Source organism: Rutidosis leptorrhynchoides, chromosome 4 (genome assembly GCF_046630445.1).
Source record: "Rutidosis leptorrhynchoides isolate AG116_Rl617_1_P2 chromosome 4, CSIRO_AGI_Rlap_v1, whole genome shotgun sequence".
NCBI classification, from domain to species: Eukaryota; Viridiplantae; Streptophyta; class Magnoliopsida; order Asterales; family Asteraceae; genus Rutidosis; species Rutidosis leptorrhynchoides.
In genome coordinates this window covers 469,650,976-469,723,064 of record NC_092336.1, presented here as the reverse complement: position 1 = coordinate 469,723,064, position 72,089 = coordinate 469,650,976, and positions in this window count along the sequence as shown.

The following is a 72,089-nucleotide window of genomic DNA, read 5'->3' as shown; positions in this document are numbered from 1 at the left end:
AGCATGTCATTAGACATTGCCTTAACAGTTGCTTGTTCAACGCTTTCCTTTACAACCGGACGGTAGTTTGCCGAAAGGTAATATACGGGACAAGTAAACTGGACATGTTGCTTTCCTAATACAAGGTTAGCAAGTAGGTGACACAAAATCATAAGTTTTGAGCTAAAATTTTCAAATCTGAAACCCACAAAACCCACAAACATATTTTGCAAACACCGGTGAAGGGTTATTCCGGAAAACTTATCTAGGGTAAAATATAGCTTGAATTTTCAAAAGATCAAATGTTTTCATAAAGATCCAATTTCCTAACGGATCTAAATTTTCATAGTCATGTGGGACTGTAAACCGCCTTTCAAATGTGCACTTAGCTTTGGAAACCAAAAGTAAATCGGCTATTTGATTGTAAGTGTCGTTGACCTAAACCCGAGGCAACTGTGGATGACACACCCACCTTTAACCATGGTTCTATCGTTACTACCATTGTTCATACCGCCATCTCAAAATCACTAATGTATAAAGTGTGAAGAATAAAGAAGTGACTCGTGTGATGTATTATATTTCAAGTTCTGTATTGCTTGAGGACAAGCAATGTTCAAGTGTGGGGATATTTGATAGTGCTCCAAATGAACATATATTTAGTAGCAATATCCTCCCAACATGTAAATTATTTAGTTGTAATTGTCCTATTTTAAGTTGTAATCGTTTATATTAAATAAGTGCGAAGACAAAAGGCGAAAACGACGATTTGAAGACGCAAATGACCAAAAAGCTCAAATGTACAAGATACAATCCAAGTGGTTCAATTTATTGATAAGAAACGTCTAAAAATGACAAAAGTACAAGTTGCGAAACGCAAAGTACAAGATATTAAATTGTATGCAAGGACGTTCGAAAATTCGGAACCGGGACATGAGTCAACTATCAATGCCCGACGCAACGGACCAAAAATTACAAGTCAGTTATCCACAAGAATAAAATATAATATATAAATTATTTATATATTATAAATATATATATAATCATGTCGACAAGCTATGAGACAAAGGATCCTGAGCTGGATTTTCAAACTCCACGACTCGCGGAGTTTGAAGGCCAAAAACTTCACGACTCGCGGAGCTGTCAGAAATCAAAACGCCTATAAAAGGCCATGCATTCTGCCGAGTTTATAGATAATAAATAATAATAATAATACTCTGTAATAAATAAATAAATAAATAAATAAATAATATATATAGTATAGGGTAGTTTTATATTAGATTAGTTCGGGTTATGTAAAGGTTATTTTACGGATTTTTGAAGTCGAAATTCTGTCCGTGTAACACTACGCGATAAATAATCAATGTAAGCTATGTTCTCCTTTTTAAATTAATGTCTCGTACTTAAGTTATTATTATGCTTTTTTAAGACGAAGTAATCATGATGTTGGGCTAAAAATATTAAAATTGGGTAATTGGGCTTTGTACCATAATTGGGGTTTGGACAAAAGAATGAAACTTGTGGAAATTAGACTATGGGCTATTAATGGGCTTTATATTTGTTTAACTAAATGATAGTTTGTTAATTTTAATATAAAGATTTACAATTGGATGTACCTATAAATAACCATATACACTCGATCGGACACGATGGGTGGGGTATTTATATGTATGAATAATCGTTCATTTAACCGGACACGGGAATGGATTAATAGTCTATGGAATTATTAAAACAAGGGCGAAATTATGTACAAGGACACTTGACATAATTGATAACAAAGTATTAAAACCTTGGGTTACACGCAGTCGATATCCTGGTGTAATTATTAAACAAAGTATTAAAACCTTGTTACAGTTTAAGTCCCCAATTAGTTGGAATATTTGACTTCGGGTATAAGAATAAATTAACGAGGACACTCGCACATTAAATTTATGACCGATGGACTGTTATGGACAAAAACCAGACGAACATATTAAATAATCCAGGACAAAGGACAATTAACCCATGAGCATAAAACTAAAATCAACACGTCAACCATCATGGTTACGGAAGTTTAAATAAGCATAATATATTTTATTTCATATTTGCTCGTACTTTTATTTATTGTCATATTAATTATTTTTATTTATTTTATATTGTTAGTTAAATATCGTCATTTACTTTACGCTTCACTTAAAATATAAAATCGATAAACCGGTCATTAAACGGTAAAACCCCCTTTTATATATTATTAATATTATATATTTTGTACGAATATAATTGTTTAAAATATAGTGTGAAATAAGCCAGCTCCCTGTGGAACGAACCGGACTTACTAAAAACTACACTACTCTACGATTAGGTACACTGCCTATAGTGTTGTAGCAAGGTTTAGGTATATCCCATTTGTAAATAAATAATTAAAACTTGTGTAATTTGTATCGCTTTTCCTAGTAAAAATATAAACTATTTCATACCCCCACTCTATGACATCAGGGTTGTTAAGCCCAATAGATCTATCTTTAGGATTCACATCAATTAGGGGCCATTTCCCTAATTCTTAGGTTACCAGACTTGAAGGGCGATATTCTGTTTAATAATCCAACCATAGAATGTAGTTTTGCGTACTTGTGTCTATTTTGTAAAACATTTATAAAGCTGCATGTATTCTCATCCCAAAAAAAATATTAGATTGTAAAAGTGGGCTATAACTCACTTTCACAGATTTTTACTTTGCCGGAAGTAAGACTTGGCCACTGGTCGATTCACGAACCTATAACAAATGTGTACATATATATATCAAAGTCCGGTTTTACGGTGTTCTTCGTGTTTCCAGGTTTTAAATCATTAAGTTAGCATATCATACAGATATAGTACATGTGTTTAGTTTATTTTAAAAGTCAAGTTTGAAGGATTAACTTTATTTACGAACAAGTTTAGAATTAACTAAACTATGTTATAGTGATTACAAGTTTAAATCTTCGAATAAGATAGCTTTATATGTATGAATCGAATGATGTTATGAACATCATTACTACCTTAAGTTTAGTAGGTAAACCTACTGAAAGTGACAAGAAATGATCTAGCTTCAAAAGATTCTTGGATGGCTTGAAAGTTCTTGAAGTAGAATCATGACACGAAAACAAGTTTAAGTAAGATTTCTGCTCGAATTAATATTATTATAGTTATAGAAATTGAATCAAAGTTTGAATATGAGTATTACCTTTAATTATAGAGATAACCTACTGTAAGTAACAAATGTTTCTTGATCTTGGATGATTATTGGAATGGATTAGAAAGCTTGGAAGTAATCTTGCAAACTTGAAAGTGTTCTTGGTTTTATGAAACTAGAACTTATAGAATATATGAACACTTAGAACTTGAAGATAGAACTTGAGAGAGATCAATTAGATGAAGAAAAATGAAGAATGAAAGTGTTTATATGTGTTTTTGGTCATTGGTATATGGATTAGATATAAAAGATGTGTAAGTTTATTTTCATGTAAATAATTCATGAATGATTTATAATATTTTTTGTAATTTTGTGAGATAATTCATGCTAGTTGCCAAATGATGGTTCTCACATGTTTAATGACTCACATGGGCTGCAAAGGAGCTGATCATTGAAGTGTATATACCAATAGTATATACATCTAGAAGCTGTGTATTGTACGAGTACGAATACGGGTGCATACGAGTAGAATTGTTGATGAAAATGAATGAAGATGTAATTGTAAGTATTTTTGTTAAGTAGAAGTACTTTGATATGTGTTTTGAAGTCTTTCAAAAGTGTACTAATACATCTAAATACACTACATGTATATACATTTTAACTGAGTCATTAAGTCATCGTTAGTCGTTACATGTAAGTGTTGTTTTGAAACCTTTAAGTTAATGATCTTGTTAAATGTAATTATTTCATTGTTATTATACTTAAATGAGATGTTAAATTATTATGTTAACATGATAACATGGTGTATGAATATATCATAACATCATATATATGTATATATATATATATATATATATATATATATATATATATGTTAAAATAATATTACAATGATAATCGTTACTTATATATATTGTTTCGAAATTCTTAAGTTAGTAGTCTTGTTTTTCATATGTAGTTCATTGTTAATATACTTACTGATATATATAATTATCATTTTATTATGTTAAATATAGTGTAACTATATCTTAATATGATACATATGTATTTAGTAAGACGTTGTTATAACGATAATCATTATATATATCGTTTCGAGTTTCTTAACTTAGTAGTCTCATTTTTATGTATATAACTCATTGTTAATATACCTAGTGATATACTTACTTATCATAATATCATGTTAACTATATATATATATATATATATATATATATATATATATATATATATATATATATATATATATATATATATATATATATATATATATATATATATATATCATATACTTTTTACAAGTTTTAACGTTCGTGAATCGCCGGTCAACTTGGGTGGTCAATTGTCTACATGACACTCATTTCAAATAATCAAGTCTTAACAAGTTTGATTGCTTAACATGTTGGAAACATTTTGTAGTGACCCGAACTTTTCTATGTTTATATATATTAATTGAGATTGATATTTACATGATTAAATGTTTCCAACATGTTAAGCAATCAAACTTGTTAAGACTTGATTAATTGAAATATGTTTCATATAGACAATTGACCACCCAAGTTGACCGGCGATTCACGAACGTTAAAACTTGTAAAAACGACATGACGATATATATATATGGATATACATATGGTTAACATGAGATTATGATAAGTAAGTATCTCTATAAGTATATTAACAATGAGTTATATACATATAAACAAGACTACTAACTTAAGGATTTCAAAACGAGATATATATATGTAACGATTATCGTTGTAACGACATTTAAATGTATATATATCATATTAAGATATATTAATATATCATAATATCATGATAATATAATAATTTAACATCTCATTAGATATAATAAACAATGGGTTAACAACATTAATTGAGATCGGTAACTTAAAGGTTTCAAAATAACACTTACATGTAACGACTAACGATGACTTAACGACTCAGTTAAAATGTATATACATGTAGTGTATTTAGATGTATTAAAATACTTTTGGAAGACTTCAAGACATATATCAAAACACTCATACTTAACGAAAATGGTTACAGTTACTTTCCCATTCTTTTCTTTCATCAAGAATTCTAGTCGTATTCTTACCCGTATTATACACAGCTTTAAAACGTACTTACTATGGGTATATACCAATAGGAACTAGCATGGGATTCCACTCTTGATTATGTCATGTATGACTAATCAATTTTAACTTCTACCATGAGCTAGTCAACTAACTAGAACTCCTTTTAACCCCACTCACCACTCACCAATTACCACTCATCATTCACTCCATTTCACTTCCAATTCTCTTTCTAATCCTCTCTCAACACACACACACACACTATTATGAACGTATTTTTCCAGTAGTTAACCATCATCTTCATCAAAAATCACTTCAAGAATCAAGCTATAATCATCATAGGAAGAACACTTCAAGAACACTTCAAAAATCCCTTCAAGTTTACTAATTTACTTCCAAGCTTTCTAATCCATTCCAAGTAATCATCTAAGATCAAGAAACCTTTGTTATATACAGTAGGTTATCTTTCTTATTCAAGGTAATATTCATATTCAAACTTTGATTCAATTTCTATAACTATAAACTATCTTAATTCGAGTAAAAATCTTACTTGAACTTGTTTTTGTGTCATGATCCTACTTCAAGAACTTTCAAGCCATCCAAGATCCTTTAAAGCTAGATCATTTCTTGTCACTTCCAGTAGGTTTACCTACTAAACTTGAGGTAGTAATGATGTTCGTAACATCATTCGATTCATATATATAAAACTATCTTATTCGAAGGTTTAAACTCGTAATCACTAGAACATAGTTTAGTTAATTCTAAACTTGTTCGCAAACAAAAGTTAATCCTTCTAACTTGACTTTTAAAATTAACTAAACACATGTTCTATATCTATATGATATTCTAACTTAATGATTTAAAACCTGGAAACACGAAAAACACCGTAAATCCGGATTTACGCCGTCGTAGTAACACCGCGGGCTGTTTTGGGTTAGTTAATTAAAAACTATGATAAACTTTGATTTAAAAGTTGTTATTCTGAGAAAATGATTTTTATTATGAACATGAAACTATATCCAAAAATTATGGTTAAACTCAAAGTGGAAGTATGTTTTCTAAAATGGTCATCTAGACGTCGTTCTTTCGACTAAATGACTACCTTTACAAAAACGACTTGTAACTTATTTTTCTGACTATAAACCTATACTTTTTCTATTTAGATTCGTAAAATAGAGTTCAATATGAAACCATAGCAATTTGATTCACTCAAAACGGATTTAAAATGAAGAAGTTATGGGTAAAACAAGATTGGATAATTTTTCTCATTTTAGCTACGTGAAAATTGGTAACAAATCTATTCCAACCATAACTTAATCAACTTGTATTGTATATTATGTAATCTTGAGATACCATAGACACGTATACAATGTTTCGACCTATCATGTCGACACATCTATATATATTTCGGAACAACTATAGACACTCTATATGTGAATGTTGGAGTTAGCTATACAGGGTTGAGGTTGATTCCAAAATATATATAGTTTGAGTTGTGATCAATACTGAGATACGTATACACTGGGTCGTGGATTTATTCAAGATAATATTTATCGATTTATTTCTGTACATCTAACTGTGGACAACTAGTTGTAGGTTACTAACGAGGACAGCTGACTTAATAAACTTAAAACATCAAAATATATTAAAAGTGTTGTAAATATAGTTTGAACATACTTTAATATATATGTATATATTGTTATAGGTTCGTGAATCAACAGTGGCCAAGTCTTACTTCTCGACGAAGTAAAAATCTGTGAAAGTGAGTTATAGTCCCACTTTTAAAATCTAATATTTTTGGGATGAGAATACATGCAGGTTTTATAAATGATTTACAAAATAGACACAAGTACGTGAAACTACATTCTATGGTTGAATTATCGAAATCGAATATGCCCCTTTTTATTAAGTCTGGTAATCTAAGAATTAGAGAACAGACACCCTAATTGACGCGAATCCTAAAGATAGATCTATTGGGCCTAACAAACCCCATCCAAAGTACCGGATGCTTTAGTACTTCGAAATTTATATCATATCCGAAGGGTGTCCCGGAATGATGGGGATATTCTTGTATATGCATCTTGTTAATGTCGGTTACCAGGTGTTCACCATATGAATGATTTTTATCTCTATGTATGGGATGTGTATTGAAATATGAAATCTTGTGGTCTATTGTTACGATTTGATATATATACGTTAAACCTATAACTCACCAACATTTTTGTTGACGTTTAAAGCATGTTTATTCTCAGGTGAATATTAAGAGCTTCCGCTGTTGCATACTAAAATAAGGACAAGATTTGGAGTCCATGTTTGTATGATATTGTGTAAAAACTGCATTCAAGAAACTGATTTCGATGTAACATATTTGTATTGTAAACCATTATGTAATGGTCGTGTGTAAACAGGATATTTTAGATTATCATTATTTGATAATCTACGTAAAGTTTTTTAAACCTTTATTTATGAAATAAAGGTTATGGTTTGTTTTAAAAATGAATGCAGTCTTTGAAAAACGTCTCATATAGAGGTCAAAACCTCGCAACGAAATCAATTAATATGGAACGTTTTTAATCAATAAGAACGGGACATTTCAGTTGGTATCCGAGCGTTGGTCTTAGAGAACCAGAATTTTGCATTAGTGTGTCTTATCGAGTTTGTTAGGATGCATTAGTGAGTCTGGACTTCGACCGTGTTTACTTGAAAAATGATTGCTTAACAAATTTTGTTGGAAACTATATATTTTTAACATGTGAATATTATGTGATATATTAATCTCTTAACGCGTTTGATATTATGCGATAGATGTCTACCTCTAGAACAAGTCCCATTGACTCACCTAATAATAATGAAGAGTCAAATGTAAATTGGAATGATTCGTGGACTGATTCACAAGTTCCCGAAGAGGAACCGGAAGAAGAGTCGGAACCAGAAGAATCGGAACCGGAAGAAGAGTCGGAACCGGATGAAGAAATAGAACCGGTGGGGGAAATAATAAAACGGTTAAGTAAAAGAAAATCCTCAACCAACTGACCAAGGTTAATTATTGGCAATGGTGTTTCCGCTAAGGAAGCAAAATATTGGGAGGATTACCAATTCTCCGATGAATCGGATTCTGACGAGAATTCCGATGATGTTATAGAAATTACCCCAACTGAATTTAAAAAGGCAAAAGAAAATAATAAGAGAAAGGGCATAAAAATAGAGAAATCTAATTCCAACCCCGATGAACTTTATATGTATCGTCAACCCCCGAAGTCCTTAAGTTGTAACAATGACCCGGGAACCTCTAAACCACCAGGTTTTTCTAAACCAATGTGGAAAACGACGGCTCGTATTAGGGGAACATCATATATCCCTAGAAACTTGGCAAAACGAACCAAAATCGAAGAAGAAGAAACAAGCGAGTCAGAATAAGATAGTTGTATTCGTGTGGTGTAATATATGTAATATAGTGTGCTTATGCTTTATGATATATGTAAAAATTGCTTGTATTAATAAGTATTTTTTTTTTATGAATCTAACTCTTGTCTATTTTACAGTATAAAAACACAAAATGGATAGACAACCCAATATTTTAAGAGACCTACCCGGAGACATGATTGATGAAATCTTGTCTAGAGTCGGTCAGAATTCTTTGGCACAACTATTTATGGCGAGATCAGTTTGTAAGACATTCGAAGAACGTTCCAAGAATGCCTTGGTTTATAAAAGGCTTTCGTTCGAAAGATGGGGGATATCACATTGGGAAATCCATAAGTTACGATGTGTTTACTTTGACGCATATATTGCGGGGAACCCAAATGCTATTTTACGCAATGGGTTAAGAAATTAGTTTGACTCAATATATCCGAATATTGGACTTCGTGATTTAGAAAAAGCGGCTAACATGCAACATAAAGAAGCATGTTATGCTTACGGATTAGTAATGTTCGCTTCTCACCAAAGTGAGAACAAGAACATCGGCCTACAACTATTAAACAAAACGTTCCCACAAGTGACGGAGTCGGTAATTGGGGTAAGAAATGAGGTTTTTAGATTGTTACGGGACTGTTGGACATTACGTAACCCTCGTCCCTTTGACGACGTTACAACACGCTGTCTTATCAACGGCCATAATGGTTATGTTCCACAAGACCAAGGATGGGAAGTAGTCCTAGTAAAACCAGAATGCATGACTTGTTTCTGGACGTATGAATTACGTGTCTTTATTGCCTTTGCTGAACGACTTGTGTACTAGCTAGAATTATCTTCATAACCATCTTGTATCAAATTTATTGTGTGCTATATTTCATGCTATATGTAAAATAAGTGGTATTGTAAGTTTGTAAAATATTGTGTAAAAGTTTGAACGCGAAATATTATTATAATCAGTTTTTCATATAGAATTGTAGTAGTTGAATTGTATATTAGCTACTAAGTATGAACTTAACGGGTAGGTACTACCCGAATTTAAACTTATAAAACGCTAATATGAAGAAAAAGCTTTTATAAATGAGTTCATATTATGCTACGAAATACTATTAACTACTCTTAATATTCTGTATGATTAACTTGTTCCATTTGACTATTTTGAAGGAAATGGCACTGACTACTCGACACACCGTGAATATGAATGAAGAGGAATTTCGTACTTTTCTAGCTTCAAACATAGCCGCAGTACAGGCTGCGCTACATACCAACAATAATCTTGGATCTAGCAGTACAGGAAATCGTGTAGGATGCACCTACAAAGAATTCACTGCCTGCAAACCTTTGGAATTTGATGGAACCGAAGGACCGATCGGATTGAAACGGTGGACCAAGAAGGTCGAATCGGTGTTTACCATAAGTAAGTGTACTGAAGAGGACAAAGTAAAGTACGCTACGCATACCTTCACAGGTTCTGCGTTCACATGGTGGAATACCTATCTAGAGCAAGTGGGACAAGACGATGCGTACGCACTACCGTGGTCAGCATTCAAACACTTGATGAACGAGAAGTACCGTCCCAGAACCGAGGTCAATAAGCTCAAAATAGAACTTAGAGGGTTACGAACCCAAGGATTTGATATTACCACATACGAAAGACGATTCACAGAATTGTGCCTATTGTGTCCGGGAGCATTCGAAGATGAGGAAGAGAAGATCGACGCGTTTGTGAAAGGATTACCGGAAAGAATCCAAGAAGATATAAGTTCACACGAGCCCGCCTCCATACAACAGGCATGTAGAATGGCTCACAAACTAGTGAACCAGATTGAAGAAAGAATTAAAGAACAGACTGCTGAAGAGGCCAATGTGAAGCAAGTCAAAAGAAAGTGGGAAGAAAACGGTGATAAGAATCACCAATACAACAACAACAGCAATTACAACAATAATCACAACAATTATCCCAACAATCGCAACATCAATCGCAACTACAACAAACGGCCCAACAACAACAACAACAACAACAACAACAGCAACTACAACAATCGTCCCAACAACAATAATAACCGCAACAACAACAACAATCAGAAGCAGCTATGCCAAAGGTGTGAAAAGTATCACTCGGGGTTCTGCACCAAATTTTGCAACAAGTGTAAAAGAAATGGTCATAGCGTGGCGAAGTGTGAGGTCTACGGACCAGGGGTTAATAGAACGAAAGGAACAAATGGTGTCGGAACGCGTAATGGCGGAGCAAGTAGTGTCGGAGCAAGTTATGCCAATGTAGTTTGTTATAAATGTGGAAAACCGGGCCACATTATTAGAAATTACCCGAACCAGGAGAACACGAATGGACAAGGCTGCGGAAGAGTTTTCAATATTAATGCGGCAGAGGCACAGGAAGACCCGGAGCTTGTTACGGGTACGTTTCTTATTGACAATCTGCTTACGTTTTATTTGATTCGGGTGCGGATAGAAACTATATGAGTAGAGATTTTTGTGCTAAATTAAGTTGTCCATTGACGCCTTTGGATAGTAAATTTTTACTCGAATTAGCAAATGGTAAATTAATTTCAGCAGATAATATATGTCGGAATCGAGAAATTAAACTGGTTAGCGAAACATTTAAGATTGACTTGATACCAGTAGAGTTAAGGAGTTTTGATGTGATAATCGGTATGGACTGGTTGAAAGAAGTGAAAGCAGAGATCGTTTGTTACAAAAATGCAATTCGCATTATACGAGAAAAAGGAAAGCCCTTAATGGTGTACGGAGAAAAGGGCAACATGAAGCTACATCTTATTAGTAATTTGAAGGCACAAAAACTAATAAGAAAAGGTTGCTATGCTGTTCTAGCACACGTCGAGAAAGTACAAACTGAAGAAAAGAGCATCAATGATGTTCCCGTCAGAAAAGAATTTCCCGATCTATTTCCGAAAGAATTACCGGGATTACCCCCACATCGATCCGTTGAATTTCAAATAGATCTTGTACCAGGAGCTGCACCAATAGCTCGTGCTCCTTATAGACTCGCACCCAGCGAGATGAAAGAACTGCAAAGCCAATTACAAGAACTTTTAGAGCATGGTTTCATTCGACCAAGCACATCACCGTGGGGAGCTCCTGTTTTGTTTGTCAAGAAGAAAGATGGTACATTCAGGTTGTGTATCGACTACCGAGAGTTGAACAAACTTACCATCAAGAACCGCTACCCACTACCGAGAATTGACGACTTATTTGATCAACTACAAGGCTCGTCTGTTTATTCAAAGATTGACTTACGTTCCGGGTATCATCAAATGCGGGTGAAAGAAGATGATATTCCAAAGACTGCTTTCAGAACACGTTACGGTCATTACGAGTTTATGGTCATGCCATTTGGTTTAACTAATGCACCAGCTGTGTTCATGGACCTTATGAACCGAGTGTGTGGACCATACCTTGACAAGTTTGTCATTGTTTTCATTGATGACATACTTATTTACTCAAAAAATGACCAAGAACACGGTGAACATTTGAGAAAGGTGTTAGAAGTATTGAGGAAGGAAGAATTGTACGCTAAATTTTCAAAGTGTGCATTTTGGTTGGAAGAAGTTCAATTCCTCGGTCACATAGTGAACAAAAAAGGTATTAAGGTGGATCCGGCAAAGATAGAAACTGTTGAAAAGTGGGAAACCCCGAAAACTCCGAAACACATACGCCAGTTTTTAGGACTAGCTGGTTACTACAGAAGGTTCATCCAAGACTTTTCCAGAATAGCAAAACCCTTGACTGCATTAACGCATAAAGGGAAGAAATTTGAATGGAAGGATGAACAAGAGAAAGCGTTTCAGTTATTGAAGAAAAAGCTAACTACGGCACCTATATTGTCATTGCCTGAAGGGAATGATGATTTTGTGATTTATTGTGACGCATCAAACCAAGGTCTCGGTTATGTATTAATGCAACGAACGAAGGTGATTGCTTATGCGTCTAGACAATTGAAGATTCACGAGCAAAATTATACGACGCATGATTTGGAATTAGGCGCGGTTGTTTTTGCATTAAAGACTTGGAGGAACTACTTATATGGGGTCAAAAGTATTATATATACCCACCACAAAAGTCTTCAACACATATTTAATCAGAAACAACTGAATATGAGGCAGCGTAGGTGGATTGAATTGTTGAATGATTACGACTTTGAGATTCGTTACCACCCAGGGAAGGCAAATGTGGTAGCCGATGCCTTGAGCAGGAAGGACAGAGAACTCATTCGAGTAAAATCTATGAATATAATGATTCATAATAACCTTACTACTCAAATAAAGGAGGCGCAACAAGGAGTTTTAAAAGAAGGAAATTTAAAGGATGAAATACCCAAAGGATCAGAGCAGCATCTTAATATTCGGGAAGACGGAACCCGGTATAGGGCTGAAAGGATTTGGGTACCAAAATTTGGAGATATGAGAGAAATGGTACTTAGAGAAGCTCATAAAACCAGATACTCAATACATCCTGGAACGGGGAAGATGTACAAGGATCTCAAGAAACATTTTTGGTGGCCGGGTATGAAAGCCGATGTTGCTAAATACGTAGGAGAATGTTTGACGTGTTCTAAGGTCAAAGCTGAGCATCAGAAACCATCAGGTCTACTTCAACAACCCGAAATCCCAGAATGGAAATGGGAAAACATTACCATGGATTTCGTCACTAAATTGCCAAGGACTGCAAGTGGTTTTGATACTATTTGGGTAATAGTTGATCGTCTCACCAAATCAGCACACTTCCTGCCAATAAGAGAAGATGACAAGATGGAGAAGTTAGCACGACTGTATTTGAAGGAAGTCGTCTCCAGACATGGAATACCAATCTCTATTATCTCTGATAGGGATGGCAGATTTATTTCAAGATTCTGGCAGACATTACAGCAAGCATTAGGAACTCGTCTAGACATGAGTACTGCCTATCATCTACAAACTGATGGGCAGAGCGAAAGGACGATACAAACGCTTGAAGACATGCTACGAGCATGTGTTATTGATTTCGGAAACAGTTGGGATCGACATCTACCGTTAGCAGAATTTTCCTACGACAACAGCTACCATTCAAGCATTGAGATGGCGCCGTTTGAAGCACTTTATGGTAGAAAGTGCAGGTCTCCAATTTGTTGGAGTGAAGTGGGGGATAGACAGATTACGGGTCCGGAGATTATACAAGAAACTACCGAGAAGATCATCCAAATTCAAAAACGGTTGAAAACCGCCCAAAGTCGACAAAAGAGCTACGCTGACATTAAAAGAAAAGATATAGAATTTGAAATTGGAGAGATGGTCATGCTTAAAGTTGCACCTTGGAAAGTCGTTGTTCGATTTGGTAAACGAGGGAAATTAAATCCAAGGTATATTGGACCATTCAAGATTATTGATCGTGTCGGACCAGTAGCTTACCGACTTGAGTTACCTCAACAACTCGCTGCTGTACATAACACTTTCCACGTCTCGAATTTGAAGAAATGTTTTGCTAAAGAAGATCTCACTATTCCGTTAGATGAAATCCAAATCAACGAAAAACTCCAATTCATCGAAGAACCCGTCGAAATAATGGATCGTGAGGTTAAAAGACTTAAGCAAAACAAGATACCAGTTGTTAAGGTTCGATGGAATGCTCGTAGAGGACCCGAGTTCACCTGGGAGCATGAAGATCAGATGAAGAAGAAATACCCGCATCTATTTCCAGAAGATTCGTCAACACCTTCAACAGCTTAAAATTTCGGGACGAAATTTATTTAACGGGTAGGTACTGTAGTGACCCAAACTTTTCCATGTTTATATATATTAATTGAGATTGATATTTACATGATTAAATATTTCCAACATGTTAAGCAATCAAACTTGTTAAGACTTGATTAATTGAAATATGTTTCATATAGACAATTGACCACCCAAGTTGACCGGCGATTCACGAACGTTAAAACTTGTAAAAATGACATGACGATATATATATGGATATACATATGGTTAACATGAGATTATGATAAGTAAGTATCTCCATAAGTATATTAACAATGAGTTATATACATATAAACAAGACTACTAACTTAAGGATTTCGAAACGAGACATATATGTAACGATTATCGTTGTAACGACATTTAAATGTATATATATCATATTAAGATATATTAATATATCATAATATCATGATAATATAATAATTTAACATCTCATTAGATATAATAAACAATGGGTTAACAACATTAATTGAGATCGTTAACTTAAAGGTTTCAAAACAACACTTACATGTAACGACTAACGATGACTTAACGACTCAGTTAAAATGTATATACATGTAGTGTATTTAGATGTATTAAAATACTTTTGGAAGACTTCAAGACATATATCAAAACACTCATACTTAACGAAAATGGTTACAGTTACTTTCCCATTCTTTTCTTTCATCAAGAATTCTAGTCGTATTCTTACCCGTATTATACACAGCTTCAAAACGTACTTACTATGGGTATATACCAATAGGAACTAGCATGGGATTCCACTCTTGATTATGTCATGTATGACTAATCAATTTTAACTTCTACCATGAGCTAGTCAACTAACTAGAACTCCTTTTAACCCCACTCACCACTCACCAATTACCACTCATCATTCACTCCATTTCACTTCCAATTCTCTTTCTAATTCTCTCTCAACACACACACACTATTATGAACGTATTTTTCCAGTAGTTAATCATCATCTTCATCAAAAATCACTTCAAGAATCAAGCTATAATCATCATAGGAAGAACACTTCAAGAACACTTCAAAAATCCCTTCAAGTTTACTAATTTACTTCCAAGCTTTCTAATCCATTCCAAGTAATCATCTAAGATCAAGAAATCTTTGTTATATACAGTAGGTTATCTTTCTTATTCAAGGTAATATTCATATTCAAACTTTGATTCAATTTCTATAACTATAAACTATCTTAATTCGAGTAAAAATCTTACTTGAACTTGTTTTTGTGTCATGATCCTACTTCAAGAACTTTCAAGCCATCCAAGATCCTTTGAAGCTAGATCATTTCTTGTCACTTCCAGTAGCTTTACCTACTAAACTTGAGGTAGTAATGATGTTCGTAACATCATTCGATTCATATATATAAAACTATCTTATTCAAAGGTTTAAACTCGTAATCACTAGAACATAGTTTAGTTAATTCTAAACTTGTTCGCAAACAAAAGTTAATCCTTCTAACTTGACTTTTAAAATTAACTAAACACATGTTCTATATCTATATGATATGCTAACTTAATGATTTAAAACCTGGAAACACGAAAAACACCGTAAAACCGGATTTACGCCGTCGTAGTAACACCGCGGGCTGTTTTGGGTTAGTTAATTAAAAACTATGATAAACTTTGATTTAAAAGTTGTTATTCTGAAAAAATAATTTTTATTATGAACATGAAACTATATCCAAAAATTATGGTTAAACTCAAAGTGGAAGTATGTTTTCTAAAATGGTCATCTAGACGTCGTTCTTTCGACTGAAATGACTACCTTTACAAAAATGACTTGTAACTTATTTTTCCGACTATAAACCTATACTTTTTCTGTTTAGATTCATAAAATAGAGTTCAATATGAAACCATAGCAATTTGATTCACTCAAAACGGATTTAAAATGAAGAAGTTATGGGTAAAACAAGATTGGATAATTTTTCTCATTTTAGCTACGTGAAAATTGGTAACAAATCTATTCCAACCATAACTTAATCAACTTGTATTGTATATTATGTAATCTTGAGATACCATAGACACGTATACAATGTTTCGACCTATCATGTCGACACATCTATATATATTTCGGAACAACCATAGACACTCTATATGTGAATGTTGGAGTTAGCTATACAGGGTTGAGGTTGATTCCAAAATATATATAGTTTGAGTTGTGATCAATACTGAGATACCTATACACTGGGTCGTGAATTGATTCAAGATAATATTTATCGATTTATTTCTGTACATCTAACTGTGGACAACTAGTTGTAGGTTACTAACGAGGACAGCTGACTTAATAAACTTAAAACATCAAAATATATTAAAAGTGTTATAAATATAGTTTGAACATACTTTAATATATATGTATATATTGTTATAGGTTCGTGAATCAACAGTGGCCAAGTCTTACTTCTCGACGAAGTAAAAATCTGTGAAAGTGAGTTATAGTCCCACTTTTAAAATCTAATATTTTTGGGATGAGAATACATGCAGGTTTTATAAATGATTTACAAAATAGACACAAGTACGTGAAACTACATTCTATGGTTGAATTATCGAAATTGAATATGCCCCTTTTTATTAAGTCTGGTAATCTAAGAATTAGGGAACAGACACCCTAATTGACGCGAATCCTAAAGATAGATCTATTGGGCCTAACAAACCCCATCCAAAGTACATGATGCTTTAGTACTTCGAAATTTATATCATATCCGAAGGGTGTCCCGGAATGATGGGGATATTCTTGTATATGCATCTTGTTAATGTCGGTTACCAGGTGTTCACCATATGAATGATTTTTATCTCTATGTATGGCATGTGTATTGAAATATGAAATCTTGTGGTCTATTGTTACGATTTGATATATATAGGTTAAACCTATAACTCACCAACATTTTTGTTGACGTTTAAAGCATGTTCATTCTCAGGTGAATATTAAGAGCTTCCGCTGTTGCATACTAAAATAAGGACAAGATTTGGAGTCCATGTTTGTATGATATTGTGTAAAAACTGCATTCAAGAAACTGATTTCGATGTAACATATTTGTATTGTAAACCATTATGTAATGGTCGTGTGTAAACAGGATATTTTAGATTATCATTATTTGATAATCTACGTAAAGCTTTTTAAACCTTTATTTATGAAATAAAGGTTATGGTTTGTTTTAAAAATGAATGCAGTCTTTGAAAAACGTCTCATATAGAGGTCAAAACCTCGCAACGAAATCAATTAATATGGAACGTTTTTAATCAATAACAACGGGACATTTCACATTTAATCACGTAAATATCAATTTCATTTAATATATATAAACACGGAAAAGTTCGGGTCACTACATTAGGTGACTCACAAGTCGGTGACACCTCATGGTGGTTCACGAGGCGGTGAGCCCCTTTAGTATTTTGTTAGGTGACTCACAAGTCGGTGACACCTCATGGTGGTTCACGAGCCGGTGACCCTTAGTAGTTGGTTGGTGATTCACACGTCGGTGGCACCTTAAGTTGGGGAAGTGATTCACGAGTCGGTGACACTTCATAGTGTTCACAAGTCGGTGACACTTATTGGTGGCGCTTCACAAGTCGGTGATGTCGCATGGCGTTCACAAGTCGGAGACCCATAGTTATTGGTGGGTAGTTCATAAGTCGGTGATACCCTTTGGTGATTCACAAGTCGGTGACACCTTATGATGATTCAAAAGTCGGTGACATCATACGAGTGAGACTCGATGTTATTGGTCATCTACGAGTCGGTAGTGCCATAGCGGGGAACGGTTTGTTATGTTTATGCATTGTATTGATCTAGTATATTATTTGTGTTGAGGTATATACTAACGTTGTTGAATGTTGTATGCGGGGATGCTAGATTGCTTATACGTTTTCATACGTGTTGTGTTTGGGTATGCGCGTAGGTAAATTACATATGTATATGTATAAGTATGGCATTCACTAAGTATTTAGCTTACCCTTTCGTTGTTTACATTTTTAGGTGCGAAGGCGGATTTGGAAAGGGTATGCTCGGGATTAGATGATTTCCCTTTTGATGCTTGCTTGGATTATTTTTTGGATTCGGCCTAGGATTTGGGTAGTTTATTCCCAAACATCATGCTCGTAGTTGTTTGGAACTTAAACTCTTTCGGGGTCGAAACTTGTATTTTGTACGAAGTTCGTAAAACAGGTCGTTGTGGGCCCGGTGTTGTAAAACTCGTTTTATTATGGAAATCTCTTAGTTTTAATTATTATAACATGTTGTGAAAACCGTATCGTTTAAAAGTGACGGAAAACGTGTTTTCTGTTCGTGTGAAATTGGTATTTTGGACAGCAGCTGGAAGACCATTTGGATGTCGTCCAGATTGCTTGGACACCGTCCTGGCCTTCACATCTGGACGCCGTTCAGATGAACTGAGATTTACTGTACTGTAAGAAAAAATAATTGTTACGTTTTCGGTTGGATAACGGGTTGGGTCGTTACAAGTGGTATCAGAGCATGGTTTAAGGGATTTAGGTGACTTGAGATAAGCACCTAGACTTAGACTTTTTGTGTGTGCTTATTTGTTGCTGGACTTGTTGGATTACTGGTCGGTTTGGGTGTTAGTTAGTTCCTTAGAGAATAGGTGAACTAGCTAGGTATTGATTATGTTGTTACTAATCGTGTTGTTTTGTGTTGAACATCTAGCGAGATGGTTGTTGTATCCATGAGCTCGGCATGGCGTGTGAGCGTAATAATGCTTCGCGACCATTATTACAGTTGCAACTAAGTCAAATAAGTGATGTACAACAAGTATTGAACTAGATGGGATGTGCGAACGATGGCGTATTTATTTGATTGTGAATATTGTTCACGACGGTGTATATAATTTATTCGTGTTGCGTTCCTAACCGAATTCATTTCTTAGAATGAAGACGAGGAATGGACATGATAATGGTGATCAAGGTGAGGACTCCGAGTTCACGGCTAAGGTAGAGGCCATCTTCGAACGTCAAAAAGCAAAGTTTCTAGAGGACGTTAAAAAGATGTTCTTAGATACAATTGACGAGCAAGTAGTCAATCTAGTCAAGGAACAAGTTAAGCTTGTTCTTCGCGAGGATAATGCGGGAAGGCGAGACTTCTGCTACAAACACTTCAAGGATGCTCAACCTCCCACTTTTGAGGGCGAACGAGACCCACACAAGAGTGCTCGATGGATCTCCAATATGGAGGGGGCCTTTCATACTAGTGAGTGCCCTCACGATAAGAAGACAAGGTATGGTAGTAGTATGCTATGGGGTGACGCCAAGTTGTGGTGGGATGCGAAAATTCAACTCTATGGTGAGGAACAATGTATGGAGTTCACATGGGGCGAGTTCAAAGCGGAATTTTTCAAGGAATACCGAACTTCGGCCGACCTTTCTAAGCTTAAGGACGAGTTGCATGCTTTGAGGCAAGGGTCAATGGATTTAAACACTCTCAAATCCGTTTTCTTATCGAAGACCCAATTTTGCCCGGAGTATGTCAGGAATGATCACATGTTGAAGGAAGACTTTTACCGAACCTTGAATGATCATTACCAAGAGAAGATTAGTAGGAACTCGGTGAAAACTTTTGACGAGTTGTTTGACATGGCGAAGGGTTTTGAGACGCTTGTCTTGAGAAAGAGTGGTTCCGATGTTAGTAAATGAAAGTCCGAAACTACGATGTTTTCGAACAAGAAAAGTAAAAGTGATACCGAAGGTGTCGGAAGCGTGAAGGTGAGTGGCGCGAGTGGTTCTAAATTCGCATGTTATAATTGTGGGCAAACGGGACATAAGTCTCGTGAATGTCCGTCGGGTAAGGTCGTATGTTTTAAGTGCCGGAAAGAGGGACACCAGAAGTCGGAGTGTCCCGAGTGGAATAGTGACGGAGCGAAAAGGTCTAACGACGCTTGATTCAGGTACTATTCGATTTTAGTACTATCTTTTTGCGAGTGACTTTTGGGTAACAATTGAGTTTACCCATGTGATGTAGTGACTAGCTAGGTTGAGTTAGTCCATTGCGGTTTGACTAGCCAAGTCGGGTTAATCAATAAGTTGTTAGGAGTGTTGACCAGGTCGGGTTGACCGAGTGCGATTGACTAACTAAGTTGGGTTAATCATTTCTTGTTAGGGGTTTGACCAAGGCGGGTTAACCGGGTGAACTTGACTAACCGGGTCGGGTTAATCATTGGTTATTAGGGTCGTTTGACTAACCAGGACGGGTTAATCAATTAGACGTTAGGTGTTGACCAAGTCAGGTTGACCAAGGGTGTTTGACTGACCAAGTCAGGTTAATCAAATGCTTTTTTTTAGGTGTTGACCGAGGCGGGTTGACATAGTGTATTTGACTTAACCAAGTCGGGTTAATCGTTTTGGTATTGGAGGCTTAACCAAGTCGGGTGTAACCGTGATTTGATTAGAGGGTTACTTGTATTGCTCTCCATAAGGGTTAACGTCGTAATGGTATGCCGTTTGAGAGGCGTTTACGTTGACCATGTATGTGTGCGAGTAGAGTCACGGTTGTTGACTATCCTTGATTGTATGTAAGTAACCGTGTTAACGGTTGAGACGGTTGAGACGGTACGGGTTAGGGTGTAAGTCTCGGTGTTCCAAGAATCTCCTTGAGTTAAAAGGTAAATAGACTAGTTGTGTGGCCAAGGTGGATAGTGACTCGCGGGTGTCACTAAAAACTTGTGGGCGTTGAGCCGTAATGTTCGTTGGAATTGTGTGACTTCGAGTAGTCAAGTGACATATGACACCGAGGATGGACCCAAAAGGGTCGAGCTATTGAGACTCGGTGGTAGTATTGGGAGTTGCATAACACTGCGTCAGGTGCCTCCGTATACCTCCTAGTGGAATGCTTCACTCCGGTGGTGTGATTACTTTGTACTTGGGTACCGGTGAGAAACCCAAAGGTACGATAATGGTCTATTGTGATGATTTGCGGACGTTAACGTTTGACCGATTCGAAAAGGTTGAGGTTCGAGTACCGTGTGGTAAGTTCGCGGAAGATTTTTGGAGTATGACCAACGTTAGTACCCGTCAGGTGTGTTGTGGAATGTCGATATTTCGCGAGATATTATCATCCTGACAGTGATAGTATGGGGTTTAAGCCCTAAGTGGGGGAGTAATTACCCGGATGGTACGGTAGTGCCTCGGTTTGGTAGGCGTGTTTGAGTGATTTGTCGGAAGTCGTCCCATTTTGTGAGCAAACTGGGGACGCAGAGTGTCGTTTACGACTATCTCATGTAGAGACCTGTTAGTGTAGAGTATGTTCTGGAATGAACTCTCTAGAGTTTTGGCGGTTGGCATTAGAACTCAAAGTCGTGAGTGGGAGTGCGCCAAGGAAAACCCTGAAGGATAGTTGTACAATGGGAACGTTGCATGGTGGTAAAGGGTGATCAATAGGATGTAATGGTGGCATCAAGGGGGTGTAGGGTTGTATGAAAACTCGAAGAAAAAAAATCGTGGAAGGCATACTTGTTGGCTGTATTGGGGATAAGATCACGAGGACATGATCCGATTTAAGTGGGGGAGAGTTGTAGCACCCTGTTTTCATTTCCAGTCAATTGGGACGCGGTCCAAGTTGTGGGATGCCGTCCAGCAAAGAAGGACTGGACGCCGTCCAATATTTGGGACGCCGTCCAGATGTACTGACGGGTCAGCTGTCTTACTTGGTTTTAAAAAGGGGCATTTTGGTAATTTTACTTGGGTGTCGGTTTGGTGGCCACAAAACTGATCCATGGCCTATCTTATCCACATTTTCACCTCTTTACACTCACACACTTGCATCTAGAGAGAGAGGAAGAGTTTAGAGAGAGAGAGAGCTTGATTTGGAGAAGAAGGAGTTGGATTCTCACCAAAGCTCGGGTTTTAAAGTTGTTCATCTCGCTCCTAGCTACGTTTTGGTTGTTGTGGTAAGTTCTAACTCCGAATTTCATTGTTTGATTTGATATTCAAAGTTAGGGTTTGAACTTAAATTGTTGATAAACCCATTTAGACTCATGAAGTGAGTTTAATGTTGCTAGTAATCGGATTTTATAGTGTCGTTGGTGGATTTTGGGTTGGTTGATGTTTTGGTCAAGTTCAAGACTTGCAAAATGAGTTAATCACTAGGTTTAGTGATTTTGGATGTGTTGAAACACACTTGGGTGTATTTTGGTTGACTAATTTTAAAATGGGTCAAAATTAGGGTTTGGTGTCAAATTGGGCACAATAAGTGTTTAACACTTGAGATTTGAGTAAAACATGGTGTTAGAACATAATCGCTAGTTAATTGGGATTATGAGTGTTTTGGGCGAGTTTTGACTTGGTAAAAGGGAAGTATGTGCAAACGGGTCGAATTTGCACTTATGGTGTTTTCGGGATAAGCTAGAGTGTTTAGCTTATTTGTTGTGAATTATCTAGGTGATTGATAATGCTAAAAACGAACATATATTTCATAGCATTATTCCTCAAGAAAGACAAGCTTTTAGTTGCAATTGTTCTATTTACAAGTGATATTCGTTTAAATAATAAAAGGTGAAGACAAAAGACAGATTCGACGAATTGAAGACGCAAACGACCAAAAAGCTCAAAAGTACAAAAGACAATCAAAGAGGTTCCAATTATTGATAAGAAACGTCTCGAAATTACAAGAGTACAAGATTCAAAACGCAAAGTACAAAATATAAAATTGTACGCAAGGACGTTCGAAAATCCGGAACCGGGACCAGAGTCAACTCTCAACGCTCGACGCAACGGACTAAAAATTACAAGTTAACTATGCACATAAATCTAATATAATATTTAAATAATTCTTATAATTATTTAATATATTATATTTATTTAAAACCGTCGGTAAACAAAGAGCCAAACTCCTCTGAGCTGTAATTTCAAACTCCGCGACTCGCGGAGTTTGAAGGCAAAATTGGCCGCGAGTCGCGGAGACCCAATTTCTGAAACTCCCTATAAAGCTCGCGCATTCTGATCGTAAAAATTCACCAAATATATCTCTCTCTCTCAATATATCGTAAATATTTATATTTATATTTTAATTTTAATTTTAATTTTAATTATAATTCTAATAATAAGGGTATGTTAGCGAATATTGTAAGGGTGTAAGTCGAAATTCTGTCCGTGTAACGCTACGCTATTTTTAATCATTGTAAGTTATGTTCAACCTTTTTACATTAATGTCTCGTAGCTAAGTTATTATTATGCTTATTTAATCCGAAGTAATCATAATGTTGGGCTAATTACTAAAATTGGGTAATTGGGCTTTGTACCATAATTGGGGTTTGGACAAAAGAACGACACTTGTGGAAATTAGACTATGGGCTATTAATGGGTTTTATATTAACTAAACAATACCTTGTTAATTTAATATACAAACTTATAATTTGACGTATTTATATATAACCACATACGCTTGACTGGGTACGGTGGGCGGGATATCTATAAATACCAATAATTATTCATTTTACCGGACACGGGAATGGATTAATAGCCACTAGAATAATTAAAACAGGAGTGAAATTATGTACAAGGACACTTGGTATAATTGATAACAAAATATTAAAACCTTGGGTTACACTCAGTCGACATCCTGGTGTAATTATTAAACAAAGTATTAAAATCTTGTTACAGTTTAAGTCCCCAATTAGTTGGAATATTTAACTTCGGGTATAAGGATAATTTGACGAGGACACTCGCACTTTATATTTATGACTGATGGACTGTTATGGACAAAAACCAGACGGACATATTAAATAATCCAGGACAAAGGACAATTAACCCATGGGCATAAAACTAAAATCAACACGTCAAACATCATGATTACGGAAGTTTAAATAAGCATAATTCTTTTATTTCATGTTTAATTTCCTTTATTTTATATTTAATTGCACTTCTAATTATCGCATTTTTATTGTTATTGTATTTAATTACACTTTTAATTATCGTACTTTTTAATTATCGCAAGTTTATTTTATCGCATTTTTATTTACTTGCCGCTTTAATTTAAGTCTTGTATTTATTTTTAATATTTTACATTTGGTTTTAACTGCGACTAAAGTTTTAAAATCAACAAACCGGTCATTAAACGGTAAAAACCCCCCTTTATAATAATAATATTACTTATATATATATTTGTATTTTTATAAAAGTAAACTAATATAGTGTTAAGCTTTGTTTAAAAAGATTCCCTGTGGAACGAACCGGACTTACTAAAAACTACACTACTGTACGATTAGGTACACTGCCTATAAGTGTTGTAGCAAGGTTTAAGTATATCCGTTCTCTAAATAAATAAATATCTTGTGTAAAATTGTATCGTATTTAATAGTATTTCCTGCTACCACATCAAGTATTTTTGGCGCCGCTGCCGGGGAATCTCTTAAAAGCCGGAAGCGCAATGCTAATATAATATATAAAAAAAAAGATTTTTATTTTACTTTTATTAAACTTCTTTTTTATAAAAATACGTTTTAAATATTCGAAAATATAAAAAGAAAAACAAAAATTTATATATTTTTAAGAGTTTGTTAAAAGTTTTATAAGTCTCTTTATTTTTATTTTAGTTTATAAAAATATAAGTTTTATTTAAATATCTTTTAAAAATATAAAACAGAAAATAAACTAAAAAAAAAACGCGTAAATTTTAAACTGTTTCAGAGTTGAATTTCTTAACCCCGCGACTCGCGGGGTTTACTGCCTTGAATACCGCAACTCGCGGAGAAAACCTGACACGCGACAGAAGCTCTAATCAGGCATTAATCACGGTGTAATTATTATTATTATTATTATTTAATTAAAAACCCTAAATAGGTTTTATTTATTTATTAATTAGTTTAGTTTATTAATTTAATTTGTTTTATTTGTTAAATTAGTTTAATTAAATTATAAAATTAGTAGTTTTATTAAATAAATAATATAAAAATAATATTTTTATAAAAATTGTACTTTTTACAACTTTTTGTATATTTTTATATTTTGTCACTTTTTAATTGTTTTAGCGTAATATTTGTATATTTAGCTCATATTTAGTTTTAAACTTAGTTTTTGCCATAGTTATTTTTACTCCTAGATTTTTAGGCTTTGCCGTAGAATTCCTTAAGTGCTTTTTCTTAGACTAAGATTTAGGTGCTTTAGAATTTTGCGACGCCTTTTTAAGTTTTAGTTTCTTTTTAAGTTATTTCCATTTGGGATTTAGTTTTCCCTGTAAGCTTTAATATTTTTAGAAGACTTTTACCTATGTATCAATTATCATTCCAATTAGTAATCTCAATTTGCGATTATAATTTTAAGTTAGTTGTAGTAATAAGGTTAGGTTAGTCAAGTACTTTTAAGTTTTATAAGTTTATTTAATTTTTCCGTCACCTTTTATTTTTCAACCATTTTTTTCTTTTTCGACCTTTTTCGACGAACTCTTTTTCTTTCTTATTTCTGACTATTCTAGTTTTAGGACATAGATTTTTATTCTACTTCTTATCTAAATTTCTTAAAATTACGAAAATTTATTTTAAGTGGTTAAATTGATAGATATCAAAATTTTCTGGTTCGTAGTAATAGTTGGATTTGTACGTGGACCGGGTTATTGGAGCCAAACAGTTCTCAATTATATTGAGACCAAACGAATCCTGCCCCTCTGCTGCATCTTTTGGCTATTCAAAACGTGGGCAAAATCAGAAAAGTCTATTAATTGGATAACTTATTATAATTTTTCTTTCCTTTTAAAAACTAATAGGATATTCAGTGAATGCACCGAGCAAGACGATCACCACCTTTTGTACGTTCACCACCTGTAACTAGATCAAGACATTTAGCAAATATAACCGCCGTTGATTTTTCTTTAGAATCGTCATCCAGTCGACCAAGTACTTCAGTTCAAATTTCCGATAATCTATTTTTTGAACCCGACCTCACAATTGAGAATCCGGAGAATATTCAGGAACGGTTCGTAGATCCTGAACCATTAAACTTTCCTCCGGAACCACCAATCATTCAAACAGAGATTGTTGAGGAACGAACCATTAAATCAAAATCATCTAGTGATACCGATTCAACAAATTCAATTATGGAGAATCTGGAACCTTTAAGTATGGAAGACCGAATGAGAGCTAAACGCACTGGCCAAGGTCACGCAATTACTCATCCAGACATTAATGCGCCAGATTATGAAATCAAAGGACAAATTCTACACATGGTGACTAATCAATGCCAATTTAGTGGTGCGCCGAAGGAAGATCCAAATGAACATTTACGTACCTTTAATAGGATCTGCACACTATTTAAAATCCGAGAAGTGGAGGATGAACAGATATATCTCATGTTATTTCCCTGGACTTTAAAGGGAGAAGCCAAAGATTGGTTGGAATCGTTACCTGAAGGGGCGATCGATACATGGGACGTTTTAGTTGACAAATTTCTTAAACAATTCTTTCCGGCATCTAAAGCCGTAAGACTTCAAGCAGAAATTGTTACGTTCACACAGAAACCAAATGAAACTCTATATGAGGCGTGGACTAGATATGGAAAGTTATTAAGAGGATGTCCGCAACATGGTTTAGACACCTGTCAAATAGTACAAATATTCTACCAAGGATGCGACATCACTACAAGAAAAGACATAGATATAGCAGCTGGTGGTTCTATTATGAAGAAAACCGAAACTGATGCTTACAAAATTATTGATAACACTGCCTCCCACTCACATGAGTGGCACCAAGAAAAAGATATCGTTAGATCATCTAAAGCAGCTAGAGCCGATTCTAGCCATGACTTAGATTCCATTTCCGCAAAGATAGATGCTGTGGAAAGACGAATGGAAAAGATGACTAAAGATATTCACTCAATACGAATTAGTTGTGAGCAGTGTGGAGGACCACATTTGACAAAAGATTGTCTCAGTATTGAATTAACAATGGAACAAAGAGAGAATATTTCATACATAAACCAAAGGCCTGGAAATAATTATCAGAATAATTATCAACCGCCAAGACCGATTTACAATCAAAACCAGAATTATAACCGAAATATTCCATACAACAGCCAACAAGGTCCTAGCAATCAACAAGTATCCAATAATACTTACAATCAGCAAAGACCTAATTTTCAAAACAAACCACCACAACAAACCGATGATAAAAAGCCGAATTTAGAAGATATGATGACAAAGCTAGTTGAAACTCAAACGCAGTTTTTCACATCTCAGAAACAAACAAATGAACAAAATGCTCAAGCATTTAGAAATCAACAAGCTTCTATTCAAAATCTAGAACAAGAAGTAAGTAACCTAGCAAGGTTAATAGGTGAAAGAAAACTGGGAAGTCTACCTAGTGATACAAATGCTAACCCCCGGAATGAAACAGCTAAAGCCATTACCACAAGAAGTGGTACAACACTTAAACCACCTGAAATACCTATAAATTCTGATGAAGCTATTCCTACTCCACAAGAACCACAACCTAATCAAGATAAGGAAAAAGAACCGGTAGTTGAAAAGGTTAATGAAGATAACACAGTTAAGGCTAAACCTTATGTTAAACCATACCAACCACCACTTCCTTACCCGAGTAAAATGAAGAAAGAGAAACTTGAAGCCGAGCAATCCAAATTTTTGGATATGTTTAAACAGATAAATGTAAATCTTCCTTTCATTGATGTGATTTCGGGAATGCCTAGATATGCTAAATTCTTGAAAGATCTAATCTCAAATAGAAAGAAAATGGAAGAACTCTCGGCTGTTACTATGAATGCTAATTGTTCAGCAGTGCTGTTGAATAAGATACCAGAAAAACTATCTGATCCAGGAAGTTTCACAATTCCATGTTTTATGGGAAGTCTTAGTTCAATAGAAGCATTGGCAGACTTAGGTGCTAGTATAAATTTAATGCCGTATTCACTATACGCTAAACTAGACCTTGGAGAATTGAAACCAACCAGAATAAGCATACAACTAGCTGATAGATCAATAAAATATCCTAGAGGGATAATGGAGAACATGCTAGTTAAAGTTGGTACTTTAGTATTTCCAGTAGATTTTGTTGTTTTGGACATGGAAGAAGATTCTCAAGTTCCTCTCATATTAGGAAGACCATTCTTAAACACGGTTAAAGCAATGATAGACGTGTTCGGTAAGAAATTGACCCTAAGTATAGAGGATGAGAGTGTTACCTTTTCAGTTGATAGAGCAATGCAACAACCGCAATCTGCAGATGATACATGTTATTATATTCAAACTATAGATGCACATGCAGAATTATTAGAAGAATTTCCAGAATTATAAGGAACAGGAGAATGCTCTTTAGGAGAAGGTAATGAACCAATTGATGAAGCTGAAATGTTAGCTACACTAATAGCTAATGGATATGAACCAACAACAGAAGAAATTCAAATGCTAAAAGAAGAAGACAGATATCGATACAAATCATCGATAGAAGAACCTCCGAAATTAGAGTTAAAGCCACTTCCAAACCATTTGGAATATGCTTATTTACATGGTGAATCTGAATTACCTGTAATAATATCGTCTTCTCTTACTGAAAATGAGAAATCACAACTCATTTCTGTGTTGAAAGCTCATAAACCAGCCATTGCATGGAAAATTCATGATATAAAAGGAATAAGTCCTTCGTATTGCACACATAAAATCCTTATGGAAGAAGGTCATAAAACGTATGTGCAACGCCAACGAAGACTAAATCCTAATATGCAAGATGTAGTTAAGAAAGAGATTATTAAACTGCTAGATGCAGGTTTAATTTATCCAATCTCTGATAGTCCATGGGTAAGCCCAGTTCAATGCGTACCTAAGAAGGGTGGCATGACTGTCATTACAAATGAGAAAAATGAACTTATTCCAACTAGGACTGTAACAGGATGGCGTGTGTGTATTGAATATAGAAAATTAAATGACGCCACCAGAAAAGATCACTTTCCCTTACCTTTCATAGATCAAATGTTGGAAAGATTAGCCGGAAATAGTTACTTTTTCTAGATGGATTTTCCGGATATTTTCAAATTCCAATAGCACCAGAAGATCAAGAGAAAACCACATTCACGTGCCCTTATGGTACTTTTGCTTACAAACGCATGCCATTTGGACTTTGCAACGCCCCTGCAACCTTTCAAAGGTGTATGATGGCGATTTTTCATGACATGATAGAAGAATGCATGGAAGTATTCATGGATGACTTTTCAGTCTTCGGTGATACATTTGAATCATGTCTAGTTAATCTTGAACGAATGCTTATTAGATGCGAACAATCAAATCTAGTACTTAATTGGGAGAAATGCCATTTCATGGTTAAAGAAGGCATCGTTCTTGGTCATAAAATTTCAAAAGAAGGAATTGAAGTGGATAGAGCTAAAGTAGATGTAATTGCTAAACTTCCACATCCCACCAATGTTAGAGGAGTTAGGAGTTTTCTAGGGCATGCCGGTTTTTACCGACGTTTCATAAAAGATTTTTCTAAAATTGCCACTCCTATGAATAAACTCCTAGAAAAGGATGCTCCATTCATCTTTTCAGATGAGTGTATCAAATCTTTTAATATTCTTAAAGAAAAACTCACTAATGCACCGATCATGATAACACCAAATTGGAATCTACCATTTGAACTAATGTGCGATGCAAGTGATTTTGCAATGGGAGCCGTTTTAGGACAAAGGATTGAAAAATGATTTCAACCTATATATTATGTTAGTAAGACGTTATAAGGAGCACAAACGAACTATACAACTACTGAAAAAGAACTCCTTGCTATTGTCTTTGCTTTTGACAAATTTCGATCATATCTCGTTCTAGCAAAAACGGTGGTCTATACCGACCATTCTGCTCTTAGATACCTATTTTCGAAACAAGATGCTAAATCAAGATTAATCCGTTGGATCTTACTCTTACAAGAGTTTGATATTGAAATCCGAGATAAAAGAGGAGCAGAAAATCTCGCCGCTGATCATCTTTCTCGTCTAGAAAATCCCGAATTAGAAGTTCTGAATGAATCGGCCATACAAGACAACTTTCCTGATGAATATCTATTGAAGATAGATTATAAAGAAATTCCATGGTTTGCAGACTATGCAAACTACTTAGTTTGTGGATTCCTTGAAAAGGATTATCGTACCAAAAACGAAAGAAATTCTTCAGTGATATAAAACACTATTTTTGGGAAGATCCACATCTATTTAAAAGTTGTCCAGATGGAATAATACGCCGATGTGTATTTGGAGATGAAGCTAGTAAAATATTAAACCATTGTCACACAGGACCAACAGGAGAGCATTATGGGCCTCAACTAACAGCAAGAAAAGTTTATAATGCTGGATTCTATTGGCCTACAATTTACAAAGACGCACATCTTCTTTGCAAATCCTGTGATGCATGTCAAAGGGCCGGAAAAATAAGTCAACGTGATGAAATACTACAAAATGTCATCCAAGTATGTGAAGTATTTGACATTTGGGGTATTGACTTTATGGGTCCATTTCCAAAATCTCATAATAATCTATATATACTCGTAGCCATTGATTATGTATCTAAATGGGCGGAAGCACAAGCTCTCCCAACTAACGATGCACGAGTTGTAGTCAACTTTTTAAAACTTCTTTTTGCAAGGTTTGGAACACCGAAAGCTTTAATAAGTGATCGGGGTACTCATTTCTGTAATAATCAACTTGAGAAAGTTCTTAAAAGATATGGAGTAACTCATAAAATCTCCACCGCATATCATCCACAAACAAGTGGACAAGTTGAAAATACAAACCGAGCTTTAAAATGTATTCTAGAGAAAACCGTAGGATCAAATCCGAAGGAATGGTCCATTAAATTGGAGGATGCACTCTGGGCTTTTAGAACAGCCTACAAAACTCCAATTGGAACCACACCTTTTAGACTTGTTTATGGAAAAGCATGTCATCTTCCAGTAGAAATTGAACACAAAGCATTTTGGGCTTTGAAGACATGTAATCTTGATTTACATGAAGCCAAACGTTTACGATTAAGTCAACTAAATGAATTAGAAGAATTAAGACATGAAGCATACGATAATTCGTTAATCTATAAAGAAAGAACAAAGAAATGGCATGATAAAAGAATCAGAAGTTCAAAAGAATTTAAGGAAGGAGACAGAGTTCTTCTTTTCAATTCACGATTCAAGCTATTTCCTGGAAAATTGAAATCAAGATGGTCTGGACCATTCATAGTCAAAAGAGTTTTCCCATACGGAACGATAGAATTAATAAATTCAAATTGGATTGAATTTAAAGTTAATGGTCACAGAGTTAAACATTACATACATGGTCCGATGGAAGTCGACAACGAAGTTAATCACAATTTCGACACCACAGCTAACTAAGTGTGGGGAGAATCAAGTCTTTAAAGGATAATATGTATTTCTGTTAGAGTTAGATTGTCTGTTTTCGTGTAGTTCTTGAAAATGGAACCCGAATGGTCTTTCCCTAGCAGACCCTAAAGAACTAGTCTTCTCCCCCCATTCTGAATTTTTATTTTTTTTAGGTTTTTACGAAATGAAGACTGCCTGTGAACTAAACCATGGTCTAATGCTACACGCTTTGATCACTAAACGAAATAATGACATACTACCGAGTGAATTAGTATCAGTAATCAGAGAAAGAATGGACGGAGTTAGAAAAGAATCCAGATGCGAAGATAATAAGTTACAATTTGGTAAAGGAAAATCAAAATCCGCAGCAAAAAGAAGAGCACGACACCTAGAACGATGTCACAAATGCGGAAAATGGTCACATGGAGGTAAATATTCAAATAATCAAACCTATTCAAATACCGAATTTGTTACTTTATGCAGAGACGAACCGTTCATATGTTTAGAAGAAAATACACTGAATGCTCGAGGTTACGCCTATGTAGCTATGGAAAACCAATTAAACCGACTATCTTATGAATGGGATAGATCATATAACTAAGAAATCTATTTTACAGGTATGTTTGTACAGTTTTTATTTTATTTATTTTTATTTTTAAACCTTTTGATGATAAACGCTAATTTGTTCGCTATAAAGTATTAAATTGGTATTAAATAAAATTAGGTTTGGCGACCGAAATTATTGATATCATTCAAAAATTTATTACATCACTGCGAAATTTAACGTTTATTCTTAAGGTATAAATATCTTTAATCAATCAACACAAAATATTTCAAAAATTCGTCATGAGTTAAATTAGGTCTTGGAACCGAAATTACTTTACCGAAAAGAGGGGCGCATATTTTTGATAATATTTGATTGATTAAAGTGGGATAAAAAGCCAAAAAGATTTTTAATTTTATTTTTACCATGTTTTTAAAATTAATATATAAATCTTAAATTAATATTGTAAACTTTGTAAAAACAATATATTTAAAATTGAAATATTTGAAAAATTAATATAAGTTTGGTGTGAATTTTTAATATTAATTTTGAATTTTATATTTAAATTGTGTGAATTTAAAAACAAAAATTTACTTTATCTCATTAAGTTAAAAATATGATTTTTAAAATTCGTCGTAAGTTGAAGACTAGGTCTTTGAACCGAAATTGCTTTACCCGAGGGAGGGACGAGAACTTTTATTATCATTATTTTTAATCTTATTGAATTAAAGTATGCCAAAAACATTAAAAAACCCAAAAATCTTAGCTTTTAAAACAATCGCTACAAAAAGACAAATTTTAAAATTTTGTCGAAGGACGGACTAGGACATCGATCCGAAACGACCTCGTCCTAAATAACAAAGGAAACAAAATTTTAAAATTAATTAATTAATTGTTTTAATAAGTTAAAGATTATAAAAAAAAAAAATACCAAACTCCGCGACTCGCGGAGTTTGAAGGGGAAAACACCGCGAGTCGCGGAGGGACTAAAAATCAGAAAAAAATATAACCGCAGAACAGATCAGTCCCCAACCCACAAAAACTAAAAACCTGCGAAAATACTGCCGAAAATAAACGAAAAAAATCCCCAAAATCACAATTTTTAACCGTTAACCATCAAATCTTTTACTAAAATCATGTTGAGAAGGATGCTATCAAGGAATTACTCAAGAAAAACGGTAATTTCTACACCTAAACACCATTTAATCCGAAATTAGTGTTCTTGAGCAAATTTTTTCCCCAATTTGATTTTGATGCTTTTTAGTGTAATTAGGCTTAAATTGTTTATGTATTATGCTTGTATAACCTAGGTTAATGCTGTTTAACATGATTAGAAGCCTTAAACTTCAAATTTTGAGTAATCTAGGGTTTGTGTTCTTGAGCAAATTTGGGGCTTTTTGATATAAACAGGTTATGGCCGATTTTTGTCATGAATTGTTGCTAAATTAAGTAGTGTAACATGTCTAGGTAGTTAAATGATCCAAACTTTGAGCCTAAACATGATTTTGAGAATTAAAGTGGACTTTTTCAAGTCTAAAATTCATGAACTTGATTTTTGAAAGATAATGCCATTTGAAACTTGTTTAATTGCTAGTAATGATTATTTTGACATGTTATTTGAGTTGAATGCTTATGAACTTGGCGAACATTTTCGTATATGCTTATTTGAAAAAGTGTAGATTTGATAAAAATGTGAAAATGAGCTTAAGTTTGATATAAATTGATCATGTCATTGTAATTATTTTGATTGATGATTTTGCTGACACTAATGCATATTTGGATGCACAAAAATTGTGTTTGATGTGTTTTGCAGACTGAAAGGGGTGAATCTTCATCCCAAGCTCGCAATGCTCCTGCTGAGAATGCGGAACAACAGGAGGTGGATGACTACTACAAGCAGGATATACCGCATCCAGTCATGACCTTTTCTGATATGCACTTGGAAGAGTTGCACCCGAACCTGAGATTTGACCGACTTTGGATAGATTATCCAAAATATCAAAGGGGTTTGCATACTCTTCATTCTAAGGTTGTTGAGGTACCGAGGGTCATAGAATGGGGACCCTTAGAAGCTGTAGAATTGGCCGGGCCAATTAGAGAATTACTTGTACAGAGGTATGGTAATTCTACTTTTAATGACTGGGTACGTTTATTCACCATGCGTAGACCTGTATATAAAGTATGGTGTGAAGAATTGTTGTGTAGTATAGAGTTGAACGATCGGGTAACTAGTTTAACCGATCGATCTTTTATTAGATTTTTGTTAGGCGGTTCGATGCGCCACATGTCTTTACTAGACATGGCTCAGGCTTTACGTATATATATGCCTGAGGAGTTAGCATCTGCCGATTGTAGAGGGTTGATACTAAACGGTAGAAAGATAGATGAAAATTTTGATACACACGGTGTGTGGAGTCAAATGACAAGCCATCACCGTTTCAAAGGGGGAAATTACTCTTATTTGGATATAGATAGAGCCGAATTAAGAGTGATTCATAGGTTTTTAGCTAATTCGATTACACAAAGGGGTAAGAACAAGGAAAAGGTAAATGAACAGGATTTGTTTTACCATATGTGTATTCGAGACCCACAAAGCGCTGTAAGTATACCGTATTGTGTGGGTTATTATTTATCAGCTATGGTTCGGGGGATGAGACCGCATAGCATAATAGGAGGTGGTATTTTTATTACTTTGATTGCTGAATATCTCGGTGTGGATATAAGTCGGGGGGGATTATTAGTGGAAGAACCAGAACCCCGCGATACTATAGGTTTAAATGTATACCATGGTGCGAAAGTTTTGAAGAGGCGAAATAACGCCGCAGTACCATACCATGGTAGACATCCACAGGTTGAGAGAAACCAACAGCAAGGTAATGTTGGAGGGGGGAATGAGATGCAAGAAATGCAAAGGTTTATAGCTTCTCAGGAGTACGAAAATGCTAGACAGAGAGCATTTGAAGATTGGCAAGTTCATCAGAACTAAATCATAGCTCATTGCCAACATATAGGTAGAAACTATATTCCTACACCGAAACCCATCTTCCCTCCCTGGTCTATAGAGATGCAGCCACCGTATCCTACGTATAACCCTGCCGAAGCATTCTATAGCACCTATGGTTATGCCTGGAACCCCTATTGGTATCAATATCATCCCTAGTTTACTTATTATATTTTTATTTATTTTGTAATTTGTAATGATTGATACGTTTAATACTTTTGTTAATATTGTAATAGTTTTTATAATTGTCTAACTTTTATTCTTAGATTTTAATAATTTTTGAATGTGGGGTAATATACCAAACTTCAAAAATATGTATATATGTTTGCAGTTTATCTTATGTACACAACAGGGTAAAACAACGCATTTTCAAAGACTGGCATTAAGTTCAGCAAAAGCAACTAATTTTGACGACAAGATGCAAAATATATGTGAAATAACAACAAGACGGAATGAACAAATGATGTGCACCATTTATCATTCAGCAAACAAACGCCAATATATTTGGAAACTTTGGTAAAAATTTAATCATTTTCACACAAATCACCCTCAATAATTTAAATTATTACTGATTTCTTGCAAATGAGGGCATTGCAAGATCTTAAGTGTGGGAAGGGGTTAAATTCTTTCGGATTTTAAAATTTTTTTACTTTATACACTTGGTTACCATGAAAAATACTAATAAAGCAGTAGTTGTATTAGAATCTAGTGCTCTCTGATAAAAAAGAACAGCCCTAGTCTTATATACTGACTATCCAATTCTAGTAAAATTTTTCAAAATTTTCAATTAAATGAACTCAAAATCATGTTTATACATATTTATGAACGATAAAACTAGGTTTTAACACCGAAATTATTGTTACCTCGAAAAGGACGATAAAAAGGAAAATAAAAGCCAAGTGTGGGAAAATTTACCAAGTTATCTTAAACATATGTCACATATATCTGTAACAAATAACTGAAAATACTTTTGCTTTGGACTAAACTAAACTGTTTTACCCGATGAAAGAAAAGAAGAAATGGATCTACACGATGAATCAATTCCATCATTAAAAGGAAGTAAAGTCTTCCGAAAAAGACACGCGCTTCTTGATTTAGGTCATGAAGTTGTCGTTCAGACCAGCTGTAGGTTGACGAAAAATCCAGGAAAGTCATCACTAAAATCAGCAGGAAATCCACGGACCTCAGCATTAAACAGGGTCGCCAAGTGGTCAGATTTATCCTAACCATGAGAAGGATTTATCTTGTACAATGGGGGGGCACCATGCAAATTAGCTGGATAAGACTAATGAATCAGATCCCCAGAAAGGATAATCTCCTTAAAGATTAAAAATCAGCTTTTAAAACTGATATTACTCAATCCTTGAGATTGACCTTAAAGATTGAGAATTACAAACTCATGGAATTCAATGATATCTAAACTCGAGCTTGAACGAGAAAATATTTTGATCAAAATTACAAACCGATTTGTTTTCTGAAAACCCTATTTTCAATGCGTTCATTACCATTGAACGTAAAATCCTAGGAATTCACCTGGAATTCATTAGGTCACCTGAACCAAATCGGGTGTCAACCTTAAGAATGGTGGTTGCATAGCAAGGTCAAAGACAGGACCTTGTGCCATACCGAAAAATTATAAGGGTGAGCTTTACTATTGCTCCTACCAAGGATAGTAATTGCGTCTGACACGTTATAGACCATAATTAAAAGCATGTCAGGGGACATTGCCTTAACAGTTGCTTGTTCAACGCTTTCCTTTACAACCGGACGGTAGTTTACCGAAAGGTAATATACGGGACAAGTGAACTGGACGTGTTGCTTTCCAAATACAAGGTTAGCAAGTGAGTGACACAAAACCATAAGTTTTGAGCTAAAATTTTCAAATCTGAAACCCACCAAACCCACAAAAATATTTTGCAAACACCGGTAAAGGGTTATTCCGGAAAACTTATCTAGGGTAAAAACTAGATTTAATTTTCAAAAGATCAAATGTTTTCATAAAGATCCAATTTCCTTAATGGATCTAAATTTTTATAGTCATGTGGGACTGTAAACCATATCGTTACTACTATTGTTTATACCACCGTATAGAAATCACTGATGTACAAAGTGTGAAGAATAAAGAAGTGATTCTAGTATTTCAAGACGATATTGCTTGAGGACAAGCAACGCTCAAGTGTGGGAATATTTGATAATGCTAAAAACGAACATATATTTCATAGCATTATTCCTCAAGAAAGACAAGCTTTTAGTTGCAATTGTTCTATTTACAAGTGATATTCGTTTAAATAATAAAAGGTGAAGACAAAAGACAGATTCGACGAATTGAAGACGCAAACGACCAAAAAGCTCAAAAGTACAAAAGACAATCAAAGAGGTTCCAATTATTGATAAGAAACGTCTCGAAATTACAAGAGTACAAGATTCAAAACGCAAAGTACAAAATATAAAATTGTACGCAAGGACGTTCGAAAATCCGGAACTGGGACCAGAGTCAACTCTCAACGCTCGACGCAACGGACTAAAAATTACAAGTTAACTATGCACATAAATATAATATAATATTTAAATAATTCTTATAATTATTTAATATATTATATTTATTTAAAACCGTCGGTAAACAAAGAGTCAAACTCTTCTGAGCTGTAATTTCAAACTCCGCGACTCGCGGAGTTTGAAGGCAAAATTGGCCGCGAGTCGCGGAGCCCCAATTTCTGAAACTCCCTATAAAGCTCGCGCATTCTGATCGTAAAAATTCACCAAATATATCTCTCTCTCTCAATATATCGTAAATATTTATATTTATATTTTAATTTTAATTTTAATTTTAATTATAATTCTAATAATAAGTGTATGTTAGCGAATATTGTAAGGGTGTAAGTCGAAATTCTGTCCGTGTAACGCTACGCTATTTTTAATCATTGTAAGTTATGTTCAACCTTTTTACATTAATGTCTCGTAGCTAAGTTATTATTATGCTTATTTAATCCGAAGTAATCATGATGTTGGGATAATTACTAAAATTTGGTAATTGAGCTTTGTACCATAATTGGGGTTTGGACAAAAGAACGACACTTGTGGAAATTAGACTATGGGCTATTAATGGGTTTTATATTAACTAAACAATACCTTGTTAATTTAATATACAAACTTATAATTTGACGTATTTATATATAACCACATACGCTTGACTGGGTACGGTGGGCGGGATATCTATAAATACCAATAATTATTCATTTTACCGGACACGGGAATGGATTAATAGCCACTAGAATAATTAAAACAGGAGTGAAATTATGTACAAGGACACTTGGTATAATTGATAACAAAATATTAAAACCTTGGGTTACACTCAGTCGACATCCTGGTGTAATTATTAAACAAAGTATTAAAATCTTGTTACAGTTTAAGTCCCCAATTAGTTGGAATATTTAACTTCGAGTATAAGGATAATTTGACGAGGACACTCGCACTTTATATTTATGACTGATGGACTGTTGTGGACAAAAACCAGACGGACATATTAAATAATCCAGGACAAAGGACAATTAACCCATGGGCATAAAACTAAAATCAACACGTCAAACATCATGATTACGGAAGTTTAAATAAGCATAATTCTTTTATTTCATATTTAATTTCCTTTATTTTATATTTAATTGCACTTCTAATTATCGCATTTTTATTGTTATTGTATTTAATTGCACTTTTAATTATCGTACTTTTTAATTATCGCAAGTTTATTTTATCGCATTTTTATTTACTTGCCGCTTTAATTTAAGTCTTGTATTTATTTTTAATATTTTACATTTGGTTTTAACTGCGACTAAAGTTTTAAAATCGACAAATCGGTCATTAAACGGTAAAAACCCCCTTTATAATAATAATATTACTTATATATATATTTGTATTTTTATAAAAGTAAACTAATATAGCGTTAAGCTTTGTTTAAAAAGATTCCCTGTGGAACGAACCGGACTTACTAAAAACTACACTACTGTACGATTAGGTACACTGCCTATAAGTGTTGTAGCAAGGTTTAAGTATATCCGTTCTCTAAATAAATAAATATCTTGTGTAAAATTGTATCGTATTTAATAGTATTTCCTGCTAAAATTAATAGTATTTTATACTGAAAGGACCCGTTCATATACATTATAAACGATTCACAATGGTTGATTACATCGCGAGGTATTTGACCTCTATATGATTCATTTTACAAACATTGCATTCGTTTTTAAAAGACAAACTTTCTTTACAACGAAAATTGACGGTATGCACACCATTTCATAATATATCCAACTATAATTGACGTAATAATAATCTTGATGAACTCAATGACTCGAATGCTACGTCTTTCAAAATATGCCATGAATGACTCAAAGTAATATCCTTAAAGTGAGCTAATGCACAGCGAAAGATTTCTTTAATACCTGAGAATAAACATGCTTTAAAGTGTCAACCAAAAGGTTGGTGAGTTCATAGGTTTATCATAACAATCATTTCAATATATTAATAGACCACAAGATTTCCGTTTATAAATATATGTACACTCACAAGTGTATAAAAGTATTCTATAAGTTGTAGGCACCCGGTAACAAGCCTTAACGTTCATGTTTTACCCTCTGAAGTACACCAGATCAGGTGTGTTTAAAATAACCTCGAAGTACTAAAGCATCCCATAGTCAGGATGGGGTTTGTCAGGCCCAATAGATCTATCTTTAGGATTCATGCCTACCGTACATAGACAAGTAGTTTAATGTTACCAAGCTAAGGGTATATTTCTGGTTTAAACCCACATAGAATTAGTTTTAGTACTTGTGCCTATTTCGTAAAACATTTATAAAAACAGCGCATGTATTCTCAGTCCCAAAAATATATATAAAAGGGAGCAAATGAAACTCACTTTTGACTTGAAGGTATTTAATTCGACTTGGTCTCTGATAGATATCACGAACCTAACCATATATATAATATATCAACATATTTTCTTTTTTAAGTAATCGTTACATATATATATACTATTAATACTTTTAATATTTTCTTAGTCCGTAATTAGCAGTCCGATGTTAGTGGTCCACAATTAGTTGCTTAAATAAAATAAATAAAGATCCCATCGTATTCGTATTGATCAGAATTAATCTCGACCCATGGTACCATGTTGTCAAATGACGTGTTGCGTACATAAAGTACCGTGTTGTCAAATGACGTGTTGCGTACAATCATGAGGTCTTATGATTAATCTTCTCGTGTTGTTTACGGGTGGTCTTGAAATATATAAAATCAAATCATAAGTAATTATATATAAAATATCATATTAATTAGAAAAGATATGATTAATTTACTTTTTCTCCAAATATTTTCGTAGCTAAACTACCTTCGGATACCCAATCTTGTTTTAGTCGTAATTTCTTCATTACAACTCCGTTTTTGTTGGTTCAACTTGCCACTTCCTTGGATCGAGTCAAATTTTAAGAATATGAACTGAAAATACCTTAGTTTGTGTTCAAAATCATAGGTTATAGGTCAAATTTGGTGAAACTTATGAAAGTGATCATTTTCCAAAACAACATTTAATGATCATTTTTCTAAAAATACTTAAACTTTGAGTTAAACCATGAAATTTTTATGTGTTAACATATTCATAAGAGATATCATTTTTCCATAACATGAACTTCCAATTCAAAGTTCAAGATGGTTTTTAATTATCCAACCCAAAACAGCCTCCGGTTGCACTCCGACGACGTAGATTCAGTTTTTAAGATGTTCTTTGTAAAACCAAGTTATATCTTGTTAGGTTAGCATATCATTATGATATATTACAGGTCTTGAAGCATTTTAAAAGTCAAGTTAGAAGGATCTATTTAGTTTGCGAACAAGTTTGAAATCATTCAAACTATGTTCTTGTTGTTAAAATTTTATACCACAAAATAAGATAGCTATATGAATATGAATTGAATAAGATTATGAACAAGGTTACTACCTCAAGTTACTTGGATAAAGTTACTGCAAAAGATAAGAAATAATCTTGGAATCAAAGAGTGGTGGAGTTAGATCAAAAGGTTGGAAGTAAACTTCTTCAAATGTGTGGTTATTTTGATATGTTCTTGAAAGAGTTTTCTTATGGTGTTTAAGGCTTGTAATTGAAGCTAAATGATGGGGAAAATGCTTGAAGATGATCAAGTATGAAGTTAGGAGTATTTTGAGAGATAAATGAGGGTGTAGGTATGAGAAAATGGAGTGAAGAAATGGTGTTCATTTATAAAAACGTTTTTAGTTTATAAAGAAAGAAAAGGATTCCTAATTTTGTTTTCTTACTAATAATTCATACTACTTGACAAATTCTAGTTACCTTATATCTAGGGCAGTAATAATGTTGATTAGGATGTTGATTTGATGTGTATATACCAATAGTAAATACATATAGAAGCTGGGTATGATACGGGTACATATACCCTAGATATACGTATAGAAATCTTGAGGAAACTGAACGAGAATTCAAATATAACTATCTTTTGTGAATATACTTATATTGTTTTATGTATTTAAGTCCTTAAAAAGTGATTAAATACATTATATATACGATACATGTATAAGCATTATAGATTATAAGTATATATATCAAAGAATGTTACGTATAGTTATCGTTTTGAAAACTTAAGTTAGTAGTTTCAGAATATACTTATAACTCATTATCATTAGTACACAATGAGATGTTAAACCATCCTTAAATGTATATAAATACATATATATATACACAAATGTATAATTATCGTATGTTATATAGTTCGTGATATCATCGGTCATATTGGACGGTCAAACGTTGTGTAAAGCTCTTTTCAAAAACACAAGTCTCAACAATTTGGATTGCTTATCATGTTGGTATGGTTTAATTTATGTAAATATTAATCTCATAAGTATAATTTGGTCGGAAAATTCCGGTTCATTACAGTACCTACCCGTTAAAGAAATTTCGTCCCCGAAATTTGATAGAGGTTGTTATGGATAACAATAAGAAGGTTTTCATGACAAATATAAGGTGATAATGGAGTTTTATCATCATTGAGTAATGTAGGTAAAACGATTTGATTATGCAAAGAATATAAATGAGACTATCGTAAAAGAGTAAGATGAGTAAAATATATTCGTCTTAACCAATGACGTAGTTATGATTGATTTCCGGGATTTAAAGAGAATCTTACGTAACAAGATTTGGTTCTTTGGTGATTAAGGAAATCAGGATCTTCTTTGATTATATGCAATAATCTGTTTCGATTGCTCTGTCGGATATTTCACTATAAATTCACCCCTTCGTTTCCTTATTTTTCACGACTCACACCTTCTATTCTTTCTCCCTTGATTCTTACTTTAAAGCATTCATCAATATGCTCCATCCAGTCCTGATTTTTGATATACTCCTAACTTTTATATCTGTCATTCTTCTTTTTCATCTACCACCAGAAGAATCTATTTACTTCTACTATACTATTGTGTTTATAGTGTTTCTAATTCTCCCGTGTCTCTATATTGCTATCTGCATCGATATACACGGTTTGTAATTTCGGGGTTATTATCGGAGTTTATATTCTTCATTATTTTTCGGAGCTTCATGCTTTCGTTTTCTCTTCCCGACTTCGAGTCAAGCGAGTAATGGTCCGGAATTCGTAGATATGAAATTCAGAATGAACATAGCTAATGCTCTAAGAAGAAAATGGTAATAGAACGATTTTGATTTGTTAAATTACCAGAATACCCTGGAGAAGACCGAGTCATCCAGAAAAATATTCTCTTGATATGTTTAGAGATTAGATAGAATATAAGAGTCGTGTAAATGGCACATGATGACAGTACTGTGAATCATCATGCTTCATTAGAAACTCAGCATGACTTACTGTAATATAATGACGTTGATCAAGTGTCATTATATTATACTAATCCATGCTTCAGTTTCCAACACTACTTCAAAACATTCATATTTTAAACTCGAAGGTTTCAGAATTTAGAAACTAACACAGTTTCTTTTATGTTGCAGATATTACGGAGAGATAAATGATCTCAGATAAGAATAGTTGTGAAAATATCGCCAGAAATATGGAGGATATTTATAATAGAACATACGAGAATATCTTAGAATTTCTAATATCAATGGATGATGAAGAAGATTTGTCTGTGAAGGTTTAGAATGAGAAATAAGATGTTTGCTAACGATTTCAGAAGGCACAGAATCATTTGTATTCTTTGAAGGCAAACTTATTCTTTGTGATTTGTCAGCGGCTTTCTTCATAGTTTCGCATAATCCGCTTTTCGGTACTAAATTTTCTATCGAGCATTCCTAACACTCCTTTCTTTATCATCAAACTTTTGGCCATTAAGATCATCTACAACATGCTGCTTCGTCAGCATTTTCAAAGTTAACTGATCTGGGTCATCGGTTATCAAACCGAGGTAGTTTCAGGAGAATTGTGTTTTTAGAATGATTAATCGTTGATGGTAATATTGTGGAATATAAAAGGTTCCCCAGTAACAATAAAGAGTACGCATATATATCACGGTTATAATAAAGTTGTTTCGGATGAAAAGTCGAAGTTGACTTGCTGGAGCTGTGACAAAATTAGCTACTTTGGAAAGGGATTGCAAAACGATCTTCGGTAATAACAATGTCAAAGGAACTAGAACAGATACGTGTCAAACGTTTACTCAGTTTCCGAGGATTTTTCAGGTGCATAACTATATGCATCAATCTTTTCTTCCGTAGATGAAGTACGATTGGTTTATCCTCTCGATTGAGGTGTTTTTAAGAATCATGATAGATTTGAACGCTGATTGTAATCGTCTAGATACAATGAGGTTTAAGATGAAATCAAGTGGCAATCTTGAAGAAATGTTTAGTTTCATATGTTATAATCAATATTTTAATTCATTTTAATTGTCCAATGTCATTAGTCCACAGTCGATAGTCCACAGTAACAGTCCAATAATTCATATATAGTTTAATATATAATATACGAATTAATTAATACGTGTCGTGACCCGTATACCTCTCAGACTCGATCACAACTCAAACTATATATATTATTGTAGAATCAACCTCAACCCTCTATAGAGAACTCGATCATTACTGCATATAGAGTGTCTATGGTGATTTCAAATAATATATATAGATGCGTCGATATGATATGTCAAAACATTGTATACGTGTCCCGATATTTAAAGTGCGTAAAATAATTACAGAAATTAAATGACGATAAATAAAAGTGCGATAATTAAATTGCGATAAATAAACTGCGATAAATAAAATGTAATCAGTTAGCTAGGAACAGTTAGCTGGAACAGTTAGCTTGGATTCTTAACAAAAATTTTCATAGTTAATTTGTTTGTTTCTAACAGATTTTATTTTGTCATATGTTTTCTTCATATGCCACTTGTTGGATTCTGGGAAGTCAAAATCCAAATATGAAATTGAATGAAAATGGTTATTCTGCGGTGAACGGATACGTATATCGGTGGTTGTAAGTAGGATAGTAAATGACTGTTGAATCAGCTTCGACGAATGTACAATGTAACTTATTAAGATGAAATCTAATTATTCCTCGGGTATTACCTACCCGTTAAAAAAAATTTCACCATTAATATTTTGTACAAAAGAACTTTTAATTACAATCTTTATGAAAACATATATACATATATATTTTCTTCAGATGAAAGCATGAATTTAATGAGTTAATATGATATTAATCTCATTTGCTTTTCGGTTTGAGCTAGAATAAGAAATCTCTAAAACTTTTTGAAACCACATATTCTTCGCAGAACATCAATGAAGTTATGGATCAATACTTCATCGTTCATTATTGTTGGTACTCCTTGGTATCTATGGTGCGTATGATGTTGATGTTTGTGGGACAGATTATGATGTCGAGACGTGTGATGCGGATGTTGTTTGTTAGTGGTGATGATGGTATTGTTGATGTTATTGATGGTGGTGCTGATTATGCTGCTGGTGCTGCTGCTGGTGTTTGCAACCTTCGCACCATGTTCTCCAAAGTCGTCACGCGAGCGCGAAGTTCGTTAACTTCTGCTAGTACACCGGGATGATTGGCGGTTGGAGTGAGCGAATGAACAAGATTTGTAATATGGGATAGTATATAATCGTGACGAGATACTTTAGAAATGAGAGAGAAAATGGTGTTTCGAATAGGTTCGCCGGTAAGTGCTTCAGGTTCATCGCCAAGAGGGCAATTTGGTGGATGGAATGGATCACCTTCTTCTTGTCTCCAGTGATTTAGTATATTACGAACCCATCCCCAATTCATCCAGAATAGATGATGGGAAATTAGTTGATCCATTCCGGTGACGCTGCTTTCGGAGCCCGAATGGAAATCCATATCGGCATAACTGTCGGAATCAGAAGAATTCGAACTAGATGCGGAATCCATCTTGTATAATGGGGAAAATAAATTTTTGGTATGGAATAGATTATAGGAGTTAGATTTGGTACTCTTCAATACATAATTTACATATGTATATATAATACCAAAATCCCGTAAATTACGGAGAATCTTTGAAAATGCATCAGTCAAAGTTCGCAATAACAGATATGCTAAGATAAGAATTCGTCTATACACTATCAATGCAGTAAAACGTGTCTAGACTTATGAATGATAAGCAGGTAATTTCCTAAGGATGATAAGCAGATGATTTCCGACTAGAAATGATAAGTAAAACTTTTGACATGTAGACACGGTCGAAGTCCAGACTCATTAATGCATCCTAACAACTACTAGTTAGACACACTAATGCAAGACCTGGTTCGCTACGACCACCGCTCTGATACCAACTGAAAGGACCCGTTCATATACATTATAAACGATTCACAATGGTTGATTACATCACGAGGTATTTGACCTCTATATGATACATTTTACAAACATTGCATTCGTTTTTAAAAGACAAACTTTCTTTACAACAAAAATTGACGGTATGCACACCATTTCATAATATATCCAACTATAATTGACTTAATAATAATCTTGATGAACTCAATGACTCGAATGCTACGTCTTTCAAAATATGCCATGAATGACTCCAAGTAATATCCTTAAAGTGAGCTAATGCACAGCGGAAGATTTCTTTAATACCTGAGAATAAACATGCTTTAAAGTGTCAACCAAAAGGTTGGTGAGTTCATAGGTTTATCATAACAATCATTTCAATATATTAATAGACCAAAAGATTTCCGTTTATAAATATATGTACACTCACAAGTGTATAAAAGTATTCTATAAGTTGTAGGCACCCGGTAACAAGCCTTAACGTTCATGATTTACCCTCTGAAGTACACCAGATCAGGTGTGTTTAAAATAACCTCGAAGTACTAAAGCATCCCATAGTCAGGATGGGGTTTGTCAGGCCCAATAGATCTATCTTTAGGATTCGCGCCTACCGTACATAGACAAGTAGTTTAATGTTACCAAGCTAAGGGTATATTTCTGGTTTAAACCCACATAGAATTAGTTTTAGTACTTGTGCCTATTTCGTAAAACATTTATAAAAACAGCGCATGTATTCTCAGTCCCAAAAATATATATAAAAGGGAGCAAATGAAACTCACTTTTGCCTTGAAGGTATTTAATTCGACTTGGTCTTCGATAGATATCACGAACCTAACCATATATATAATATATCAACATATTTTCTTTTTTAAGTAATCGTTACATATATATATACTATTAATACTTTTAATATTTTCTTAGTCCGTAATTAGCAGTCCGATGTTAGTGGTCCACAATTAGTTGCTTAAATAAAATAAATAAAGACCCCATCGTATTCGTATTGATCAGAATTAATCTCGACCCATGGTACCATGTTGTTAAATGACGTGTTGCGTACATAAAGTACCGTGTTGTCAAATGACGTGTTGCGTACAATCATGAGGTCTTATGATTAATCTTCTCGTGTTGTTTACGGGTGGTCCTGAAATATATAAAATCAAATCATAAGTAATTATATATAAAATATCATATTAATTAGAAAAGATAGATTAATTTACTTTTTCTCCAAATATTTTCGTAGCTAAACTAGCTTCGGATACCCAAACTTGTTTTAGTCGTAGTTTCTTCATTACAACTCTGTTTTTGTTGGTTCAACTTGCCACTTCCTTGGATCGAGTCAAATTTTAAGAATATGAACTGAAAATACCTTAGTTTGTGTTCGAAATCATAGGTTATAGGTCAAACTTTGGTGAAACTTATGAAAGTGATCATTTTCCAAAACAACATTTAATGATCATTTTTCTAAAAATACTTAAACTTTGAGTTAAACCATGAAATTTTTATGTGTTAACATATTCATAAGAAATATCATTTTTCCATAACATGAACTTCCAATTCAAAGTTCAAGATGGTTTTTAATTATCCAACCCAAAACAGCCTCCGGTTGCACTCCGACGACGTAGATTCAGTTTTTAAGATGTTCTTTGTAAAACCAAGTTATATCTTGTTAGGTTAGCATATCATTATGATATATTACAGGTCTTGAAGCGTTTTAAAAGTCAAGTTATAAGGATCTATTTAGTTTGCGAACAAGTTTGAAATCATTCAAACTATGTTCTTGTTGTTAAAATTTTATACCACAAAATAAGATAGCTATATGAATATGAATTGAATAAGATTATGAACAAGGTTACTACCTCAAGTTACTTGGATAAAGTTACTGCAAAAGATAAGAAATAATCTTGGAATCAAAGAGTGGTGGAGTTAGATCAAAAGGTTGGAAGTAAACTTCTTCAAATGTGTGGTTATTTTGATATGTTCTTGAAAGAGTTTTCTTATGGTATTTAAGGCTTGTAATTGAAGCTAAATGATGGGGAAAATGCTTGGAGATGATCAAGTATGAAGTTAGGAGTATTTTGAGAGATAAATGAGGGTGTAGGTATGAGAAAATGGAGTGAAGAAATGGTGTTCATTTATAAAAACGTTTTTAGTTTATAAAGAAAGAAAAGGATTCCTAATTTTGTTTTCTTACTAATAATTCATACTACTTGACAAATTCTAGTTACCTTATATCTAGGGCAGTAATAATGTTGATTAGGATGTTGATTTGATGTGTATATACCAATAGTAAATACATATAGAAGCTGGGTATGATACGGGTACATATACCCTAGATATACGTATAGAAATCTTGAGGAAACTGAACGAGAATTCAAATATAACTATCTTTTGTGAATATACTTATATTGTTTTATGTATTTAAGTCCTTAAAAAGTGATTAAATACATTATATATACGATACATGTATAAGCATTATAGATTATAAGTATATATATCAAAGAATGTTACGTATAGTTATCGTTTTGAAAACTTAAGTTAGTAGTTTCAGAATATACTTATAACTCATTATCATTAGTACACAATGAGATGTTAAACCATCCTTAAATGTATATAAATACATATATATATACACAAATGTATAATTATCATATGTTATATAGTTCGTGATATCATCGGTCATATTGGACGGTCAAACGTTGTGTAAAGCTCTTTTCAAAAACACAAGTCTCAACAATTTGGATTGCTTATCATGTTGGTATGGTTTAATTTATGTAAATATTAATCTCATAAGTATAATTTGGTCGGAAAATTTCGGGTCATTACATATACCACTCCGCTACCACATCAGTGATTCACGTTGGACGATTAGGAGCTCAATCCGGAGTTGCCTTTCTTGCAATCGAGGTGAGTGGAATATTTATACATGTATGTATGTGGTTTATTTACTCGTACAAGATGTGGGCCTTAGGTGCCACATCATGAGTGTTGGGCGTTATTGAAATGTCCCGTTCATATTGATTATAAACGTTCCATATTAATTGATTTCGTTACGAGGTTTTGACCTCTATATGAGACGTTTTTCAAAGACTGCATTCATTTTTAAAACAACCATAACCTTTATTTTATCAATAAAGGTTTCAAAAGCATTACGTAGATTATCAAATAATGATAATCTAAAATATACTGTTTACACATGACCATTACATAATGGTTTACAATAGAAATATATTACATCGACATATGTTTCTTGAATGCAGTTTTTACATAATATCATACAAACATGGACTCCAAATCTTGTCCTTATTTTAGTATGCAACAGCGGAAGCTCTTAATATTCACCTGAGAATAAAAATGCTTTAAACGTCAACAAAAATGTTGGTGAGTTATAGGTTTAACCTATATATATCAAATCGTAACAATAGACCAAAAGATTTCATATTTCAATATACATCCCATACATAGAGATAAAAATCATTCATATGGTGAACACCTGGTAACCGACATTAACAAGATGCATATATAAGAATATCCCCATCATTCCGGGACACCCTTCGGATATGATATAAATTTCGAAGTACTAAAGCATCCGGTACTTTGGATGGGGTTTGTTAGGCCCAATAGATCTATCTTTAGGATTCGCGTCAATTAGGGTGTCTGTTCCCTAATTCTTAGATTACCAGACTTAATAAAAAGGGGCATATTCGATTTCGATAATTCAACCATAGAATGTAGTTTCACGTACTTGTGTCTATTTTGTAAATCATTTATAAAACCTGCATGTATTCTCATCCCAAAAATATTAGATTTTAAAAGTGGGACTATAACTCACTTTCACAGATTTTTACTTCGTCGGGAAGTAAGACTTGGCCACTGGTTGATTCACGAACCTATAACAATATATACATATATATCAAAGTATGTTCAAAATATATTTACAACACTTTTAATACATTTGATGTTTTAAGTTTATTAAGTCAGCTGTCCTCGTTAGTAACCTACAACTAGTTGTTCACAGTTAGATGTACAGAAATAAATCGATAAATATTATCTTGAATCAATCCACGACCCAGTGTATACATATCTCAGTATTTGTCACAACTCAAACTATATATATATTTTGGAATCAACCTCAACCCTGTATAGCTAACTCCAACATTCACATATAGAGTGTCTATGGTTGTTCCGCAATATATATATAGATGTTTCGACATGATAGGTCGAAACATTGTATACGTGTCTATGGTGTAGTGACCCGAACTTTTCCATGTTTATATATATTAATTGAGATTGATATTTACATGATTAAATGTTTCCAACATGTTAAGCAATCAAACTTGTTAAGACTTGATTAATTGAAATATGTTTCATATAGACAATTGACCACCCAAGTTGACCGGTGATTCACGAACGTTAAAACTTGTAAAAAAAAAAACTATATGATGACATATATATGGTTATATATATAGTTAACATGATATTATGATAAGTAAACATATCATTAATTATATTAACAATGAACTACATATGTAAAAACAAGACTACTAACTTAATGATTTTGAAACGAGACATATATGTAACGTTTATCGTTGTAACGACATTTAATGTATATATATCATATTAAGAGATATTCGTACATCATAATATCATGATAATATAATAATTTAAAATCTCTTTTGATATTATAAACATTGGGTTAACAACATTTAACAAGATCGTTAACCTAAAGGTTTCAAAACAACACTTACATGTAACGACTAACGATGACTTAACGACTCAGTTAAAATGTATATACATGTAGTGTTTTAATATGTATTTATACACTTTTGAAAGACTTCAATACACTTATCAAAATACTTCTACTTAACAAAAATGCTTACAATTACATTCTCGTTCAGTTTCATCAACAATTCTACTCGTATGCACCCGTATTCGTACTCGTACAATACACAGCTTTTAGATGTATGTACTATTGGTATATACACTCCAATGATCAGCTCTTAGCAGCCCATGTGAGTCACCTAACACATGTGGGAACCATCATTTGGCAACTAGCATGAAATATCTCATAAGATTACAAAAATATGAGTAATCATTCATGACTTATTTACATGAAAACAAAATTACATATCCTTTATATCTAATCCATACGCCAACGACCAAAAACACCTACAAACACTTTCATTCTTCAATTTTCTTCATCTAATTGAACTCTCTCAAGTTCTATCTTCAAGTTCTAAGTGTTCTTCATAAATTCCAAAAGTTCTAGTTTCATAAAATCAAGAATACTTTCAAGTTTGCTAGCTCACTTCCAATCTTGTAAGGTGATCATCCAACCTCAAGAAATCTTTGTTTCTTACAGTAGGTTATCATTCTAATACAAGGTAATAATCATATTCAAACTTTGGTTCAATTTCTATAACTATAACAATCTTATTTCAAGTGATGATCTTACTTGAACTTGTTTTCGTGTCATGATTTTGCTTCAAGAACTTTGAGCCATCCAAGGATCCATTGAAGCTAGATCCATTTTTCTCTTTTCCAGTAGGTTCATCCAAGGAACTTAAGGTAGTAATGATGTTCATAACATCATTCGATTCATACATATAAAGCTATCTTATTCGAAGGTTTAAACTTGTAATCACTAGAACATAGTTTAGTTAATTCTAAACTTGTTCGCAAACAAAAGTTAATCCTTCTAACTTGACTTTTAAAATCAACTAAACACATGTTCTATATCTATATGATATGCTAACTTAATGATTTAAAACCTGGAAACACGAAAAACACCATAAAACCGGATTTACGCCGTCGTAGTAACACCGCGGGCTGTTTTGGGTTAGTTAATTAAAAACTATGATAAACTTTGATTTAAAATTTGTTATTCTGAGAAAATGATTTTTATTATGAACATGAAACTATATCCAAAAATTATGGTTAAACTCAAAGTGGAAGTATGTTTTCTAAAATGGTCATCTAGACGTCGTTCTTTCGACTGAAATGACTACCTTTACAAAAACGACTTGTAACTTATTTTTCCGACTAGAAACCTATACTTTTTTTGTTTAGATTCATAAAATAGAGTTCAATATGAAACCATAGCAATTTGATTCACTCAAAACGGATTTAAAATGAAGAAGTTATGGGTAAAACAAGATTGGATAATTTTTCTCATTTTAGCTACGTGAAAATTGGTAACAAATCTATTCCAACCATAACTTAATCAACTTGTATTATATATTATGTAATCTTGAGATACCATAGACACGTATACAATGTTTCGACCTATCATGTCGACACATCTATATATATTTCGGAACAACTATAGACACTCTATATGTGAATGTTGGAGTTAGCTATACAGGGTTGAGGTTGATTCCAAAATATATATAGTTTGAGTTGTGATCAATACTGAGATACGTATACACTGGGTCGTGGATTGATTCAAGATAATATTTATCGATTTATTTCTGTACATCTAACTGTGGACAACTAGTTGTAGGTTACTAACGAGGACAGCTGACTTAATAAACTTAAAACATCAAAATATATTAAAAGTGTTGTAAATATATTTTGAACATACTTTGATATATATGTATATATTGTTATAGGTTCGTGAATCAACCAGTGGCCAAGTCTTACTTCCCGACGAAGTAAAAATCTGTGAAAGTGAGTTATAGTCCCACTTTTAAAATCTAATATTTTTGGGATGAGAATACATGCAGGTTTTATAAATGATTTACAAAATAGACACAAGTACGTGAAACTACATTCTATGGTTGAATTATCGAAATCGAATATGCCCCTTTTTATTAAGTCTGGTAATCTAAGAATTAGGGAACAGACACCCTAATTGACGCGAATCCTAAAGATAGATCTATTGGGCTTAACAAACCCCATCCAAAGTACCGGATGCTTTAGTACTTCGAAATTTATATCATATCCGAAGGGTGTCCCGGAATGATGGGGATATTCTTATATATGCATCTTGTTAATGTCGGTTACCAGGTGTTCACCATATGAATGATTTTTATCTCTATGTATGGGATGTGTATTGAAATATGAAATCTTGTGGTCTATTGTTACGATTTGATATATATAGGTTAAACCTATAACTCACCAACATTTTTGTTGACGTTTAAAGCATGTTTATTCTCAGGTGAATATTAAGAGCTTCCGCTGTTGCATACTAAAATAAGGACAAGATTTGGAGTCCATGTTTGTATGATATTGTGTAAAAACTGCATTCAAGAAACTGATTTCGATGTAACATATTTGTATTGTAAACCATTATGTAATGGTCGTGTGTAAACAGGATATTTTAGATTATCATTATTTGATAATCTACGTAAAACTTTTTAAACCTTTATTGATGAAATAAAGGTTATGGTTTGTTTTAAAATGAATGCAGTCTTTGAAAAACGTCTCATATAGAGGTCAAAACCTCGCAACGAAATCAATTAATATGGAACGTTTTTAATCAATAAGAACGGGACATTTCAGTTGGTATCCGAGCGTTGGTCTTAGAGAACCAGAAAATTTGCATTAGTGTGTCTTATCGAGTTTGTTAGGATGCATTAGTGAGTCTGGACTTCGACCGTGTTTTCTTTAAAAATGATTGCTTAACATTTTTGTTGGAAACTATATATTTTTAACATATGAATATTATGTGATATATTAATCTCTTAACGTGTTTGATATTATGTGATAGATGTCTACCTCTAGAACAAGTCCCATTAACTCACCTAATAATAATGAAGAGTCAAATGTAAATTGGAATGATTCGTGGACTGATTCACAAGTTCCCGAAGAGGAACCGGAAGAAGAGTCGGAATCGGAAGAAGAATCGGAACCGGAAGAAGAATCGGAACCGGATGAAGAAATAGAACCGGTGGGGGAAATAATAAAACGGTTAAGTAAAAGAAAATCCTCAACCAACCGACCAAGGTTAATTATGGTCAATGGTGTTTCCGCCAAGGAAGCAAAATATTGGGAGGATTACCAATTCTCCGATGAATCGGATTCCGACGAGAATTCCGATGATGTTATAGAAATTACCCCAACTGAATTTAAAAAGGCAAAAGAAAATAATAAGGGAAAGGGCATAAAAATAGAGAAATCTAATTCCAACCCCGATGAACTTTATATGTATCGTCAACGCCCGAAGTCCTTAAGTTGTAACAATGACCCGGGAACCTCTAAACCACCAGGTTTTTCTAAACCAATGTGGACAACGACGGCTCGTATTAGGGGAACATCATATATCCCTAGAAACTTGGCAAAACGAACCAAAACCGAAGAAGAAGAAACGAGCGAGTCGGAATAAGATAGTTGTATTCGTGTGGTGTAATATATTTAATATAGTGTTCGTATGCTTTATGATATATGTAAAAATTGCTTGTATTAATAAGTATTTTTTTATGAATCTAACTCTTGTCTATTTTACAGTTTAAAAACACAAAATGGATAGACAACCCAATATTTTAAGAGACCTACCCGGAGACATGATTGATGAAATCTTGTCTAGAGTCGGCCAGAATTCCTCGGAACAACTATTTAAGGCGAGATCAGTTTGTAAGACATTCGAAGAACGTTCCAAGAATTTCTTGGTTTATAAGAGACTTTCGTTTGAAAGATGGGGGATATCACATTGGGAAACCCATAAGTTACGATGTGTTTACTTTGACGCATATATTGCAGGGAACCCAAATGCTATTTTACGCAACGGGTTAAGAAATTATTTTGACTCAATATATCCGAATATTGGACTTCGTGATTTAGAAAAAGCGGCTAACATGCAACATAAAGAAGCATGTTATGCTTACGGATTAGTAATGTTCGCTTCTCACCAAAGTGAGAACAAGAACATCGGGCTACAACTATTAAACAAAACGTTTCCACAAGTGACGGATTCGGTAATTGGAGTAAGAAATGAGGTTTTTAGATTATTACGGGACTGTTGGACATTACGTAACCCTCGTCCCTTTGACGATGTTACAACACGCTGTCTTATCAACGGCCATAACGGTTATGTTGCACAAGACCAAGGTTGGGAAGTAGTCCTAGTAAAACCAGAATGCATGACTTGTTTCTGGACGTATGAATTACGTGTCTTTATTGCCTTTGCTGAACGACTTGTGTACTAGCTAGAATTATCTTCACAACTATCTTGTATCAAAGTTATTATGTGCTATATTTCATGCTTTATGTAAAATAAGCGGTATTGTAAGTTTGTAAAATATTGTATAAAAGTTTGAACGCGAAATATTATTATAATCAGTTTTTCATATAGAATTGTAGTAGTTGAATTGTATATTAGCTACTAAGTATGAACTTAACGGGTAGGTACTACCCGAATTTAAACTTATAAAACGCTAATATGAAGAAAAAGCTTTTATAAATGAGTTCATATTATGCTACGAAATACTATTAACTACTCTTAATATTCTGTATGATTAACTTGTTCCATTTAACTATTTTGAAGGAAATGGCACCGACTACTCGACACACCGTGAATATGAATGAAGAGGAATTCCGTACTTTTCTAGCTTCAAACATAGCCGCAGTACAGGCTGCGCTACATACCAACAATAACCTTGGATCTAGCAGTACAGTAAATCGTGTAGGATGCACCTACAAAGAATTCACTGCCTGCAAACCTTTGGAATTTGATGGAACCGAAGGACCGATCGGATTGAAACGGTGGACCGAGAAGGTTGAATCGGTGTTTGCCATAAGTAAGTGTACTGAAGAGGACAAAGTGAAGTACGCTACGCATACCTTCACAGGTTCTGCGTTAACATGGTGGAATACCTATCTAGAGCAAGTGGGACAAGATGATGCGTACGCACTACCGTGGTCAGCATTCAAGCACTTGATGAACGAGAAGTACCGTCCCAGAACCGAAGTCAATAAGCTCAAGACAGAACTTAGAGGGTTACGAACCCAAGGATTTGATATTACCACGTACGAAAGACGATTCACAGAATTGTGCCTATTGTGTCCGGGAGCATTCGAAGATGAGGAAGAGAAGATCGACGCGTTTGTGAAAGGATTACCGGAAAGAATCCAAGAAGATATAAGTTCACACGAGCCCGCCTCCATACAACAGGCATGTAGAATGGCTCACAAACTAGTGAACCAGATTGAAGAAAGAATTAAAGAACAGACTGCTGAAGAGGCCAATGTGAAGCAAGTCAAAAGAAAGTGGGAGGAAAACGGTGATAAGAATCACCAATACAACAACAACAGCAATTACAACAATAATCGCAGCAATTATCCCAACAATCGCAACATCAATCGTAACTACAACAAACGGCCCAACAACAACAACAACAACAACAGCAACTACAACAATCATCCCAACAACAATAATAACCGCAACAACAACAACAATCAGAAGCAGCTATGCCAAAGGTGTGAAAAGAATCACTCGGGGTTCTGCACCAAATTTTGCAACAAGTGTAAAAGAAATGGTCATAGCGTGGCGAAGTGTGAGGTCTACGGACCAGGGGTTAATAGAACGAAAGGAACAAGTAGTGTCGGAGCAAGTTATGCCAATGTAGTTTGTTATAAATGTGGAAAACCGGGCCATATTATTAGAAATTGCCCGAACCAGGAGAACACGAATGGACAAGGCCGTGGAAGAGTTTTCAATATTAATGCGGCAGAGGCACAGGAAGACCCGGAGCTTGTTACGGGTACGTTTCTTATTGACAATAAATCTGCTTACGTTTTATTTGATTCGGGTGCGGATAGAAGCTATATGAGTAGAGATTTTTGTGCTAAATTAAGTTGTCCATTGACGCCTTTGGATAGTAAATTTTTACTCGAATTAGCAAATGGTAAATTAATTTCAGCAGATAATATATGTCGGAATCGAGAAATTAAACTGGTTAGCGAAACATTTAAGATTGATTTGATACCAGTAGAGTTAGGGAGTTTTGATGTGATAATCGGTATGGACTGGTTGAAAGAAGTGAAAGCAGAGATCGTTTGTTACAAAAATGCAATTCGCATTATACGAGAAAAAGGAAAACCCTTAATGGTGTACGGAGAAAAGGGCAACACGAAGCTACATCTTATTAGTAATTTGAAGGCACAAAAACTAATAAGAAAAGGTTGCTATGCTGTTCTAGCACACGTCGAGAAAGTACAAACTGAAGAAAAGAGCATCAATGATGTTCCCATTGCAAAAGAATTTCCCGATGTATTTCCGAAAGAATTACCGGGATTACCCCCACATCGATCCGTTGAATTTCAAATAGATCTTATACCAGGAGCTGCACCAATAGCTCGTGCTCCTTACAGACTCGCACCCAGCGAGATGAAAGAACTGCAAAGCCAATTACAAGAACTTTTAGAGCGTGGTTTCATTCGACCAAGCACATCACCGTGGGGAGCTCCTGTTTTGTTTGTCAAGAAGAAAGATGGTACATTCAGGTTGTGTATCGACTACCGAGAGTTGAACAAACTTACCATCAAGAACCGCTACCCACTACCGAGAATCGACGACTTATTTGATCAACTACAAGGCTCGTCTGTTTATTCAAAGATTGACTTACGTTCCGGGTATCATCAAATGCGGGTGAAAGAAGATGATATTCCAAAGACTGCTTTCAGAACACGTTACGGTCATTACGAGTTTATGGTCATGCCGTTTGGTTTAACTAATGCACCAGCTGTGTTCATGGACCTTATGAACCGAGTGTGTGGACCATACCTTGACAAGTTTGTCATTGTTTTCATTGATGACATACTTATTTACTCAAAGAATGACCAAGAACACGGTGAACATTTGAGAAAGGTGTTAGAAGTATTGAGGAAGGAAGAATTGTACGCTAAGTTTTCAAAGTGTGCATTTTGGTTGGAAGAAGTTCAATTCCTCGGTCACATAGTGAACAAAGAAGGTATTAAGGTGGATCCGGCAAAGATAGAAACTGTTGAAAAGTGGGAAACCCCGAAAACTCCGAAACACATACGCCAGTTTTTAGGACTAGCTGGTTACTACAGAAGGTTCATCCAAGACTTTTCCAGAATAGCAAAACCCTTGACTGCATTAACGCATAAAGGGAAGAAATTTGAATGGAATGATGAACAAGAGAAAGCGTTTCAGTTATTGAAGAAAAAGCTAACTACGGCACCTATATTGTCATTGCCTGAAGGGAATGATGATTTTGTGATTTATTGTGATGCATCAAAGCAAGGTCTCGATTGTGTATTAATGCAACGAACGAAGGTGATTGCTTATGCGTCTAGACAATTGAAGATTCACGAACAAAATTATACGACACATGATTTGGAATTAGGCGCGGTTGTTTTTGCATTAAAGACTTGGAGGCACTACTTATATGGGGTCAAAAGTATTATATATACCGACCACAAAAGTCTTCAACACATATTTAATCAGAAACAACTGAATATGAGGCAGCGTAGGTGGATTGAATTATTGAATGATTACGACTTTGAGATTCGTTACCACCCGGGGAAGGCAAATGTGGTAGCCGATGCCTTGAGCAGGAAGGACAGAGAACCCATTCGAGTAAAATCTATGAATATAATGATTCATAATAACATTACTACTCAAATAAAGGAGGCGCAACAAGGAGTTTTAAAAGAGGGAAATTTAAAGGATGAAATACCCAAAGGATCGGAGAAGCATCTTAATATTCGGGAAGACGGAACCCGGTATAGGGCTGAAAGGATTTGGGTACCAAAATTTGGAGATATGAGAGAAATGGTACTTAGAGAAGCTCATAAAACCAGATACTCAATACATCCTGGAACGGGGAAGATGTACAAGGATCTCAAGAAACATTTTTGGTGGCCGGGTATGAAAGCCGATGTTGCTAAATACGTAGGAGAATGTTTGACATGTTCTAAGGTCAAAGCTGAGCATCAGAAACCATCAGGTCTACTTCAACAACCCGAAATCCCGGAATGGAAATGGGAAAACATTACCATGGATTTCATCACTAAATTGCCAAGGACTGCAAGTGGTTTTGATACTATTTGGGTAATAGTTGACCGTCTCACCAAATCAGCACACTTCTTGCCAATAAGAGAAGATGACAAGATGGAGAAGTTAGCACGACTGTATTTGAAGGAAGTCATCTCCAGACATGGAATACCAATCTCTATTATCTCTGATAGGGATGGCAGATTTATTTCAAGATTCTGGCAGACATTACAGCAAGCATTAGGAACTCGTCTAGACATGAGTACTGCCTATCATCCACAAACTGATGGGCAGAGCGAAAGGACGATACAAACGCTTGAAGACATGCTACGAGCATGTGTTATTGATTTCGGAAACAGTTGGGATCGACATCTACCGTTAGCAGAATTTTCCTACAACAACAGCTACCATTCAAGCATTGAGATGGCGCCGTTTGAAGCACTTTATGGTAGAAAGTGCAGGTCTCCGATTTGTTGGAGTGAAGTGGGGGATAGACAGATTACGGGTCCGGAGATTATACAAGAAACTACCGAGAAGATCATCCAAATTCAACAACGGTTGAAAACCGCCCAAAGTCGACAAAAGAGCTACGCTGACATTAAAAGAAAAGATATAGAATTTGAAATTGGAGAGATGGTCATGCTTAAAGTTGCACCTTGGAAAGGCGTTGTTCGATTTGGTAAACGAGGGAAATTAAATCCAAGGTATATTGGACCATTCAAGATTATTGATCGTGTCGGACCAGTAGCTTACCGACTAGAGTTACCTCAACAACTCGCGGCTGTACATAACACTTTCCACGTCTCGAATTTAAAGAAATGTTTTGCTAAAGAAGATCTCACTATTCCGTTAGATGAAATCCAAATCAACGAAAAACTTCAATTCATCGAAGAACCCGTCGAAATAATGGATCGTGAGGTTAAAAGACTTAAGCAAAACAAGATACCAATTGTTAAGGTTCGATGGAATGCTCGTAGAGGACCCGAGTTCACCTGGGAACGTGAAGATCAGATGAAGAAGAAATACCCGCATCTATTTCCAGAAGATTCGTCAACACCTTCAACAGCTTAAAATTTCGGGACGAAATTTATTTAACGGGTAGGTACTGTAGTGACCCGAACTTTTCCATGTTTATATATATTAATTGAGATTGATATTTACATGATTAAATGTTTCCAACATGTTAAGCAATCAAACTTGTTAAGACTTGATTAATTGAAATATGTTTCATATAGACAATTGACCACCCAAGTTGACCGGTGATTCACGAACGTTAAAACTTGTAAAAAAAAAAACTATATGATGACATATATATGGTTATATATATAGTTAACATTATATTATGATAAGTAAACATATCATTAATTATATTAACAATGAACTACATATGTAAAAACAAGACTACTAACTTAATGATTTTGAAACGAGACATATATGTAACGTTTATCGTTGTAACGACATTTAATGTATATATATCATATTAAGAGATATTCGTACATCATAATATCATGATAATATAATAATTTAAAATCTCTTTTGATATTATAAACATTGGGTTAACAACATTTAACAAGATCGTTAACCTAAAGGTTTCAAAACAACACTTACATGTAACGACTAACGATGACTTAACGACTCAGTTAAAATGTATATACATGTAGTGTTTTAATATGTATTTATACACTTTTGAAAGACTTCAATACACTTATCAAAATACTTCTACTTAACAAAAATGCTTACAATTACATTCTCGTTCAGTTTCATCAACAATTCTACTCGTATGCACCCGTATTCGTACTCGTACAATACACAGCTTTTAGATGTATGTACTATTGGTATATACACTCCAATGATCAGCTCTTAGCAGCCCATGTGAGTCACCTAACACATGTGGGAACCATCATTTGGCAACTAGCATGAAATATCTCATAAGATTACAAAAATATGAGTAATCATTCATGACTTATTTACATGAAAACAAAATTACATATCCTTTATATCTAATCCATACACCAACGACCAAAAACACCTACAAACACTTTCATTCTTCAATTTTCTTCATCTAATTGAACTCTCTCAAGTTCTATCTTCAAGTTCTAAGTGTTCTTCATAAATTCCAAAAGTTCTAGTTTCATAAAATCACGAATACTTTCAAGTTTGCTAGCTCACTTCCAATCTTGTAAGGTGATCATCCAACCTCAAGAAATCTTTGTTTCTTACAGTAGGTTATCATTCTAATACAAGGTAATAATCATATTCAAACTTTGGTTCAATTTCTATAACTATAACAATCTTATTTCAAGTGATGATCTTACTTGAACTTGTTTTCGTGTCATGATTTTGCTTCAAGAACTTTGAGCCATCCAAGGATCCATTGAAGCTAGATCCATTTTTCTCTTTTCCAGTAGGTTCATCCAAGGAACTTAAGGTAGTAATGATGTTCATAACATCATTCGATTCATACATATAAAGCTATCTTATTCGAAGGTTTAAACTTGTAATCACTAGAACATAGTTTAGTTAATTCTAAACTTGTTCGCAAACAAAAGTTAATCCTTCTAACTTGACTTTTAAAATCAACTAAACACATGTTCTATATCTATATGATATGCTAACTTAATGATTTAAAACCTGGAAACACGAAAAACACCGTAAAACCGGATTTACGCCGTCGTAGTAACACCGCGGGCTGTTTTGGGTTAGTTAATTAAAAACTATGATAAACTTTGATTTAAAATTTGTTATTCTGAGAAAATGATTTTTATTATGAACATGAAACTATATCCAAAAATTATGGTTAAACTCAAAGTGGAAGTATGTTTTCTAAAATGGTCATCTAGACGTCGTTCTTTCGACTGAAATGACTACCTTTACAAAAACGACTTGTAACTTATTTTTCCGACTAGAAACCTATACTTTTTTTGTTTAGATTCATAAAATAGAGTTCAATATGAAACCATAGCAATTTGATTCACTCAAAACGGATTTAAAATGAAGAAGTTATGGGTAAAACAAGATTGGATAATTTTTCTCATTTTAGCTACGTGAAAATTGGTAACAAATCTATTCCAACCATAACTTAATCAACTTGTATTATATATTATGTAATCTTGAGATACCATAGACACGTATACAATGTTTCGACCTATCATGTCGACACATCTATATATATTTCGGAACAACCATAGACACTCTATATGTGAATGTTGGAGTTAGCTATACAGGGTTGAGGTTGATTCCAAAATATATATAGTTTGAGTTGTGATCAATACTGAGATACGTATACACTGGGTCGTGGATTGATTCAAGATAATATTTATCGATTTATTTCTGTACATCTAACTGTGGACAACTAGTTGTAGGTTACTAACGAGGACAGCTGACTTAATAAACTTAAAACATCAAAATATATTAAAAGTGTTGTAAATATATTTTGAACATACTTTGATATATATGTATATATTGTTATAGGTTCGTGAATCAACCAGTGGCCAAGTCTTACTTCCCGACGAAGTAAAAATCTGTGAAAGTGAGTTATAGTCCCACTTTTAAAATCTAATATTTTTGGGATGAGAATACATGCAGGTTTTATAAATGATTTACAAAATAGACACAAGTACGTGAAACTACATTCTATGGTTGAATTATCGAAATCGAATATGCCCCTTTTTATTAAGTCTGGTAATCTAAGAATTAGGGAACAGACACCCTAATTGACGCGAATCCTAAAGATAGATCTATTGGGCTTAACAAACCCCATCCAAAGTACCGGATGCTTTAGTACTTCGAAATTTATATCATATCCGAAGGGTGTCCCGGAATGATGGGGATATTCTTATATATGCATCTTGTTAATGTCGGTTACCAGGTGTTCACCATATGAATGATTTTTATCTCTATGTATGGGATGTGTATTGAAATATGAAATCTTGTGGTCTATTGTTACGATTTGATATATATAGTTTAAACCTATAACTCACCAACATTTTTGTTGACGTTTAAAGCATGTTTATTCTCAGGTGAATATTAAGAGCTTCCGATGTTGCATACTAAAATAAGGACAAGATTTGGAGTCCATGTTTGTATGATATTGTGTAAAAACTGCATTCAAGAAACTGATTTCGATGTAACATATTTGTATTGTAAACCATTATGTAATGGTCGTGTGTAAACAGGATATTTTATATTATCATTATTTGATAATCTACGTAAAACTTTTTAAACCTTTATTGATGAAATAAAGGTTATGGTTTGTTTTAAAATGAATGCAGTCTTTGAAAAACGTCTCATATAGAGGTCAAAACCTCGCAACGAAATCAATTAATATGGAACGTTTTTAATCAATAAGAACGGGACATTTCATATGGTATCTCAAGATTACATAATATACAATATAAGTTGATTAGGTTATGGTTGGAATAGATTTATTACTAACTTTCACGTAGGTAAAATGAGTAGTTTTTATCAATCTTGTTTTACTCGCCATTTCTTCGTTTCTAATCCGTTTTGAGTGATTCTAGTGGCCACGGTTTCGTATTGAACTTAACTTTATGAATCTAAACAGAAAAAGTATAAGTTTATAGTAAAAATACAAGTTACAAGTCGTTTTTGAAAGAGGTAGTCATTTTCGTCGAAAGAACGACATCTTGATGACTATTTTGAAAAACATACTTTCACTTTGAGTTTAACCATGATTTTTGGATATAGTTTCATGTTCATAATAAAAATCATTTTTCTAGAAGTATAGCTTTTAAATCAAAGTTCTTCTTAGCTTTTAATTATCCCAACCAAAACAGCCCCCGGTTTTACTACGACGGCGTATATCCAGTTTTATGGTGTTTATCGTGTTTCCGGGTTTTAAATCATTAAGTTAGCATATAATATAGATATAGAAAATGTGTTTAGTTGATTTTAAAAGTCTAGTTAGAAGTATTAACTTTATTTGCGAACAAGTTTAGAATTAACTAAACTATGTTCTAGTGATTACAAGTTTATAACGTTGAATAAGACAGCTTTTTATGTATGAATCGAATGATGTTATGAACATCATTACTACCTCAAGTTCCTTGGATAAACCTACTAGAAATGAGAAAAATGGATCTAGCTACAAAGGATCCTTGGATGGCTTGAAAGTTCTTGAAGCAGAATCATGACACGAAAACAATTTCAAGTAAGATTTCCACTAGAAATAAGATTGTTATAGTTATAGAAATTGAATTAAAGTTTGAATATGATTATTACCTTGTATTAGAAAGATAACCTACTGTATGTAACAAAGGTTTCTTGATCTTGGATGATTACTTGGAATGGATTTAGAAAACTTGGAAGTAAACTTGCAATCTTGGAAGTATTCTTGATTTTATGAAACTAGAACTTTTGGAATTTATGAAGAACACTTAGAACTTGAAGATAGAACTTGAGAGAGATCAATTAGATGAAGAAAATTGGAGAATGAAAGTGTTTGTAGGTGTTTTTGGTCGTTGGAGTATGGATTAGATATAAAGGATATGTAATTTTGTTTTCATGTAAATAAGTCATGAATGATTACTCATATTTTTGTAATTTTATGAGATATTTCATGCTAGTTGCCAAATGATGGTTCCCACATGTGTTAGGTGACTCACATGGGCTGCTAAGAGCTGATCATTGGAGTGTATATACTAATAGTACATATATCTAAAAGATGTGTATTGTACGAGTACAAATACGGGTGCATACGAGTAGAATTGTTGATGAAACTGAACGAGGATGTAATTGTAAGCATTTTTGTTAAGTAGAAGTATTTTGATCAGTGTCTTGAAGTCTTTCAAAAGTGTATGAATACATATTAAAACACTACATGTATATACATTTTAACTGAGTCGTTAAGTCATCGTTAGTCGTTACATGTAAGTGTTGTTTTGAAACCTTTAGGTTAACGATCTTGTTAAATGTTGTTAACCCAATGTTTATAATATCAAAAGAGATTTTAAATTATTATATTATCATGATATTATGATGTACGAATATCTCTTAATATGATATATATACATTAAATGTCGTTACAACGATAATCGTTACATATATGTCTCGTTTCAAAATCATTAAGTTAGTAGTCTTGTTTTTACATATGTAGTTCATTGTTAATATACTTAATGATATGTTTACTTATCATAATATCATGTTAACTATATATATAACCATATATATGTCATCATATAGTTTTTACAAGTTTTAACGTTCATGAATCACCGGTCAACTTGGGTGGTCAATTGTCTATATGAAACCTATTTCAATTAATCAAGTCTTAACAAGTTTGATTGTTTAACATGTTGGAAACACTTAATAATGTAAAATAACAATTTCATTTAATATATATATATATATATATATATAAACATGGAAAAGTTCGGGTCACTACAGTACCTACCCGTTAAATAAATTTCGTCCCGAAATTTTAAGCAGTTGGAGGTGTTGACGTATCTTCTGGAAATAAATGCGGGTATTTCTTCTTCATCTGATCTTCTCATTCCCAGGTGAACTAGGGTCCTCTACGAGCATTCCATCGAACCTTAACAATTGGTATCTTGTTTTGCTTAAGTCTTTTAACCTCACGATCCATTATTTCAACAGGTTCTTCGATGAATTGAAGTTTTTCGTTGATTTGGATTTCATCTAACGGAATAGTGAGATCTTCTTTAGCAAAACATTTCTTCAAATTCGAGACGTGGAAAGTGTTATGTACAGCCACGAGTTGTTGAGGTAACTCAAGTCGGTAAGCTACTGGTCCGACACGATCAATAATCTTGAATGGTCCAATATACCTTAGATTTAATTTCCCTCGTTTACCAAATCGAACAACGCCTTTCCAAGGTGAAACTTTAAGCATGACCATCTCTCCAATTTCAAATTCTATATCTTTTCTTTTAATGTTAGCGTAGCTCTTTTGTCGACTTTGGGCGGTTTTCAACCGTTGTTGAATTTGGATGATCTTCTCGGTAGTTTCTTGTATTATCTACGGACCCGTAATCTGTCTATCCCCCACTTCACTCCAACAAATCGGAGACATGCACTTTCTATCATAAAGTACTTCAAACGGCGCCATCTCAATGCTTGAATGGTAGCAGTTATTGTAGGAAAATTCTGCTAACGGTAGATGTCGATCCCAACTATTTTTGAAATCAATAACACATGCTCGTAGCATGTCTTCAAGCGTTTGTATCGTCCTTTCACTCTGCCCATCAGTTTGTAGATGATAGGCAGTACTCATGTCTAGACGAGTTCCTAATGCTTGCTGTAATGTCTGCCAGAATCTTGAAATAAATCTGCCATCCCTATCAGAGATAATAGAGATTGGTATTCCATGTCTGGAGATGACTTCCTTCAAATATACTCGTGCTAACTTCTCCATCTTGTTATCTTCTCTTATTGGCAGGAAGTGTGCTGATTTGGTGAGACGATCAACTATTACCCAAATAGTATCAAAACCACTTGCAGTCCTTGGCAATTTAGTGATGAAATCCATGGTAATGTTTTCCCATTTCCATTCCGGGATTTCGGGTTGTTGAAGTAGACCTGATGGTTTCTGATGCTCAGCTTTAACCTTAGAACACGTCAAACATTCTCCTACGTATTTAGCAACATCGGCTTTCATACCCGGCCACCAAAAATGTTTCTTGAGATCCTTGTACATCTTCCCCGTTCCAGGATGTATTGAGTATCTGGTTTTATGAGCTTCTCTAAGTACCATTTCTCTCATATCTCCAAATTTTGGTACCCAAATTCTTTCAGCCCTATACCGGGTTCCGTCTTCCTGAATATTAAGATGCTTCTCCGATCCTTTGGGTATTTCATCCTTTAAATTTTCCACTTTTAAAACTCCTTGTTGCGCCTCCTTTATTTGAGTAGTAAGGTTAGTGTGAATCATTATATTCATAGATTTTACTCGAATGGGTTGTCTGTCCTTTCTGCTCAAGGCGTCGGCTACCACATTTGCCTTCCCCGGGTGGTAACGAATCTCAAAGTCGTAATCATTCAACAATTCAATCCACCTACGCTGCCTCATATTCAGTTGTTTCTGATTAAATATGTGTTGAAGACTTTTGTGGTCGGTATATATAATACTTTTGACCCCATATAAGTAGTGCCTCCAAGTCTTTAATGCAAAAACAACCGCACCTAATTCCAAATCATGCGTCGTATAATTTTTTTCGTGAATCTTCAATTGTCTAGACGCATAAGCAATCACCTTCGTTCGTTGCATTAATACACAACCGAGACCTTTCTTTGATGCGTCACAATAAATCACAAAATCATCATTCCCTTCAGGCAATGACAATATAGGTGCCGTAGTTAGCTTTTTCTTCAATAACTGAAACGCTTTCTCTTGTTCATCCTTCCATTCAAATTTCTTCCCTTTATGCGTTAATGCAGTCAAGGGTTTTGCTATTCTGGAAAAGTCTTGGATGAACCTTCTGTAGTAACCAGCTAGTCCTAAAAACTGGCGTATGTGTTTCGGAGTTTTCGGAGTTTCCCACTTTTCAACAGTTTCTATCTTTGCCGGATCCACCTTAATACCTTCTTTGTTCACTATGTGACCGAGGAATTGAACTTCTTCCAACCAAAATGCACACTTTGAAAACTTAGCGTACAATTCTTCCTTCCTCAATACTTCTAACACCTTTCTCAAATGTTCACCGTGTTCTTGGTCATTCTTTGAGTAAATAAGTATGTCATCAATGAAAACAATGACAAACTTGTCAAGGTATGGTCCACACACTCGGTTCATAAGGTCCATGAACACAGCTGGTGCATTAGTTAAACCAAACGGCATGACCATAAACTCGTAATGACCGTAACGTGTTCTGAAAGCAGTCTTTGGAATATCATCTTCTTTCACCCGCATTTAATGATACCCAGAACGTAAGTCAATCTTTGAATAAACATACGAGCCTTGTAGTTGATCAAATAAGTCGTCGATTCTCGGTAGTGGGTAGCGGTTCTTGATGGTAAGTTTGTTCAACTCTCGGTAGTCGATACACAACCTGAATGTACCATCTTTCTTCTTGTTAAACAAAACAGGAGCTCCCCACGGTGATGTGCTTGGTCGAATGAAACCACGCTCTAAAAGTTCTTGTAATTGGCTTTGCAGTTCTTTCATCTCGCTGGGTGCGAGCCTGTAAGGAGCACGAGCTATTGGTGCAGCTCCTGGTACAAGATCTATTTGAAATTCAACAGATCGATGTGGAGGTAGTCCCGGTAATTCTCTCGGAAATACATCGGGAAATTCTTTTGCGACGGGAACATCATTGATGCTCTTTTCTTCAGTTTGCACTTTCTTGACGTGTGCTAGAACAGCATAGCAACCTTTTCTTATTAGTTTTTGTGCCTTCAAATTACTAATAAGATGTAGCTTCGTGTTGCCCTTTTCTCCGTACACCATTAAGGGTTCTCCTTCTTCTCGTACAATGCGAATTGCATTTTTATAACATACGATCTCTGCTTTCACCTTCTTCAGCCAGTCCATGCCAACTATTACATCAAAACTCCCTAACTCTACTGGTATCAAATCAATCTTAAATATTTCGCTACCCAGTTTAATTTCTCGATTCCGGCATATATTATCTGCTGAAATTAATTTACCGTTTGCTAATTCGAGTAAAAATTTACTATCCAACGGCGTCAATGGACAACTTAATTTAGCACAAAAATCTCTACTCATATAGCTTCTATCCGCACCCGAATCAAATAAAACGTAAGCAGATTTATTGTCAATAAGAAACGTACCCGTAACAAGCTCCGGGTCTTCCTGTGCCTCTGCCGCATTAATATTGAAAACTCTTCTACGGCCTTGTCCATTCGTGTTCTCCTGGTTCGGGTAATTTCTAATAATGTGGCCCGGTTTTCCACATTTATAACAAACTACATTGGCATAACTTGCTCCGACACTACTTGCTCCGCCATTAATCGTTCTGACACCATTTGTTCCTTTCGTTCTGTTAACCCCTGGTCCGTAGACCTCACACTTCGCCGCGATATGACCATTTCTTTTACACTTGTTGCAAAATTTGGTGCAGAACCCCGAGTGATACTTTTCACACCTTTGGCATAGCTGCTTCTGATTGTTGTTGTTGTTGCGGTTATTATTGTTGTTGGGATGATTGTTGTAGTTACTATTGTTGTTGTTGTTGTTGTTGTTGGGCCGTTTGTTGTAGTTGCGATTGATGTTACGATTGTTGGGATAGTTGTTGCGATTATTGTTGTAATTTCTGTTGTTGTTGTATTGGTGATTCTTATCACCGTTTTCCTCCCACTTTCTGTTGACTTGCTTCACATTGGCCTCTTCAGCAGTCTGTTCTTTAATTCTTTCTTCAATCTGGTTCACTAGTTTGTGAGCCATTCTACATGCCTGTTGTATGGAGGCGGGCTCATGTGAACTTATATCTTCTTGGATTCTTTCCGGTAATCCTTTCACAAACGCATCGATCTTCTCTTCCTCGTCTTCGAACGCTCCCGGACACAATAGGCATAATTCTGTGAATCGTCTTTCGTACGTGGTAATATCAAATCCTTGGGTTCGTAACCCTCTAAGTTCTGTCTTGAGCTTATTGACCTCGGTTCTAGGATGGTACTTCTCGTTCATCAAGTGCTTGAATGCTGACCACGGTAGTGCGTAAGCATCATCTTGTCCCACTTGCTCTAGATAGGTATTCCACCATGTTAACGCAGAACCTATGAAGGTATGCATAGCGTACTTCACTTTGTCCTCTTCAGTACACTTACTTATGGCAAACACCGATTCGACCTTCTCGGTCCACCTTTTCAATCCGATCGGTCCTTCGGTTCCATCAAATTCCAAAGGTTTGCAGGCAGTGAATTCTTTGTAGGTGCATCCTACACGATTTCCTGTACTGCTAGATCCAAAGTTATTGTTGGTATGTAGCGCGGCCTGTACTGTGGCTATGTTTGAAGCAAGAAAGGCACGAAATTCCTCTTCACTCATATTCAAGGTGTGTCGAGTAGTCGGTGCCATTTCCTTCAAAATAGTCAAATGAAACGAGTTAATCATATAGAATATCAAGAGTAGTCAATAGTATTTCGTAGCGTAATATGAACTTATTTATAAAAGCACTTTCTTCATATTAGCGTTTTATACTCTTTAATTCGGGTAGTACCTACCCGTTAAGTTCATACTTAGTAGCTAACATACCATTTCAACTACTACAATTCTATATGAAAAACTAATCACAAAAAAAAAAAAATATATCATATTCAAACCTTTATACAATAACTTGCAAACTTACAATACTGCTATTTTACATATAGCATGAAATATAGCACATAAAACTTTGATACAAAGTAGTTGCGAAGATAATTCTAGTTAATAAATAAGGCGTTCAGCAAAGGCAACAAAGACACGTAATTCATACGTCCAGAAACAAGTCATGCATTCTGGTTTTACTAATACTACTTCCCATCCTTGGTCTTGTGGAACGTAACCGTTGTGACCGATAGTATGACAACGTGTTGTAACATCGTCAAAAGGATGAAGGTTACGTAATGTCCAACAGTCCCGTAACAATCTAAAAACCTCATTTCTTACCCCAATTACCGACTCCGTCACTTGTGGGAACGTTTTGTTTAATAGTTGTAGCCCGATGTTCTTGTTCTCACTTTGGTGAGAAGCGAACATTACTAACCCGTAAGCATAACATGCTTCTTTATGTTGCATGTTAGCCGCTTTTTCTAAATCACGAAGTCCTATATTCGGATATATTGAGTCAAAATAATTTCTTAACCCATTGCGTAAAATAGCATTTGGGTTCCCCGCAATATATGCGTCAAAGTAAACACATCGTAACTTATGGATTTCCCAATGTGATATCCCCCATCTTTCGAACGAAAGCCTTTTATAAACCAAGACATTCTTGGAACGTTCTTCGAATGTCTTACAAACTGATTTCGCCGTAAATAGTTGTGCCGAAGAATTCTGACCGACTCTAGACAAGATTTCATCAATCATGTCTCCGGGTAGGTCTCTTAAAATATTGGGTTGTCTATCCATTTTGTGTTTTTAAACTGTAAAATAGACAAGAGTTAGATTCATAAAAAATACTTATTAATACAAGCAATTTTTACATATATCATAAAGCATAAGCACACTATATTACATATATTACACCACACGAATACAACTATCTTATTCCGACTCGCTCGTTTCTTCTTCTTCGGTTTTGGTTCGTTTTGCCAAGTTTCTAGGGATATATGATGTTCCCCTAATACTAGCTGTCGTTTTCCACAACGGTTTAGAAAAACCTGGTGGTTTAGAGGTTCCCGGGTCATTGTTACAACTTAAGGACTTCGGGGGTTGACGATACATATAAAGTTCATCGGGGTTGGAATTAGATTTCTCTATTTTTATGCCCTTTCCCTTATTATTTTCTTTTGCCTTTTTAAATTCAGTTGGGGTAATTTCTATAACATCATCGGAATTCTCGTCGGAATCCGATTCATCGGAGAATTGGTAATCCTCCCAATATTTTGCTTCCTTGGCGGAAACACCATTGACCATAATTAACTTTGGTCGGTTGGTTGAGGATTTTCTTCTACTTAACCGTTTTATTATTTCCCCCACCGGTTCTATTTCCTCCTCCAGTTCCTCCTCTTCCGGTTCTGATTCTTCTTCCGGTTCTGATTCTTCTTCCGGTTCTTCTTCGGGAACTTGTGAATCAGTCCAATATATATTCGACTCTTCGTTATTATTAGGTGAGTCAATGGGATTTGTGCTAGAGGTAGACATCTATCACACAATATCAAACATGTTAAGAGATTAATATATCACATAATATATACATGTTATTAATATATAGTTTCCAACAAAAATGTTAAGCAATCATTTTTAAAGAAAACACGGTCGAAGTCCAGACTCACTAATGCATCCTAACAAACTCGATAAGACACACTAATGCAAATTTTCTGGTTCTCTAAGACCAACGCTCGGATACCAACTGAAATGTCCCGTTCATATTGATTATAAACGTTCCATATTAATTGATTTCGTTGCGAGGTTTTGACCTCTATATGAGACGTTTTTCAAAGACT